The sequence below is a fragment of the Malania oleifera genome, chromosome 1, assembly GCF_029873635.1.
Source record: "Malania oleifera isolate guangnan ecotype guangnan chromosome 1, ASM2987363v1, whole genome shotgun sequence".
In the NCBI taxonomy this organism is placed as follows: Eukaryota; Viridiplantae; Streptophyta; class Magnoliopsida; order Santalales; family Ximeniaceae; genus Malania; species Malania oleifera.
In genome coordinates this window covers 75,776,400-75,848,488 of record NC_080417.1, presented here as the reverse complement: position 1 = coordinate 75,848,488, position 72,089 = coordinate 75,776,400, and the positions used below count along the sequence as shown (strand labels likewise).

Sequence of the window (72,089 nt, the reverse complement as noted above, 5' to 3'; positions counted from 1 at the left end):
TTCTTTAATACTCTTATTCTATAAAGCTGCATAATAACTGGTATACATGCATATAAAATCTCTAATATATAAGTAAAATCTCCTAGCATAGCATATTTACCTTACATAATTTCTGAAAAGCCCTCACTGAACTCTGACCCTACACCAGCAGAGTTCTCCACTCAACACCCTGAAAGCGACATCCCTCAGAACAAAACATCAGTATTTTCTTACACACCACATTTCCTATAATTGTAGGGAAAACATATTCTGAATAAAACACCTTACCCTGAATTTGGGATGAATTTCAAAACACTTCCACCGACGATCTGTTCCAGCAGACTTGCAGAGAACTTCGTTAGGAGCATCGTGGTGGCTTCAGATCGTCGATCTGGCGAGAGACGGGGCTGGGATCGAAGAGAGAAAGAGAGGGGTATGTTTTAGAGAGAGAGAGAGAGAGAGAGAGAGAGAGGTGACTTGTACTGAAATTCTATGAAAAATCCGAGTTTTAGCAATTTATAGAGCAGGATTCGTCGACGAGACACGTCATTTCATCGACGAGTCCTTAAGGAATTTCGTCAACGAACCCTCCTTCCTCGTCGACGAATTTCAGACTGCCTAAAAACCCCTCTCGGTATCTTCTTGTCAACGAACTCCATGTGTTCGTCGATGAGGCCCTATGTAAATCTTCCGGGTTATTACATCCAAAGTGCCACGTCATCGACGAACATGAAACATTCGTCGATGAAGTCTGCTACCTCCTTCTGTTCTATTTCCATTTCCCTCCCTCTTTATTATTTAAATACCATTATTTTTCGAGTCATTACATTTATAGCAGCAAATAAGAAAGGCAACTTGGTTCTTTCTTTTATGAAGGTTTTAGGGACACAAGCAATAGCCATGAGTTGGTTTTCTTTGGGGCTAGTGGTAGCTAGGGTTAAAGAGAGACGCTTGGGGGCAGCGGTTAGGGTTTTCTAATGAAAACCTAGCCATAATTGAAGCTAAATAAAAACCTTGGGCCGCCCACTCAACTTATGGTAAGCTAAATCCTCTTTCCCTCTCTTCTTTATTTCCTTTTTATTCTTGTTTCCATATATGTTATCACAATGGTTGCTCTTTGAAATGCCTCATTGTTTATGAAATACCTTATTGTTGAATATCCTTTGTATGTTATTTGGTAATTCGAAAATTTGCTCTGATACCAACTGTAGTGACCCGAAAATTTCAACAGTGAAAGACCTCAAATATATTTACCAAAGTACTTAAAAAAAACTCATTATATCAATATCTCCAATATCAAATTTAATATATCCCTAAAAATTCTAATACATTAAAAACGTAACTAATTAAATATCTATTCTAAATAACTCTTCTATCTCACCCATGCTTCCGCTACGCTACTTTGATTTCGACTATGCTCCTCAAGGTATCTGAAATGTAAGATAATAAATGGAGTGAGACGGACTAGATTATTATCAGTGTGTGGCTCAAATGAGTTGTAGTATAAAAATACATTCAATAATTCTATTCTAATAAAAATCGCATTTGTAAATATTTAATTTAATAATTTAACTCTTAAACCCACATTTGTAAAATAATGGACCACATATAAACAAATATACATAATTTCCTTCAAATCATAATTTAAGCCTATCGTATGATCATAGTCACGTAAATGCACTAATATGTATAAAGAACTCCTTTTTGGCCATGTCATGTTTAACCCCCATGACCGAATCATGCGGTCCAAAGACTGGACTTAGCTGGTTGGCCATCAACCAACCAGACTAAATCAGAAGTTTATGTTTGTAAGATCAGTTTGCCTGTCACATCCTCATACTCATTCTCATACTCAGGGCAAACTGACTATCCACCGCCAACACTTCCACAACAGTGTGGCTACACTAAAATTCATTTGTAACTACGGCCATCAGGGTTCTTACAACATATAATTATGTTGACTTTTTGAGTCTGATTCCTGTTTTGATGCTAACAAAGCACATGTTTCTTATGTGTGTATTTAGTATGTAAATAGGTCCATTAATTTAACACACATATAAGAAAACGGCGATGGAAGCTTGCAGGACTTAAAGACTATACGATCAACCGCAATCGATGAAGTCGGAAGAGCAAAAAGACGAAGACATTTGTTTTTAATTTGTAATTACATTTAATTTTATATCTCTGATCTGTAATAATGCGTGCATATGCATAATGTGTTTGAATGCTCAGAATGACCGTAAATAGACCCTAGGGACCAACACATCTCACCAAAAATCTTTTTCTAAAAATACTAAAATCATACAAAGTTTTTGGAATAGCTTTAGAGTCAAAATTGAGGCTAAAACGAAGTTTACGAAAACTTCGGTCGACCGACACCGGATTTTTTCGGTGTCTTCAAAAGGACCTAGAAATGACCATAGGACACTCACCCATACACTTATATATGTTAGTCATTTGAAAAAGGTGTTTGTTGTCTAAAACAGGACCGAAATACACAAAATGTGCACACTCGGTCGACTGATCGTTCACATTCAAAAGTCCCCGGTCGACCAAACCCTGTCCAAGTCAACAGTTTTACCACAACCCGGTCGACCGAACTCCCTTGGAGTCAACTTTTTGATCACCTGGTCGACCGAGCCCAAAATGTACTCCAACGTTCTGGTCGACCGAGGGTCCTCAGGAGATGCCCCAACAACCTGGTCAACCGAATTTCTCAATTCAAAATGTCTCAGTCGACCGAACCTCGCTGTTTTGAAAAAACGCTTCTTCCGGTCGACCGACAAGTTAGTTCATTTTCACCCTAGTCGACCGAACCGGGCTAATTTAGAAAAAATCGTCCTTCCTGGTCGACCGACCCTAAAGTTCAAAATTGGCCTGGTCGACTGAGTCATATGAACTTTGGTCGATCGAAAGCCTTCTGGTCGATCGGTGCTCTCGGGTTAGTCCTAATTTTTACCACGGTTAACTTTTTAAAACGAGGTTAATTTTAATTAAACGTCATTAATCTTTTTCTAAAATGACCTCCGTGTCCCCAATGGTCATATTTCTCACAAACTCTATAAATACCCCTTCATTACTCCAAATTAGCGACTTTGATTAACTCTAAATTTTTCTCTAATTCTTGATTAATCAAAGTTCCCCTAAAATGCTTTTTATTTTTTAAATTACTCTTTTGGGGTCAAATATTTTTTATTCATATCTCTCCAACTCTCTTTCATGTATTTATTTCAAAATCTTCTTTGAGGAGAGTATTTTATTTAGGGCATTTCATTTGCACATATTCTCACTAGGCATCAAATATTTGAAAAACATTTCTGAGAATATTGCTTAGATGTTCTCCCGGATTATTTCCTTAATAAATATATTTTGGGAGAAGTTATTTATTGCACAAACATTTTATTGAGCTTAACTCCTAGATTCTCCAAATATTTCTAACTTGGATAAATCTTTGTAGGAGAACATAATACACATTTTTCACACACATTGCATTTGTGCAAAATCATTAAAAGGGCAAAACCCTAGGTTCTTCTATATTATTATTGAAATACCTTTTTGGAGAAAAACTTTTTATTAGGGTTTAAATATAGTCAAACACCTTTACTCCCCTAAGCATTATTTTACATCATTGGAGTGTGTATTTTATTGAGCTTAGTGTGTACATTTCTGCTTGTATTTTTCAGAAGTACTTTTATGTACAAAAATAGTTTTTATGTAACGGTTGGGTTCAACCCGTTAATTAAACTGGAGAGTCTCAGCCCCGCAAGTGAGACTGGTTCGGTTCAGCTCAGAATTGAATTAGAGAGTCTCAGCCCCACAAGTGAGACTGGTTCGATTCAGCCTAGAATTGAATTGGGGAGTCTTAACCCTGCAAGTGAGACTAGTTTGGCTCAGCCTAATAATTGAGCTAGAGTTTTCCTCGCCCCGTAAGGAGAGGATGTAAAAGGTTTTTGCTCCGCCCGGTTAAGTGAGCAGGTATAATGGTATCCTTGGGGGTAAGCCCAAGGTGGGGATGTAGGCTGGTTTGGCCGAACCTCAATAACAAATCTGGTATCGCTCTCTCTATCTTATTTAAATTCCTACACTTTAATTTCAGCATGTGTATGAATGATTGTTTAATGTCTTAATTATTCTCATGCACACATTTGATTTAAATAAGATACTGCACATGTGTATGTAAACGTGTATGTTTGCTTTTAGTATTAAAATCATTTTATATACACGTGTATATGTTGAATGGGATATGATACGTGGTGAATCGGTGAAATGTTTAAATTAGCGAAAAATGTTTTAAAACCCAATTTACCCCCCCCCCTCTTCTTAGGATCACACCAATTTCAACAAATTGTAATTTATGCAACAACACAATATAATGATCTCAACATTTTCTCAACATATAATTTGTAATCAAATCTCATCATTATTCCCAATCAAACATGTAATAAATATAATCCCGTAAAATTCACAATAAACACGTAATAAATACAATACCGTAAAAATCCCAAACTTGCTCAATTATGCAATAAAATAAATTAAACTCATGCCACGCGATTTGTATAATAATTACTATTTTATAAATTTCTTGAGAAATCCTTGAATAAAATATATATAATTAATTTCATATACTTAATTTAAATCAGATATTTGCGCGCTAATTATAATTTAATAAATTGCCTGAGAAAATCTATAATAACATATTCGGGTATATTTAAATAAAAAAAATATCACCATATTCCCAAACACAAATTTAGTTGGGTAAAATCATATATATTTAAATAACACACATATAATTAAATTCACGTACTCAAATTTAATCGGGAATATTTAAAATTAAATGTAACATAATCTATCCCACTTACACTAACTCTAGAGTGGTGCCTATAGCGTGTAGAAGACGAAATCTCTCCGATTAAATCCTTGGAGAGCAAAATTGGAACCCGGGGATGTTTTTTGTTCTTCAATTGACGTGAATTTTGCTGAGAAAATTGAGAGAGAGAGAGAGAGAGAGAGAGAGAGAGAGAGAGAGAGAGAGAGAGAGAGAGAGAGAGAAACGTGAGGGGGGCTTCTCTAGAATCAACAAGAAGTCTCTAACTTCCTGTTTATATATTTTTATATATATATATATATAATATTATTATATTATATTATATTATTTAATTATTAATTAATTTATTTATTTATTTTTACACTTCAATGCATATTATTTTTGAGGTTGTTACATGTTAGATATTTGAAAGTTAAACTTGGTTATCTTGATATAGTTTTTTACCAATAAATAAATAAATAATAAAATTATGAAAAGTCCCAAAAATTTTGGAAAAATGTTAAGAAAAATTCTACAAAGATTTAAAAAAAAAAAAATTCGGAACATTTAAAAAGATACCATATATTGATTTTCTTGATTTTTGTGTGAGTGTGTCCCTATGATTTTAAAAAGGATAATAGGGTATGTTTAGACCTCACCTATATCAGAGGGGGATTTTTCTAATATGATCATCTCTTTTGGAGATCTTATTAGACATTCCTAAGTCAGGCCCAATTTTTCTTATATCCTATTAATTTTGTACATTTATTCACTTATTTGTTTGTTCATTTTAAAAGAAGTTAATTAAAAGGTTATTAAATTCAATTTGGAGACAATTCTTAATTAATTAGGTATTATTCGTAGAACGGGTGTGTAAGGGGTGCGAATACCTTCCGCTCACATAACTAAACTCTCGATCTCAATCTTGGTATACACAGACCGAGACTACTAGTTCCTTGACCTAGGCTTAGTTTAGTGACCAATCAAATGAATAGTAATTAGGTATTTTAACTGCACCAAGGAAAAAAAGTTAGTGGCAACTCCAAAATCCAAATTTTCAAAAATTGTATTTTATTCCCTCGCCTCCTTGGAGGCACACCGCGCTCCCGGGACGTCGCAACAAAGACAACATATGAGTTTACTAAAAGTGTTGAAGGGTACAAATATCACATATTCTCACATTTATTATTTTTTGCCACAATTTACGTGAAGTAGTAAAGTGTACAAATGTTACATATTCTTACCTTTGTTATTTTTGTCAAATTAATAAAAATATAACACAAATAATAAGAGATGAGATTTCCATGATAGGAGTTTTAAATATTATGAAATTTGGAATGATAGAAAAAACTAACCCTATGGATCCCTAATATTGTAGTCAATTCATTCGTCTCCAAGCTTATTCAGGTTATCAATTAATCATTCACATCAAATCTCTTGGACATTTCATAAATAAGAGTTGATTTGCTTGTAGGATACCAAAGTTTTTTGCCCAAGCTACACAAATTCTTTTTTTGCTCATCTCTCCCATAAGAACCAAAAGAAGACAATAATAAGAATATTCTCACCTTTTTTGTCTCCCTTTCTAGATAAAATATCTTAAAGATAAACAATAACTAAAACATAAGTATTATTATCTAGTTAATATTGCACTTCACTATTAATGAACTTATCATGAAATAATTTTAAATAAAATGAAAAAAAAAACAATTTTAAAACAAATTAAAATATAAATGCATGTTGTTCATGAATCATGACCAAAAAAATAAAAAAAACATAGCTCGCTCATCCTCGGAACCATTGGCAACACCTTGATGAGATTTTTATTCATATATATTTTGTAGCTTAGAGGAATTGGCAAATGCCTTCATCACATTCAATAAATTGTCCCCATGTGCTTGGATGCCTTCTAATCTATTATTATTGAGAATTGCAAGTATTAGGCTAAGTACCCAAATTCACGTGATACTAAAATTCCAATTAAGGGAATCAAGCAAAATAGTAGTTATAAACTGACGATGCATAAATTATTTTCTCTAGGGTATCATAGTTGTGATACAACTAAGCACCAAGCATAAAGATAATGTCTAGGAATTTTGGCATAATCTCAAGCAAATATTATGTAATATTTATCCCAAGAATAATACAAAAACATCCTACAACATACATTCACAACTCGCCAACAACATTAGATCAAAAGAAAAGTGTCAATGGTGGGGAAAACAAGATAAATAAGTTTATGTAGATATATTTTAAAAGGAAGTGCAAAAGAAAATGTAATACCAACACAATAGAATAGAGCAATTTAATGAAAAAAAATTATGTAAAAAACATCATTCATGCAAGCTAGTTTTAGGGATTAACCATGAGAACGCCTTAATGTGATCTTTAATGAGCAAAAAATAAAATTTGATTTGATCCCCTTTTATTCTAAGTAAAAAATCTCTTCCTTTTCTTGTTTTTGTCTCCCTAGATCAAGCCTCTATGGAGACCTAAAACTCGGTCAATAATCCAATCCATGAATGGGAAGAAATTAGATGTGACAAATCTCCCCAACAAACAAAGGATTCATGAAACACTTTTTGAAGTCTGCCAATGTCAAATTCATTACTCTAATAACTTGTTCCAATGACAATTCTACAAATTAGATCAACAAAAGTTATAGAAGATGATGACTACGTGATTAAATTAACCAGCAAAGCAATTTCTTCTTATCTCATGAATAAAAATGAATGGACCCTTTTTTTGGTTGAGGAGCTCCAAAACACAAATCATCTGCATCTCTTTCTTGTAATTATTATGCAATAAGAAAGTAACATGTAGGTAATTGTATGAAAACCTTCCAGTTCCTTCTAAGGGAGGTCTGCTACAAGAGTCAGGACAACTAATTTTTAAAAGCTTCTTTGCTACCAAAGCCAAGCAGACTACAACCTTGTTTTCTGTAACTAAATTTGAGTGGAAGCAATACAGTGAGTCTCTAATTTACCACTTGTGATATAAGATGAATTCAAAAATTAAATGACCTATCATATGTTTGTAGATACCATATCCAAGTTGCATATTATTGGTATTATTTTGCTATGTTGTTTGATATGTATATTAAAAGGAGAAAAATGCTAATGTGTAATTGTTTATCAAGCTTTTTTTCATGAAGCTTTATTGACAGCTGTTTTGCAAACTATCAAATGATCAAATACTAACTACACTAAGCTTTAAAAAACATATTGTTGGTCTCACAAGGTTTAGAATCTTATTTTGATGATAACAAATCAAAGGAACTTAACATATTTGGTTAAGTAAAGTTTTAGGACTCAGTTGTGTTGAAAAAAGATCAAGATCAAGTGCTTGAAAAGTCTATTGAAAGCTTGTACTTAAAGCTAGAAGAACTTGATGAAGTATGTACTTAAGTTAATAAGCTATGAAGGAAGTCAAAGCAAATACATGAAGACATTGAGAGAAAAGCAAATACATGAAGACATTGAAAGCAAAGCAAATATATGAAGACTTAGTGATTAGAAAGTCATAGTCCTTAAGAAGTCACATGTAAGTACTTCAAACGATTTCAATATGAATGCATGAAGCTCTTAGGAATCTTTATTGACTTAGAGACTAGTTTTTGAAAATCTCAAAAAATGTTTTTTTTCAATTGAAGTTTCATTTAAGTTTTTCCAATATTAAAGGATCAAAGAATTGAAAAATTAAAGTTTTTAGAAAGTTGTAACTTCAAGCGACTGACTGTGTGTGATCAGTTGACTGACATATTAAATCCTGAATAAATTGAGCAAACAGAATAGAATCAGGCAACTGACCTCATAGGCTCAGGCAACTGACCCCATTCTGAGTTTGAAATTTTGCTGAAATATAAATGGTTAGGCGACTAACCCTGTAAATCACAATTGACTGACCTTCGGTTATTTAAATTTATAACGGCGAGGGAAAGTTTCCAAATTTGATTGCTTGGCCCCCAAACTTTGAGAAAATTTGGGAAATACTCCAAGTAACTTGGGCAACACGAAAATTTACTTTATTACTATATAAATACATGTTAGTTACATGAATTAATCACAACTAGCAAGCACATGCAAATTGAAAATTTAGAATACTACTGTTGAAGCATTGATGTGCTATTGCTGACAAAGATGTGCTATTGCTGACAAAGCCACAAGTTTTCTTATTTGTTTGTACTGAAAATTTCAATTCTAAATCAAAAAGCTGATAAGAATCATCTAAGCTTCATCTTTCTATATTGATTATTGATTGAAGTATATTGTTATTCAATTGTACTAATTTGCTCTTGTTGAGAGTGTTAATTGTACACAAGTTGTTTCTCTTGCTATTATTTGACGATTTAGGATTGTTGAATCGTTGGCTAACAAGATGCGATATTCTTGTTAGAAAGAGATTTTTTTTTTTTTTACAGTTCAAGATTGTTGAATCGTTAGACTAACGAGAATGGGTATTCTTGTTAGAGAGGGATCTACACCTGATAAGGAGAGGTTGTAACTTAGCCTGGTAAGAAAGTTGGAAAGGAAAATCCTTACAATGGTTGCTTGGGATAAGGACGTAGGCTGCTGGCCGAACCTTGTAAAAAATACGGTCCAAAGCTCTTCTCCCTACACTCTTTAATTTACTGCAAGTATATATAACCTGTGTGTATAATTATTTAACACTTGCTGAATTTTTGAGAGTTGCTAAGCTTTTGATTTTGACTTATATTTGAAATCAGCATATTATATTGTTAATTGTTGGACATATTCACAAGTAATTTTGAATATCACAACTAAAAGGATTTTTTCCAAAGTTGCAAGCTTTCTAAAATAAAATCTCTAAAAATTTTATTTGGCATTATCACCATTCACAAAGTTCAAAGTTAATATTCAAAATATTGAAGTGTTTGAAATATAACTGAGACGTATCTTGTGAATTTGAATATCTTATTAAAGTTACTATCAATCTTTAAGAATTATATCTTGATATTCTTCATTGAAATCTGATTTGTGTAATACTCAACTGATATAAATCTTGTAAAGAACAATTTAGATTGGATCTTTGAAATTATCAGTTAAAGTTGTCATTGTTCATAGCTAAGAAAATATATTGATTCTGAAACTTGGATATGTATTGGAGTATTGGATTAAAATTTTGAATTACTGAAACAAAGTTTAATAAGTCATTCAATTGAAACAAAATTACAAAGACACTTAAAATAATTTTTTGAAATTAATATTGTACCTCATATATAAATTTGATCTGGAATTGTTATCCATTGAGGCAGTAGAAGTTGTATAAGCAACATCATATTTTGTTGGTTAATATAAATAAAGTGGTTGATAAAAATTTAGTTGTTGATTTGAAAGTGTGATTACAATTAACTTAAGTTGAAGAAGGGTTACACTTAAAGAGCTTAAAAAGAAATTTTAAAAATCCAATTCATCTCCCTCTTGAGAGTACATTTTACTTCTCAATTGGTATCAGAGCGGTAGCAAATCTTAAACTAGAAGTTACATAAAGATCCCTATGGCACACCTAGGTGTAACTCCTTTTGCTAAAGGTCAATCATCATCTAAACCACCAATCTTCTGTGGTGTTAATTACACCTTTTGGAAAACAACTAATGAGAATATACTTACAAGCTATGGATTGGAAAGCATGAAAAGTTGTCATACCTGGTGACCTTATCGCCACTAAAACCGTGGATAATAAAGAAATACCTAAAGATGAAAAAGAGATGATCGATAATGATCTTAAGATGCTGCAAGTAAATTCAAGTGCTATGAATGCACTATATTGTGCTCTAGATGTGAATGGGTTCAATAGAATTATAGGATGCATATCAGCCAAAGAAATATGAGATAAACTTGAAGTAATCTATGAAGGAACGGTTGATGTAAAAGATAGTAGAATCAATATGCTCACAAGCGAGTATGAAGCATTTAGGATGAACCCTGATGAGACCATTATTAATATGTACACTAGGTTCACCCACATAATAAACTCCCTCAATGCCTTAGGGAAAAACTACTCACCTTATGAGATGATCCGGAAAATCCTTAGAGGACTTCCACCAATTTGGGAACTAAGGCCACTGCAATTATGAAAGGAAGAAACTTGAAAAACACCTCCCTTGATGAATTGATAGGATCTCTCCTCACTTATGAGATGACAATAAATGAAAGAACTAGAGGAAAATCTAAAACCAAGGAATCCATTGCATTTAAAGCCTGAAATGAAAGCTCTAGCAATGAAGATGAAAAGGTAATAGATGATAACGATACTTCATAACCAAGAAACTTGCAAAAAAACTTAGAAAGAAAAATAAATTACGGAACCCCGAAATGGAAAAAGGAGAAACTAATAAAAAGGAAACAAAGAAAGAACTTCCTACATGCTATAATTGCAAGAAACTTGGACACATAAAACCGGATTGTCAAAAATAAATTCCGGGACCCCGAAATGGAAAAAGGAGAAACTAATAAAATAGAAACAAAGAAAGAACTTCCTACATGCTATAATTGCAAGAAACTTGGACACATAAAACCGGATTGTCCGCAGTTCAAGAAGGATTCTAAAAAAAAAAGGCAATGAAGGCAACTACATGGGACAATATTAGTTCTAGTAGCTCAGAAAGTGAATCAAGTGACCAAGAAGTTGCTAATGCTTGTCTTGTGGCATGTGATGATCATGAAGAACAAAGCTCTTCATCCAAATCTTGTGATAATTCATACAATGAATCTAGTGAATCTAGTTCATCTGATGAATCCAATGATGAAAGTATGTCATCCTATGAAAAACTACAAACGAATTATTCAAGGCTCATAAGATTATTGTTAAAGTAACTAAAAGATGCACATCATTGAAAAATAAGAATTAAACTGTGATGAAAGAATTGGAATCTCGAAAACTTTCTAAAAGAGAAATGGACTTAAAAATTAAAAATTAGAAAGTAAGAATGAAAAGATAATGAAAGAATTGGAATATCTAAGATCTCAATCTTCTATAGAAAATGAGAAAGATTTGTATATATCTAAACTAGAAATTAAAATCAGCAAAATGTCTCAAGATCCAGTAAAATTGCAAATAAAGGGTAAAAATATACAAGACTTAGAAATATGTGATCTTAAGAGTAAAATTGAGGATCAACTCAAACTCATCTACAATTTTACTAGAGGAAAAGAAAACCTTGATAAAATGGTTGGAATACAAAGAATGTCTTAGGATAAGGAAGACATAGGATTCAGAAAACCTTGATAAAATGGTTGGAATACAAAGAATGTCTTAGGATAAGGAAGACATAGGATTCAATGGAGTTGAGAACACAAGAAAAAAAAATCTCTACATGGGGTACTTTGTAAAAGCTTCCAAAGATTATGCTAGCACCTCCTCAAATGCTTACACTCACACCACATGCTTCCTACATAAGAAGAAGGGACATATAAAGTTTGAATGTCCATTAAAAAGAAAAAGTGTGAAAACTAAACAGGTTTGGAGAGTAAAAGAAACATCTCTTGTTAAATCATTAAGACCCAAGAAAGTATGGGTATCAAGATGAAAGCCTAGTTCACAAACAAAGGACTTCATAGATCATAAGAATAGTCATTCCCTTTTTAGAAATTAAGAAAGGTAAATCTATACTAAAATGAAAAGAGATGCCTCTATAGCCTATAGGATTTAAAGTAGCCAATTCAAATATAAGAGATGATTTAGTGATGACTATAAGTGTGCTTTGATAGCAGATAATGCTTAAAACACAAATTATTAATAAATATATCTACTATATTAGAGACCTTGAAGGTCTAATCCATAAACTGAAAGTCTATATTGACTGTGCATATTATGGTAAATAATTCATTATATCAGCTATAGCTAAAGGGATGAAATAGCATAACCTTAGTTGAAATTGTTAAAGAAAGGTTATAAACTCTTAAGGCTAAAAATTCTAAGAGTGCAGTATATGTTACTCTTTGCATAAACTTGATATTTAGAAGAACTACGGAAAAAGAAACGTAGTAGATTGATTAAAACACTGAAAAAAGCTCCAAAGTGAAGAATCTGAAATTCAGTTGGTTAAAGTATTGCAAGTGCAATGAAATTATTTTTGAAATACTCACAACATATGGCTGATTCAAGAAGAAAAGTTCAACTAAGAAGTTTTTTGAAATTATTATTAAAAGCCTTCACTCCATGATCATATCAGAAGTTGCTACTTAGAAAATCTGACGAGCTCACAAATGCCAAGAAGAAAATTCTCCTTGTTCAATATATGGAAAGTTACTTAATCAAAATTAATACAATAATATTGAATGAGTTGAAATGGACAATCTTAAAGATGAGTTTCTAAACTTATTTATGACTATTATATTGAAACAAATGAATACAAAACTAGCATTGTTGGCTATAATCAAAAAATCTTGGATTGTACAAGGCTTAACTTAGAAAGTATTGAGATTTGGAAAGCAATATGAATTTTGGATATTCATATGCAAAATAATAATCTGAAATCAAAAGAGAGAAAATCTTAAGTAGTCTAGGTCTATTACATAGTAGAGAAGTATTTTGAATAAGGAACAATGATAAGTGTTTGAAGAAAGCATGTAAGTCAAAAACACTGATGTATAGTTGACTGATGTTTTACCCTCAGTCAACTGGTTGCTCTCTAACTTACTAATCTTTTCAAGATCAGGCTCCTCAGTCGACTGACTCTCTGAGCCTCAGTCAACTGACTCACTACTGACTTGAGAAATTTTAGGGAAATATACAGGTCAGTCAACTACCTTTTCGAGCATAGTCGACTAACAGCGACTGCATGAATATGAACTGTTCGTAAAAGCCCTAGTTTTTCCGTCTTAGTCTACTAACCCTATGTCTCAGGTCAATTTTTCATATATTCAAGAAAACTATACTTCTCTTGACCAAAGACTTGGTCGGATTGAATCGCATATAGCCGGATCTTCACGCAGAAAGGCTCCAATAGAGATAAGTTCTGGTGATGCTGAAAAGGAAGAAGAAGATAAGGATGAAGATGCAACTGATATTTAGTTGCTTTCTTAAGTTTAAACAAATGTTGGATTATAATATGTGCATCAGATACTATTTTTTGTGTCTCATGTTATTTTGAATACTTAATTATCTTATTAAGCATGATGAGTAGTCATTTATCTGTTTTGTGTTTATGCTGATTGTATATGTTTATTGATGACCTTCTCTTTTTGATTGATGTCATAAGGAGGAGATGTTTTGAACAAAAACATAACAACTAAGCATGGACATTTAATTTATACCATCTTCCATATGACTTTGAGCATGAACTTTTGAAATAAGATTTAAGTATGCAAGCATGGACATGAGCATACAAATTTGATAAAAATGCAGATGCATAAAAATTTTTTCTTAAAACAAACACTAATCTATGTTGAAATGTTTGACACTGCTATTTTGTTGCGCTTAGCTCTTTTATTTGTTTCTCTTGACCATCTTAGTTCACATGCTAATGTTGGATTATGTTATATATCTTTTGGATGCTGAATGATGGATGACCATGTTATGATTGAAATATATGCTGGCTTATGGACCGTATTATTGGTGCGAAATTTTTGGTCCTTAGTACCTTTGCATAATATATCTTTCAGTTTATCCTTTTGTTGATATAAAGGGGGAGAAAATTTAGTAAAACTGAATGTGAGGAAACTGAGCATGAGCATGGCATGATATGTTTAAAAACATGATTGATGATAGCTTCACATGATATTTACATTCATACTATACATAGATACATAGTTTGTACTTTAAGAATGAAATTCTGAATCTATTAAATATAAAATACAATTCATTTAGGGGGAGTTAGACTTGTTAGGTAATGTATCATGATTTATGTTTATTACTGGACATTATTGAAAATTCTGATGTACAATCTTTTGTATTTTCTCATACTATCTAGAGACTTATTGTCTATCTTTTTATGCATGGTGAGTGCAAAGTTCTATTTTGTGTCTTCACTAGATCTATACTTTTATTTATGGTTGCTCATTGCCTTGATATTTATATGTTTTTCTTAATATCTTACGCTTTTTGATTGATGTCAAAAGGGGGAGAATTTTTTTTAGCAAAACTGAGACAAGCAAAACTGTGCATTAAATCTGAAATTGACATAGCATGTAAAACTGACTATAACTTGCTAAATATTGGCTCAACAATACATTGAAAAATTTGAGCATAATATTAAAATTGATCTTGCTAATTGAGCATGATATTGACATTGATCTTTGACATATACACTAAAATAGTGTGCCTTCATGATATATGAATATTATTAAGTTGATGCTTATTGTAAGGGAGAGCCTTTTTAAGGCTAACTCATTTTTTACTCTTTATTTGTCATCATAAAAAAGGGAGAGATTGTTGGCCTCACAAGACTTATAATCTTATTTTGATGATAACAAATCAAAAGGACTAAACATATTTGGTTAAGCGAAATTTCAGGACTCAAGTGTGTTGATAAAAGATCAAGATCAAGTGCTTGAAAAGTCTATTGAACACTTGTACTTAAAGTTAGAAGAACTTAGTGAAGTGTGTACTGAAGTTAATGAGCTATAAAGGAAGTCAAAGCAAGTACATGAAGACATTGAGAGCAAAGCAAATACATGAAGACATTGAAAGCAAAGCAAATACATGAAAACTTAGTGAAGTTATAGTCCTTAAGAAGTCTCATGTAAGTACTTCAAACGATTTTAATATGAATGCATGAAGCTCTTAGGAATCTTTATTGACTTAGGGACCAATTTTTGAAAATCCTGAAAATTTTTTATTTTAATTAAAGTTTCATTTAAGTTTTTACAAAATTAAAGGATCAAAGTATTGAAAAATCAAAGCTTTCAAAAAGTTGTAACTTCAGACGACTAACTATGTGTGATCAGTTAACTGACATATTAAGGGCTGAATAAATTGAGCAAATAGAATAGAATCAGGCAACTGACCTTATAGGCTCAGGCGACTAACCCCATTCTGAATTTGAAATTTTTCTGAAATATAAAGGATTGGGAAATTGACCATGTAAATCACAATCGACTGACCTTCGATTATTTAAATTTATAACAGCGAGGGAAAGTTTCCAAATTTGATTGCTTGACCTCCAAACTTTGAGAAAACTTGGGAAATACTCCAAGTAACTTGGGCAACACGAAAATTTACTTTATTACTCCATAAATACATATTATTCGCATGAATTAATCACAACTAGCAAGCACATACAAATTGAAAACTCAGAATACTACTGCTGAAGCATTGTTGTCTATTGCTGACAAAGCCACAAGTTTTCTGATTTGTTTGTACTGAGAATTTCAATTCTAAATCATAAATCTAGTAACAATCATCTAAGCTTCATCTTTCTATATTGATTATTGATTGAAGTATATTGTTATTCAATTGTACTAATATGCTCTTGTTGAGAGTGTTACTTGTACACAAGTTGTTTCTCTTGCTATTATTTGATGATTCAGGATTGTTGAATCGTTGGCTAACGAGATGGAGTATTCTTGTTAGAGAGAGATTTTTTTTTTACGATTCAGGGTTGTTGAATCGTTGGACTAACGAGAAGGGATATTCTTGTTTGAGAGGGATCTCCAGCTGATAAGGAGAGGTTGTAACTTTGCTTGGTAAGAAAGTTGGAAAGAAAAATCCTCACAGCGGTTGTTTGGGGCAAGGATGTAGGGCACTGGCCAAACCTTGTAAAAAATATGATTCAAAGCTCTTCTCCCTACACTCTTTAATTTATTGCAAGTATATATAACCCGTGTGTATGATTATTTAACACTTACTGAATTTTTGAGAGTTGCTGAACTTTTGATTTTGACTCATATTTGAAATCAGCATACTATATTGTTAATTGTTGGACATATTCACAAGTAATTTTGAATATGACAACTAAAAGGAATTTTGCCAAAGTTGCAAGCTTTATAAAATAAAATCTCTAAAAATTGTATTTGGCATTATCACCATTCACAAAGTTCAAAGTTAATATTCAAAATATTGAAGTGTTTGAAATATAACTGAAACATATCTTGTGAATCTGAATATCTTATTGAGGTTACGATCAATTTTTAAGAATTATATCTTGATATTCTTCATTGAAATCTGATTTGTGTAATATTCAACTGATATAAATCTTGTAAAGAACAATTTAGATTGGATCATTGAAATTATCCTTTAAAGTTGTCATTGTTCATAGCTAAGAAAATATATTGATTCTGAAACTTAGATATGTATTGGAGTATTGGATTAAAATTATGAAGTGTTGAAACTGAGTTTGATAAATCATTCAATTGAAACAAAATTACAAAGACACTTAAGATAATTTTCAGAAATTAATATTGTAGACACCCTATTTTTGCCCTAACCAAATTAAACACGGGGTCCCCTCTTATTATTTTCATTATTATTATTACGTTATTATTATTATTATTATTATTATTATTATTATTATTATTATTATTATTAGTATTTTTATTATTACTTTCTTATAATCATTTTTATTTATTATTATTTATTACCAGTAGTATTATTAGTATTACTTTACTATTATTATTTTGGATATATTATTATTATTATTATTATTATTATTATTATTATTATGATTCTTATTATTGTTATTTATATTATTTATTATTATTTTCCTATATTATTATTTATACTTATTATTACTATTATTTTGCTATTATTATTAGTATTATTATTATTATTATTATTATTATTATTATTATTATTATTATCTTACTATTATTATAATTACAATTATCATTATAAAAAGAAAAAAACAAAAAAGGAAAGTCCTTTTAGGGTTTTAGGTGAAAAGCCTATTTATAGGCTTGATTGGGCGGAGGCCAGGAGGGGGCGCACAGCCGAGCAAGAAGCAAAAAAAAAAAAAAAAACTTCTGCCTCTTCCTTCTTCTTCTTCTCGTGCACCAGACGGCTTCTCCATCACTCTCTCTCTTTCTCTCTTTCATTCTCCCAGATTCCCACACCCAGCTCCTCACAGTCCCCCCTTTTTCTCTGTGACTCTCGGTTCCTGCACACAGCAACCTCCAGTTGCTGCAAGCCGCCTCAGCCTCCCACGGCCAACACCGGTGGCCTCCCTTGCTGCACCGACCACCCCCACAACAAACTCCTACAGACGCACCCGTTGCTGCAGGGCCACCCCCTTCAAACTCTGACGACCACTGCAACTCCCATGGCCAACTCCAAAACCATAGCAACCATCGAACACTGCTGCCAGGCCACAGATCCGAGCACCACGAGAAGCAGAGCTCCAGCTCCAACCCCCATCCTCGGCCATGACAGCAAGCAATCAGCCGGGAAATTTTTCGACCAACCACTGCAACACCAGCATAGCCGAGCCCCCCTTCTGCAGCTATTGTCGCAAGTCTCAAACCTGCTAGCTGCTCCGGCCAGCCACGAACCAGTCTCCACCCTCTGCAACTCTGACGGCCTGTGGTAAATGCCTCTGCTGTATATATATGCGCGCACACACATGTACAGAACACACACACGCATGCCATTTTATTTTATTTTCGTCATTTTGTTTTATTTTATTTTTATTTATTTCTCTTATGGTTTTGGTCATTACTAATATCTAATATTCAGTTTTTTTGTTTTTTTTTTATTTTCTTTATGCAGGTATGTGTAATATTTTGTGTAATAACCGGGAAAAATAAGATTTTAAAAAAAATAATAATAATAAAATAATAAAATAAAATAAAATAATTAAATTAATAAGTAAAATGAATAATATGATAAGGAAAATATATATATATATATATATATAAGTAAGTTATTATGATATGCATTTAATATAAAGGTTAAAGGTATATATATATATAGAAAGTGGAAAGCTTCTTCTAGAAGCTTTACTTTAATTAATGATTACTATATATAAAATATAACTTAAGTTTTTTCAAGAAGCTTGCTTAGATCTTTTTTTTGGAAGTGCTCTCTCTCTCTCTCTCTCTCTCTCTCTCTCTCTCTCTCTCTCTCTCTCTCCTACGACTCTCTCTCTCTCTTCGATTCCGAGCTAGTTTTACGCCGGATCGACAAACCGAAGCCACCACGACACTCTTGGCGAAGTTCTCTACAAGTCTGCCAGAGCAGATCGTCAGGGAAATAAAGTTGGATTTAATCTCAAATCCAAGGTAAAACTTTATATTCAATATTTGGATTTTTGACAGTTGAAGAAAGTGATATACGCGTAAAAATACTGAACTTTAATATTGAAAATTTTCAGTTTCAGGGTGTTGATTGGGAACATTGGGAATCATCCCTAAGTTGAAGTAAGACTTTTTAAGTCGAATTTGACTTAGTGGTAGCTATAGAAAATGTTGTACGTACGAAAATACTAAACTTTAATTCTGCGAGTTTTCATTTTCAGGGTGTTGAGTTGAGAACCTTGTGGGTACGGGGAAGATTTTCTTAGGGGCTTTTTAGGAATCAGGTAAGGGAATAAACTAAGCTAGTTTCGTTTTGATAAAATGTATGTATATATATGTAGCATTTGGTTTCAGGAAAAAATAAATATATTTATATATATGATTTATAATTGGAAAATACTGTTTAAATGATGATATGTTGAATATGTAGAAAATTTGTTTAGTGTGGCATGAGTATAAAAATGTTGTGAAATACTATTTTTTTTGGGAATGAGGACGATATGGATTTCTATGATGGAAAACCGGCGTACGGGCCAAGATATTTTTATATGTATGTGTGATTTGACGGCGTATGAGCCGTGCTATGTGGATGAGATTTGCTAGCGTACGGGCCGTGCTATGTGGTTTGCCAGCGTACGGGCTGTGCTATGTGATTTGCCGGCGTACGGGCCGTGCTATGTTAAAATGTGTAATACCGGCGTACGGGCCGATGATTTTCATGATACACGTATATATGTGAAATGATATGATTGATGTGAAAATAAATGATATGAGATATTTATGTATCACGGTTTTAGTATATGTATATGATATCAGAACCTGATTGGCTTGGTCTAGGCTAGCACTTGCACGGTACCGTTGCTATGTGTCCATGATCCTCATGATCATGATATCTGTGTTAACGCCGCTATATGGAGTGGTGTGAGATTGGATGGTCGATGTGGTTATTTTCAAGAAGTGTGCTGTTATCGCCCCTGGTGTACGGACCAGTCTGGGTAGACCCATCGGACCTACAGACTACTGTTTGACTTGGCAGTGGTCGGCCAACCATTGTCAGGTCCCGCCTTCGGGCCACACAACCCAGTCATGTGGGGGTAATACATGACAACAGCCAGCTAACCTACCAGGATTGTTTTTATGTTATTATTATTATGATATGAGATGAGAAATGTTTATGAAAATGCAGTATGTTCTGTCATGTTTTGATATGCATGTGTTTTCCCAGATTTGATAAACAGTATTGAATATGTTATGTATGGTATATGTAGAACACAGAATACTCATGTTGCCACACACTGGTATTAGTTTATTTCCCTTACTGAGAGGTGTCTCACCCCTAAATCTTATACATTTTTCAGGAGCCCCTAATAGGAGAGCGGGAAAAGCCCCGCTGATCTAGATCAGTTGTTTGCCCTCTTTGGAAGGGTAAGTTTTTGGTAGGGACGGTTAGGTTTTGTGGGGATTGTCCCTAGATTTCATTTTTGAGATGTATATACTGTGAGATAGTAATTGTAGTGACTCTGGTATGTGTTATGCACATTATGATGAGATGTATATGATTTTATACTTTCTGCTGCGTAGGCTTCTGCTGTATGTTTTGTTATATCCCTGGTGCCCACGGGCCTAGGTGGATTGTGACCTGCTGAGTTGGAATGTATGATGTGATGATAATTTATTTATATATATAAAATATATATATATATATATATATATATATATATATATTTGAAAAAGGAGCAGGTCGTTACAGTTGGTTATGTGAAAAAGGAGCAGGTCGTTACATTTAGTGTCTTTTTTTTTTGTAATATATTGTTTTCATGTTTAGACTCTTATTATATGTATTAGTATTATTGTTGGATTATTATTTTTTTAATACCTTATTACATGTCCATATTTATTGTTTGAATATCGGTGTAAAGCGTTTATATTATCATTGTATTTTCAATCATTGTAATATACTTATTTATTATTTAGGGTATCTATGTTATTGTTGTATACTATCTTGTGGAATGTTATTTATTTTGGTATATATTGTGTATTTAGGGTTTAAATTATTACGTTTTGTATTTAGGGTTTTAATGGTATATTTAGGGTTTTGTTCATTATATGCTTTGTTTAGGGTTCAATTGGTCTCTCATATTGTCATGATATATTAATGGTAAGGTTTTAAAATTATTTCCATAATTATTGTCACGTGTTTTATTTGTTAACTCTAGGGTTTAAATTGCTTCCCATAATATTACTTGTGTAATAGTTTCCATTATTGTATATATTGCATGTGTATTAAAGGGTTTAATTTGTTTCCACATTGTTATTGTACATTAATTGTGAGGCTCTAATTATTTCCAAGCTATTATTATTATTATTATACATATTGCCTATTATATTTAGGGTTTTGATTGGTTTACATGTTATTAATATTTTTAGGGTTTAATTGCCTCTATATAGATTGCTTATTAATTTTAGGGTTATGAGTGTTTCCATATTGTTATCACATTTCAACTTTAGGGTTTCATATGTTTCCAAATTATCAATACATATTTTTTAGGATTTTTGATTTATTTCCATATTATTGCACGTTTGATTATTTTCATATTATTGTATATTATTGCGAGTTTGATTGACATTGTATATTTATTTTAGGGTTTGTCTAATTCCATAATCTCGTCTTATTTGTTTCCATGTTTGTTTATATTACCTTTAACTTTTAGGGTTTAATTTGTTGTCATATTCTTAAAATGTTTCCTTTATTGTTAACATTAGGGTTTTATTAGTGTTATGTTAAAGTTTTGATTATTTATAGTTAGGGTTTTTGCATGTATTTGTTAATATATATTATTATCATATTGTATAGTTAGTAAAATTATGATATATATATGTATTATTAGTCTAGTAGCATTATTGTGGTATAGTATTAATATTTACGTGTTATGATATATATATATATATATATATATATATATTAAAGTGGTATTATAATATCGTATTGGTATTTATGTGTTATTAATATTATGAGATATATGTGTGTTATTATTATAGTAGTATTATTATTACAGGTAATGTATTATCATTATAATATATTAGGGCTATTATTTTCACATATTTATGGAATTCTCAACTATATCTTATGTTTATATTTTGTATTGAGATATCCATTATTTCTAATATTTTGGAATTATTTTAGTAAGTATTTTTGTGTGGGTATATCCCTATGATTTTAATGCTAGGTATGAGCCTTCAAACTTCACGTACCTTTAGTTCTGAGGGAATATGTAAATATTTAGATTTTATATATATTTTTGTATTATTTATTTACTTATTTATTTATTTATTTATTCATTCACTTTGCACGTGTATTAATATATTTACTAGAGGAGTAATTTTAAAGACTTTTTAGATTAACTTAGGGATAATTCTAAATTAATTAGGTACCGTTTATAAGAACGGGCGTGTAGGGGGTGCTCGTACCTTCCCCTCGCGTAACCGAACTCCCGACCTCAGTTTTGGTAACGTAGACCTATTCTACCCCTAACGGGTAGTAATCATGTGTTCTAACCATACTAAAAGGTTAGTGGCAACTCCAACATTCCTTGTTTTTTTTTCCAAAAATATTAAAGTCGATTTTTAATTTCGCCGCCCAGGGCACACGCGCTCTGGGACGTTGTGACAAATATTTTACTTCATATATAAATATAATATGAAATTGTTATCCATTGAAGGACTAGAAGTTGTATAAGCAACATCATCTTTTGTTGGTTAATATAAATAAAGTGGTTGATAAGAATTTACTTGTTGATTTGACAGTGTGATTACAATTAACTTAAGTTGAAGAAGGGTTATACTTAAAAAGCTTAAAAATAAATTTTAAAACCCCAATTCACTCCCCCCCTTCTTGGGAGTACACCTTACTTCTCACATATAGAATAGCAATTTTGAATATGTCCATAAGTACCAAAAAAAAAAAAAACCATGTTTCACCTTGTTTGAAGAAATAGATATTCCAAAGGCAATTGTTTTGTTGGTGAATCTTCTTCATGGCTAATAAGAAGAAAATTTGCAAGTTTAAGCTAGACCCCGAAGTGTAACTCCTAGTAGAATGACAAGCTTCTACTACCCTAACTACAATCCTTGTATGTTTGGTCATTTTTCTCTCATTGTAAAGACCATGTAGAGCAATCTTGTAGTGATTGGGAAAAATTCACACCATTGTTTTTAGCAAAATTTTTTTTATCCCAAGCAGTTATTATATTATAAATTATCATTCAAATTGTGTGGCATGAGTAAGGTTATATTTATTGTATAGATAAGCATGTCAGAATATTTTATGAAGATACAGAACAAAGTATGATTTTATACAAATTTATGATAAGATATGTTTTAGATAGATTTATGATATGATTTGATATGACATATTTAGACAGATTTATGTTATGACAGTATTCAGAAATATTCATGATATGTCATCAAGTTCTCTTAATTAATAAATAAAATATTCTAACATGCTTATCCATACAGAACTTAATAAATAAATAAATAAATAATAAATAAAATATTCTGACATGCTTATCTAACCAAATATTAGGGACATCAACTTTGGAGGCAAGAATGACTTCTAAATTTAATAAAGATTATAGAATTTGATGATATTGAGAAATTTATGGCAGTGAATCTTCTTTTATAGGCACTGTATATAAAACTTGATTATTTTCATCGTAAGCTCCTTTAAATTTCCCCTTCAAATCTAATGAGAATATGCAAGAGGAAGATATATTATTGGCATAGCCATCGGCCTAAAGTAATCAGAACTTCATCAATGAAACGCAGATAGTAGTAAGGATGAGCTCAAGGAATGTGAAAAGGGTAATATACAAAAGAGGTCGATGTTGGAACCGCCAAAAGCTAAAAAACAAGATATAACAAAACTTATCTATGTAAAAAAAGCAAAAAGAGGAAAAAGTATTTTTAAAGAAAACTTGTATCATGTTGGTAACATTTACTTAAGGGCAAAACAGGAAAATAATTAAGGGTAATATAGGAAATTTTTTTTTTACAGACATTATGTAAATAAGGGCAGAAGGGAAAATAGTTTAGCCATATTATATGTAGGAAGCTAGCAACTTTTGAGAGTTGAGGGCATAATTGGAAAAAAGAAATTATTTTTTAACTTATGTTAAAATGTTAAAACCAAGTTGGCATGAGGGGGTGTGAGCATCTAAGGATCCAAATGTGAGGGGAGATCTGCGACATTATTCAAATTTCAAGGAAGATTCTTATGTTTTTGGCAAGCTTCAATGGAGGTGAATATGTTTTGCCCTAATAATAATTATACAAAACAAACATCATCATGCATACCTTCAAGTTTCTAAATTTTCCAAAGTCACATAGATCTAAGTTTTGTTATATCTTGTTTTATTTGTTTTTAAAAGTATTTGGTCTACCTTTACACATTTAGAAAAATAAAAAAGACGATTTTATTTTATTTTATTGTGTGTTCAATGACTAGTTAAAAATCTTAGTCTTACTAGTTAATCACTTTATTAGTCATTCTAAGATGACAACCATTGTAATGATGTTGTAAATCATAACAATAAGGATAAAAGAAAGGAGGTGCTTGTCTTTTTCGAAAACAGTTGAGTGTGTTTTGCCCTATCAATAATATCTTCAATTAGTTTTATAATACTAATGTTAAAATTAATGAAAAAATCCCTTATTAATTAGTAGTATTGAATAAAAATAATATGCTTAAAAATGTAATTATAATAGTTGATTTTGGGATGACCCACAAGGAAATAATAAATAAAAATGAATGCCAACAAATTACCCTTCCCCTTACCCTTTCTAATAGCACATCCACGTTGACAGAATCCATCGCACGCCTACGGTCATTGCCTTGCCGCGAACTCTACACTATTTTTAACCGGTGTGACTAAAATACCCCTCACTCCCTTCAACATTTCTCCTGGTCAGTTAAAAAACCTTGCCTTGCCTTGCTGGCCCAGCCAACTCACGTGCCCCTGCCCTTAAAAACACTTTTCTTCACTTTTACCCTGGGCAGTCCGGTCCTCCCCCACCATCTCAGTGTTGCAACCCACTGGAGGCTACGCAATCCGAGGGCATTTTCGTACTATTATTATATACGTTCTATAATTGTAAACGAATCAAATAAAAATAGGTTGCACGGCGTAGGGCCTATAATATAATATAATATGTAGGCTTTGAAATTTTCATTTATTTTACTGATGTGCTGTTGAATAATTAGACCAAATCCAGCGTGAACTATGAAACAAAAATAAGAGAGAGTTTTCCATTGGTCAGCTCATTTTTTCAAATCAAGTTTGAATGATTTGACGCTTCGAGCATAAATCAAAATGAAAATAAATTTTTAGATCCATCCAATGCAGGTGTATGAAGCACATCATTATTATTTATTTTTAAGATGTATACAATTCATTAAATAATCAAATAATGCTTAAGTATAATTTATTTTAAAATTAACACGATAAATTTAATTTTAATATTTTACTTAAAAAAATTAAATTCATCGTGTATCTTCAAAGCATAATTTATCAATTAATTCATCAATTAAATACAGCGCTATCGGACCATCACTCTCGTCTTAATGAAAAGATTCTTTAAATTTGTATAAATTTAAACAAATTGAAAAAAAATTAATTTATATTTTTATTTAAATTTAAATAATTTTTTAACAATAAAAATAAAAGTATTTTTTCGCAGGATTAGAAAAAAGATAAAATTACTTGTTGGAAGAATTAATAATTAAAAGAGCTTTGATGATTTAGGATTACATAAGGTTATATTTTTTTTTGGGACATCGCACAATGTAACGGAAATTCAATTCTTGTGATTCGCTAATCTCACAAGTTTATCTTATAAAAAGTGTCTCACATAATTGAGCACAATCATTCTTATAAGTTCAAGATCTCTCATGATACAAATTTAATCCCGTCTAATTCCTAACGTTTTCATTAGGATCCATTCACATAATAGTATTGAATTAACTCACATGTTATTATATTTGGGATGAATATAATATCAAATGTAATTGTCTTAAATCCAAATTAGATGAGGCTGTACACAAGCATAAAAAACAATTCAATAGTGAATAATAGATATAATTTGATCTACCCAATTGCTTTGATTAAAAATTGGATTACGCTGACAGCTGTTTTATAATTGTGGACTCTTATTTTAACTTTCGCGTGTCCGCCACTCATAGCGAGTATTACGCTTATTTCTACTTGCAGCGCGTGTGGTCCCACTAATCCACATTTTGAAAAGTACGCTCCAGCGGCTCCACCTCCAAGTCGAGACAGCGCAAGATAGCAGACAGACGTAGACCCAACGAAACTCAATTTTCTCTCTCTAAAATTTTGTCCTTATTTTCTTCCTATTCTATTCCCCTGCCCGCCTCGCTTCTTGTAGGCTGGGGTTGACTAGTTCGTCGGTGCGCGTGAGATGGTCACGCTCCCCCAGCCTGCTTATCCTGCGCACCCCTCTCCTCCTGGTACTACACTCCTCTACACTTTTTCCGCTGCCATTGCCAGAGCCTCGAGCTACAGTTTCAATCGACGGGACTTTTCAGAGCTCCCAACATCGTTTCACCAGACATTTCGTTGATGTTTTTCTCTTTCCCTCTCTCTTGTGCTTTTAGTGCTTTCGAGGCTTTGATGGATCGTGATACCTGACATGGCCGTCTTTCGAGTTGTGGATGTTTGTTCTTCAGCCGTTTGGTCTTCCGTGACGACTGAGATGTAGAAAATATGGAGAGAGAAGTGGAGCAGGGAGCCAGAGACTGCAAGTTTCGTACAGTGATCGTCTTTTTGTAGGTCCCGTGAAGTTGTTTTCTAATCCTTCCCTTCTTCGTCAGGGACCTGCGAGGTGGCTCCGCTTCTGTTGTTGCTTCCGCATGGCGTTTTACAGCATTGTCTGGGATTCGTTCGAAATCCACACAGATTCGATTTGGGAGTCTAATGACGCGTTCTTGTAATAATTTCAACATCACAGAGAGGACTTCAGTGTTTGCAGGGAATCCAAAGCTGTTTCTTGTGAAAATTTTCATTTCTTTCAATAGATACTGAGACTAGGGCATTTAGAGAGGATGCTTACAGTAGGAATTATGCGCAGTTTCTCGTCAATGCAGGGCGGTTTCGGCCGGCATTATGGAGTCTTTCAGTCTGTAGCTTCGAATTCTTGCAATTTCTAGGATTGCGTTTGCTACACTTGTGAATTATTTGTGAAGAAAACAGGATTTTTGCAAAAATTCAAGTTTTATTCTTTTTGATCACTCCCTTGCCGAGATGAACGATACTGCTGGTAAAATGTCGTCATCTTTAGTTGTTGCTGAGAAGCGGTCTCATAGGCCTGGTGGTTGTGCGGGCGTCTTCTTTCAGCTTTTCAACTGGAACCGGAAGTTTGCCAAGAAGAAGCTCTTCTCCAGGAAACTACTTCCGCCAGGTTTGTTTCTTATTCCTTTCAATTGAAGCATATACCTCGTGCTGTTGTATGAACTGCCTTACTCTCTTAAATCTATGACCAAAAAAACTGGCTTGAGACCTGTGCGTTAGTGTGTTTGGCGTTGTTTTTAAATTTGATTGAGGATGTGATTTTGCGATAGAATTGAGTGTTTCAAATTGAGCGCAGAGAGGGTACCAACTGAGAGGATGTGGTTTTTCTGAAGACAAAACAAATTATTTTATGTGATTTTGCATGATGTTTGTGTTGTAGTGTAGACCATTGAGGAAAGAAGACAGAAATACTGTTACAATACTTGATCCTCGGATCTGCTTCGAAATGATTGATTGACCACTTACATTGGTTCAGACTTTATATTTATTATTGCAACATAAGATCAACTGTTTAGTGTTTCTATTCTTACATTTTGAGATAGAGATGCTCACAATGTGAAGCATACCTCCTACAGCAAAAGTTTATTCAAGAATACAACCTCAGTCTAGTTGTATGACAAAATCTGAATTCCGAAGCATAGACTAAAGCAACAATTTCTGTAATTGCAGCATATAATAACCATGAAGTAATGCTTCTCCATTGACCCAACTTTGAAATCAGGGAGGCCTTTTGGCATTCCCAGTATACAATGCATCTCAGCTCCACTGCATTATGTTGTGTTGTTTAATTTACAACATGGGTATTATCTTATTGAGCTGCACATCACCACCACTCAATGCCATATATCACTGCCACGTAATTGATATGTACCTATCAAGTTTTTTAATTTTTGTGTTTCACTGTCCTAAGCTCGTGCAAAGCAAGCATCCAAGAAGTTTGGAGGAGATGAGAAAATGCCTATGGCCAAGCTTCTCTTGGTATGTGCTTTGTTTTGCAAATTGGAATGCTTGACTTTCCATTTCATTGTTGATTGGTTTGAATTATCTACTAATTTTGCTCATTTTATGTGATTTCAATTATGTCTAGATTGCTGATGAAAATAGTGGGGGCTTCCCAAGTGTGAAGAAGAGTGGGATTTGTGGTGTTGATGATGAAAAGAAGTTGCAGAAGCATGAAATGCGTGTGCCTGGTTTGGTTGCCAGGTTAATGGGTCTTGAATCCATGCCAACAGTGCAGCAAGAAAAACCCAAAATTTTGTTGTCTGAAACTCATGATGATAGAGATAAGAAATCTTTCAGTAAACAAACTGGGTCTGAAAAGGAGGATTTGACTTTTGAGAAGGGAAGTGCAAAGAATGAGTCTAGGCCACAGAAGATTCAGAAGACAGGGCCATTTGAAAGGCGTGCAGTGACTAGATTTGGTCCCGAGGCATTGCAACTCAAGAGTGTTCTATCTCGCTCTAGAAAGCATCATGCAAAACTTGCATCTCCAATGAAGAGTCCAAGAGTTATATCTGGGAAGAGTGCATCACGGTTAATTGATGCTGCTACTAAAATTTTGGAACCAGGTTTGCAAGCTAAAAATAGAGCAAAATGTGCTCTTACTTATTCAAATTATATGCATAAAAACTCCAACAATGGGGTCAGGACAGAGCGAAAACCAGTTTTGTTCCAAGATTTATCGAAACAGCCTGAAGATTATGTAAATGCAGGTGCAGCACAGTCATTGAAGGGGCAATCTTGTAAAAAATGTGGTAATCTGATAGACAATGTGAACTTGGAACCGGGTCTGGAAGAACAACCATCGGTTTATGCTTGTTCAGCATCAAGTTTTGTTAATGGATCTTCTCGAGTATCTGGAGGCAGCAATCCAAGAGCATCCATGTTCTCAGTTGAGCAAGAACAAAATGTAGTTTTTCAGAAAAATCATGACCAACGCACAGTACTTGTAGCTCAAGTAAAGGATAATGCACAAGGTCAAAATGAGCCTGTTACAGATCGAAAGTCTTCTTCTCAAGAGGGTCAAACAGCGTGGCATTTTTCCAAGCAGCAGTGCAAGCTTCCAAAGGATGTATCATCTTCTAGGACTTTGAAGTGCCGGACTGAAACACAAAATCAGATGCTAATAGGCAAGGATAGAATGGCTACAAGGTCTAAATCAAGTAGTTTACAGAACAGAAGAGTTTCATCAGCTGCAAATATTAATGGGGACAAAGATTTTGTTGCTTTGAACCGGAGTCTAAGTGGTCGCACCCGACCAAGGATGCCCACCAAAATGGATCACTCTAAACTGGAAATAGAAGAGAAATCTAGTAGCAGGCTAGATAGCTCCTTATCACAACTGAGGACCCAAGTGCGGAAAAGGAGGCCAGTGAATGTTGGTAGGCAAGATGTTGACACAAGTATCACTACTACTTCTTATGGAAATCAAAGAAGAATCAGGTTGGATGTAATGAGTGGGAAAAAAATGGGGCTTAATGCCACTTCAGTGGACAGCTGTGCTAAAAGCAAATTAACCCATCAGGAAAATGCTAATATGACCCATGGTAAAAGCACTGATGTTGTTTCTTTTGCGTTTAGTTCACCAATGAGGCACAAGAGTGGAGTTCTCTCCTCCAAAGAGGCAGTGGAGAGAAAAAGGAGTGGAAGTAATGCATTTGGTGATAATAATTCTCAGAAGAAGAACTCCACTGTAGATGAAAATGATGGTCATATGCATTTTGTAAAACAATTGCCACTAAGAGGGGATGCTTTAGGTGACCTTCTGGAACAAAAATTGAAGGAACTGACTTACCAAGAAGAGGATGAGTTTGGAGGCAACCTACCTAAGAGATCCACTGCTATGATTCTTCAAGAGCTAATATCCGCCTTAACTGAAGAGCAGCTTATCTCTGGGAAAGAAGCAACAGTTGGGATTGATCAAAAGGATAACTTGTGCTGTAGAATTCAGGAGCCTTCTGGTCATGCAGCTCCGCATGGACACATGATCAATACAGATGTAGTTTACAAGGTTAGCTTCTTTGTTCTATGTGCAGAAAAAAGTACCCTTAAATCCTTGTTTCTGTAGATCCCTGGAAAAAGTGGAAGTTTTATGCGTGATTTGTCAATTATATTGCTATTATTGGGTGTTGTTGCTGTGCCATTAACCAAACTTCCAGCAGAAGTGGTATTATCCTATCCATTTTAGCAGGCTGAAATTTAGAATGTTAAAAGAGCAGTTTTATTTTGCAACATGCATGCCTTTAGCCAAGTAGTCACTGCCAGCAGAAGTGGTATTATCCTATCCATTTTAGCAGGCTGAAGTTTAGAATGTTAACAGAACACTTTTATTTTGTAACATGCCTTTACCCAAGTAGTCAGCCAGCAATTGTGCTGTTTAACGTTTTAGTTCACATATTCTGTGGAGATCATGTCTTGTACTGTTTATTGGTCACCCTTTTAGTGATGCTGGAACAACATCCAATAACTTTATTCAATTCCAGTCTCTCTAAAACTAATATACAAGGGCCTATTTATAGGCTTATTAAAGCTAAGTCTTTAAATCCCAATCCTCACTTCTGAAGATGTTGTGTGACCACAGCCCAACTCACCAAGTTGTTCTTGATTACCTACCTATTCTCTCCTGCCACACGGAAGTCTTATATGTATCCCTTGAAGCCCTAGCCATTGAACCTGGAATGGGTAAAAGAGACATAAGACATACTGGCAAAAGTCAGATAAAGAACTCTTAATAAGGGTTTAATGAGGGTTATTCTTCCTGCTGAAAGTCATCTTCTTTTCCACCCAAATAACTTCTCCTCAAAGCTTTCCACCTCTGGATCCCAAATCCCTTTATCCTTAAATTTTGTTCCTAGTGGGGAGCCTTAGGTAAGGGAAGGCCGCCCACTTTGCACCCTAAGACGTTAGCAAACCACACTTTTTTAATCCCTTCCCTGAAGGGAATTAGCTCCATCTTCCTCAGATCTACCTTTAGCCCCAACACAGCATCAAAACACAGCTAAATGCACCTTAAATTTATGATTTCCTCTTCATATAGATATCTTTTATTAGCAATTAGATGACCTCTGCTATTAGTGTTTAAAATTGAGGAATAGATCTTGTGCTACTAATGCAATTATTTATAATCACCCAAGGTGACATTTGGTGGCTTAATCTTGGTGGTATTTTTAGGACCACTTGCCTCCCATTTGATTTGCTGAATCAGGCTAGAATGGAATTGGAATTTTGACCCTGATTCCCTTTCCCATGTTTGTTTTGTATAAATGAGGTGGAATTGCACTCCTCCTGGAACATTGATTCTCTCATCTATAAGGTGGAATTGCACTCTACCTGAAATGTTGATTCTCTCATCTGGAATAGTGATAATTTCTCCCTTTATAGGTAAGAATTACAATTCCATTGGTGACTTTTTTTAAAGAGTACTTATTACCTTTACTAAACAATAAATTCCAAAAAAAAATACAAGTTGTTTGTCTCTCAAGTGTGTTCACCAATAATAATAATAATAATAATAATAAACGAAACTTTATTTGAATTTTCTCTTATTTATTTTATAATAATATAACCATACATATAATAATAATAATAATAATAATAATAATAATAATAATACTTGTTGTTTTTGTAATAACAATTATTTTAATTGTTATATTGTTTTTATTGCTATTTTTATTGATTTTTTAATGATAATCTTTATTAGTATAATTATTATAATAAAAACTATTATAATTATTATTAAAAATTTATACACATTAAATTTTTTTGTTTTTATTTACTATTTTTATTTTTTTTAATAATAATTGTAATTATTATAATTACTATAATAATTATTTATAAAAATTTAATAAATTTTATTATCCAAAAAATGCAGAAAATTTTCAATAATCTTGAGTTGAAGTCATATTTGAAAGGAAAAAATAATTTTGTAGTAGGGGCATTTTTGAGGAGTTTCTTCTTTTTGGTTCCATTATAGCCATCATGAAAGTATACCTACTAACTGCATTCCCAGTGTGATTCTGTATTCCTTTCCTGCCTTGATTCCATTCCTACCTTGAATTCTTTTCTAGTTCAATTCCATTCCACAAACCAAACAGGGGGTTAGTTCCTTTCTTGGAGATTTTGGCAATGTGCAATGAGATAGAAAATTAGGAATTAAATTTGGAAGGTGATGTTATATTAATTATTAAGGGTGTCCTCAGACTATGTAAAGATCCTTTGATGACATGTAATCAAATAATAGGGTAACTTGGTAGTTGATTATTTGGTTCACTTGGGATATTTTCTTAGTAGTTCTCATGTTTAGAGCAGTGAATTTCCACCTGTGTTGATGAAGTTTATTTTTGATGATGCTTTGGTAGGTTGAATTAGAGTTTTATGTCCCAACCACTAACTCTATCCCTCCAATATTTGGGAATAGGCTTTTAGTTTTCTCCACAAAGATCATATTTTGATATTCCCATTGCCCATTTGCCTAGTGATGGGATAATTTTCTTTAAGTCCAAGTAATTAGATGTGCTTTTTTGGTGCTAGCCCCCATTTGACTTTATGTGCCTTATCTTGACACTGCAATGTTCTTTTCATCCCAATTATTCTTTGGAAACATTGAAAATGATAATGTCTCTATGAGATAACATTCCATGTGATTCCACCATATGCTTGGTACTTCCCCACCTTCATCCACATGATTACTTGTGTCTCTCATGATTTTGCAATGCATGAACAAAGTTGGGGGAACTCTTGCTACAAAGCTTTGGTTATTTCCTTTCTTTGAATCTATGATGGTATATGATTTTGTTTTCTTTGTTTCGTTTATTGTTGCATTTGTTCTAAGTTTGTTCTTCCTAGTGAACTTGGCATAGGCCTCGTGGATGTGGCTACTTGTTACACTGAGTGCACTTTCTTTTATGGATATTTGATGAGACATAAGTGCTCTAGTCCTTGATTCCCTAGATTGAACCATGCAATGTCCAAACAAACCCCTAACTATGGTCTTAAATTTCCACGAAACTGTTGTAATTTTCGTCGAAATTTCTGATTTCCGTCACCTTCAAAATTGAAATGGCAGCCGATTTCCGTCTTGCATAATTTCCGTCGAAATCTCAACGAATCATCCGAAATTTATCGAAACCTCGAAATTTATCGAAATTTGTCGAAATTTATTGAAACCTCGAGAGTGAAGTGAAATTTCTCTTTTAATTTATTTTATTGAAACAAAAGGTTATCACAAGTGCTTTTGAAATTATATGAAAAAATAAACTTATAGTAATATTTTATTTAACCATTCATGTCTAAATTATCAATATTTGTATAATAAATAATATTTAAATGATTTATGAATTTCATTTGCATTAACTGAATATGTGTAATGTACATTATCTTACAAACATGTTTGATACATACTATTTTACAACTTTTCCACCTCATACAAAACATAGATGTATTTAATTTGTAATATATTAGTCTTAAAACTTATATTTTTATGTTTGTTAATCATTTCTAAAGTTTCACAAAGAATTCCATGCTTTACTACTAGTTTCCGTTATTTTTTTAAATCGAAATCGAAATCGACATTGAAATCGAAATTTCCATACTTTTGGAGCTTTGAAATTTGAGTCGAAATCGAAATTTAAGACCTTGCCCCTAACTATAGTATGCTTGGCAGATTAACCGTGGGACTGTTTATTAGATTATTGATGAAAAACATTAGGCAGAAGATACCAAGGTAATTTTGTGAATAGCACTCTTTGGCTTAAAACCTTCGTAGAGTGGTTCTTGATACTATTTACACACTGCGAAATCGGTGGGAAGAAAATTCACAGCCACAGCAGCCATTATGTGCCACTACCACAATGTAATGGCCATTACGTCTGTTATATAAATCTTTAAATAAAGTATTTTTTACAGTAGCACCATGAATAGTGCATAGCAGAGCAGCACCCAATACACCGGCAACTCCTATCATATGAAATGGATTCAATGTCTAATTATGAAATCCTTGAAAAAACAAGAATGAATCGAAATATAGCTACTACACTAAAATTGGGTGTAAAGAACCAACCAGACTAACCTAGTGGATAAATCAAGAATACATAAACAAAAACAAAAATTGGAGCGGAGAATGCGATTGCATTATGCGATCACACAATTGAACAGATCGAGCAAAACAAGCCTATTATGGCAAAAGAAATAAATTTTTTAACCTTTGTTTATTTTTTCCCATTTCATAAGCCATTCTCAACAAGCTATGTGAAGAGGGGATGGTATCCCCAAGGGATGCATTTATTAACTATTTGATTTGAACACTATTTTGTTAAAGAAAAATATTTGTTTTGATAATATTAGTAATTTGATATTTATTTTCTATATTTTTCAACTTCAAACTTCTCTTTCTAGTTTTTGTCGTGGTCAAGTTGTTAGTGCTTTATTTATTTATTTAATGATAAATTATATAAGTTTATATATTGTAATTTTAAAGCTTAGGATATAGTTATATAATGTAGTTCATTTGTCTAAATTTATTAAATTTTTATTACTTTAACAAATGAAATAGTAGAACTTGTTTATTTTTTGTATTATACTATTATTTGTATGTGCTATGTCATATGTGCCTAATAGGTTAATTGAGTGTATAATGTATTTTATTAATTAATTGATCACACATGATTGATGAAAAAGTGAAAATATATAATTTTTATTTTAATAGCAGTTTGAAGCAAATGGAAAAATTATTGCCTTTACTGAACAACATTAATATGTTGAGCTAAAGGAATCCAAAATACACCAAAAATCATGTAAAGAAGTTTTGAGAGCTTAAAACATGCAAATAAACCAATATACTTAAAAGAGTTAAAGATTGTGTGCGTTTAGGAATAGCTCATGCCTGTTACCCGCTTTAACATCTGTTACTCATGCTTCCCACCATACCTGTTACTGTTACGCTATGATACCTGCTACCATACTTTAAAGCCATGGTGTTAACTATTGCAAACAAAATGGAGAAACAAAATTTCTAATGAGAATTCTAGGATTGATGGAGTTCATGCTTCTGAATTGATTTTGGGTGAAGAAAATGACATACTCAGAATTTACTTTTTGTACATATTCAATTGACGGTTCCTAAGTAGCTAGGTGGCAGATCTAAGAAAGTGTTTCCCATGGCATAAATGAACTGCAAATTTACTTTTGAAGGGATTGCGTAATTGTTGAATACCTATAAAAGATATTTGGAAATTGGTATTGGTGTAGTTCGTAAGTTGCTAGGATTGATGTAGTTCATACTTCTGCATTGATTATGGATGAAGAAATCGGCATACTCAAGTCTCTTGTTTTATGTTGTTTCCAGATGGTAGTTGTAGTTGATAAAATTACATGATGGTTAATTCTATGTTAAAATCACATGATAAGATTTTTACATATGCAATGATTTTTACATATGCAAGGCAAGGACAAATTACAAGGAATTAAGACGGGAGTATAACAAGGTAGTTGTGAAAATTGGTGTTTGGAATATAGCAAAAATTTACTCTCTCTGCATATTCAATTGACCATTCTGAAGTACCTTGGTGGCAGATCTAAGAAATTGTTTCCCGTACTGTAGATGAATTGCAAATTTGCTTTTTGGAGGGATTATATAATTGATGAAGACCTATAAAAGCTACTTGGAAAACTAAGCTAAGTTGTGTGGTGAAAAACTGGTGGATGAGTGGCAAAACTGCCCATGAAATGTATGCATTTTGAGAAAATGAGAAATTCCCTGAGAGGGTGAGAAAAGACATTTTTGTTGAGAATTTAACGTTGGATGTGAATTATCAGCAAAAAAGTGGAAATAAAAATTTTAAAATATGACCTTTGTATGAGATATAGGTAAATGAAATAAAGGCCTAATAAGGTTCTGTCACTCGATGTTGTGTATTTTGTTTGAGGAGTGGAGAGACTTGTTCACATTTGTTTCTCATTGCCCTTTTGCTTGGGTCTGGAATAAATTATTTGGCTGTTTTTTGGGTGAAAACTGGATTTGCTCCTCCACTATGAAGGCTTTTTGTACTATCACGTTGAGGGTTTTGGCGAGGAAAGTATAGGAAAGCCTTTTGGCGATGCACTGTTGTGGCAATTACTTGGTCTGTCTGGTTGGAGACTGGAGAGGAATGCTAGAATTTTCGAAGGGGTGACCACTGTTAATAACTTGCTTTGGAATAGAGTGGTTTCTCTTGCATCTCTGTGGGTGTCAGCTAATGGCTTTTTTTTTCGTCACGTTGTTTTGAAAGACCTGCTTCATTGAGTTGGCTTTCAGTTTGTGTTCTATTTTTGTTGTAACTTATTGCTGTTGATTTGAAGGGAGGATTCTTGTTCTCCCTGTACTTTCTCTATTTTTTCTTTTCTTTTTCCTTTTCTTCTGTACATTCTTTTCCCTTCTAATAAAATTATTTGTTTATTAAAAAGGGGTAAATAGTAAATAAAATAGTGTAAAGGTTTGTGAACTTACCGCTTTAAGTTTAAATTTTGAGTCTGTTCAGTTTGGTATTGCATATCTATTATGCATATGATCGAAACTCTGGTTCAAATACTAATTTAATACAATCGAAGTGGATCTTTCCTATGTGTTTCCTTACTTTTTCATCTTACTGCCCATCCCTTTGACCTTCCTATTGGAAAATATTCTGATGCTTGTTTCAAATTTGTGTTGCCTTCTGTTGTTTGTTCCTACTTTTCATTGGCTAGTAAATCACGTCACTATTTAATGCTAATGAGCTGGGGTTTGTGTGCACATGCATGCATTTGCTGCTGATCATCCTCCTGATAATTTGTGCATGTGTGCTGATCATCCTCCTGGTAGACATTTTCACGTGACATGTGGTTTCTCTAATACTATTCTCAGGCTGAAGTGAAGATGGAAGGCACCTCAGTTGGTTATTTGCATGAAGGTGATCATTTTAGCCCAGGATCTGTTCTTGACGGTTCTTTCTCAAACGACAGTTTCTTTTCCAGCAGCCTGGATGATGGCTTAGGTTAGAAACTTGAGCAATAATGGCACAGTTTGGAGCAACTTTTACCTTATTTCTTTTTTTCCCCATGGCTTCCTTTGGATCAAGGATTTTGTTTGAATAAAGGAAAGGAAAGGAAAATAAAAAGAAATTCATTTTTCATTATGTTTTCTCTTTATATCAAATATTATAAAAAATAAAAGTTTTTTCTAAGATGATTTAAATTTAAGAACAATCAAACAATAATTATGAGTATGATGAAAATTTTGTTCACTGATTTGCAACATATTTTCTCTCAATTTCCTTGATAACCGAACATGAAAATGTGAATTACTTCATATTTTCCTTTTCTTTCCTCTAATGTTTTCCAAGCTCCAAATGGGGCGAAAATGTATATCGTATTCAGTGTTTTCAGCTTTTCAAGGAATTCTCATCCATTTCTATGTTTTTATACTAATTTCAGGATGTAGGCTCCATTCTAACCCCATGGATTACTCCTATAACCGACAACCATTAGAGCCTGATTCCGAGCTCTTGGATTCTGCAACCTCACTGAAGAAAAGAGCAACTGGCACTGAGATGGTAACTGCTCTTGTCAACCGCGCTTCTGGGATAATATATTGTGTCAATCTTGCTGGTGCCAGATTAAATGAAAGCAAATTCAACCATGCCAAGGAGGTTATATTGAATGCCGAAATTTTGTTTGGAAATGCAGCCCCATATAATTCAGAGGGTATAAAAGATTGTGTGTTAGGCCCCTTTCTACTCGACAAGTTGGAAAATCTTGCTGTTGCTACATGGACAGGTTCCGGCTGTCTTGGTTTTGAGGAGACAAAGGGGGGGAATCAACTTAGAACTTTTCTTTTTGACTCTGTGATAGAATGCCTGGATTCCAAGTACAGTCGATCTTGTAAATCTGGATTCAGGGCGTGGAGGAGATTGCCGTTGAGCATGAACACCGAGATGCTGATCGGTGAGGTCGATAAGGAACTAAGACGATGGACAGATTTTGTTGGGAGGCTTCCAGATGAGATAATAGAGGGCGATATGAGTCATTCCTTGGGGAGATGGACGGATTTTGAGATTGAAGCATTTGAGATTGGTGCTAACATTGATGTTGATATACTCCAGACACTGGTTGATGAGATAGTGATGGACCTTTGCAGGTGCAAACTAGGAATTTCCTGAATCTCTACCATTCCTACTATCCTGTGTTTATTTTATTTTATAATAGGAGGGATGCAAGCAATGCTGCACATTGCAGTTTTTTTTTTTTGGTACAAATTGATGGGTTTCATTAGCTGTTATTTATTGACTTAGGTTATTGGATTTTGTAGTAGAAAATGTGTAGTAGAAAATGAAAGTACACATGCTTTGTTGGATGAAACTTGTTATTAGGCAACCACACTGACAGTATCAATTAGTGTTGTGCGTAATGGTAGCCGAGCAAGGCAGAGGAGGTAGGTGAAAGCACCTGCATTTTTGTAGACTGATCAAATTTAGGGATTTGTGGACGTCCAAATGTCCAATGCATTCAGTCTGCCTGATAGTATGGATGTCGCATAAACAGTGCCCACTTTCCTGTTATAGGGAAATCATGAGGTAACTCTTGTATCATATTCTTTATTATTATTATTATTATGATGTTTTTTTTCGTTCCTGTATTTTGGATAAATACAATGAAGAACTTGCGCTCATTACTTAGCACGTTTTATTCTCTTCTCAAGCAATGCTAGTAAACGTTGCCAAAATTTGACATGTTATTACACTATTGTACGACTATATATTAGTAATATAATAATGATAGAACTATTGATTTTCTTGTTGAAATGATCAACACCAGCTTTAATGTAGTCGGTCACCGGTGGTGAGGGAGCTTGATATGAAAGTCTGATTGTCAATTAGGTGGACACAGTCTGGCGCTGCTGACAACATTACGCAAGGAGGTGAGGTTCTCCATTGCTAGTGGACTTGATATTCAAGAGGGACAGGTCATCCATTCTCGGAGCCCAGAATCAACTAACAGTTGTAGTATTTAGTAGTAGTAATTTTAAGTAGAGAGGGCTTTTATCTTTCTTCAGTAGACATGTATGCTTGAGGGGAAGAGTAAGGGAGAATGTGACGCAAACATTTAGCAAAGGGAGATGGAAGGCATTTTGATAGGGAGAAGCAGGGAGAGGGTTCAAATGCTCGAGAGAGAGAGAGAGAGAGCAACTCACATGTTCGCGCGCACACAACATTAGAGAGAGAGGGAGAGGGAGAGAGGGAGAGAGAAATGGGTCAGGGTGCTTTGCAAGAATGACAGTTTCCTCACCACTGCTGACGAAACCTATCTGAAACTGGTGACGTTAAAATCAAGTTTCAACAATTCTTTAAAAAAATTCAGCAATGCCAAAATTAAAATATAGTGTATAATGACATGCCACCTTTTAGTGTAGAGGCAACTTTTATCAACGCTGTTAGACCCAATTTAGATGATAAATATAACCGTGTTAAGCTATTGACATGTACTTAATTTTATCAAAAGTACAGAGAGAAAAGTAAATAAATATAACCGTGTTAAGCTATTGACATGTACTTAATTGCATCAAAAGTACAGAGAGAGAGAAGTAAATTTTCGTTAATAAGGATTAGAGATTTGGACTGATTTGCTAGTTGGTAAATGATTGGTGAATGCAACATTTCACAGGGGGCTGCAGCGCATGAAACTCTACAGCGCATGACACTCTCTCTCTCTCTCGTCGCCAAGAACACTTTGTTTGGTGAAAGAGAAGTAGGAGGAAAAGAAAAAAGAAGAAGAGAGGCGCAGATTTTTTGGTTCACTTTTTAATATTTCTTTAAAGGAAAAAGGCTCATGCTTTCTCACTTGGTAAAGTTACTGAAAAGAAGAAATTGGGAGAATTGAAGAGAAATTGCATTGTATAATTTACGGATGAAGTCCTACCGAAGACTACAAGAACTTAAGAACCAAAAAGAGAATGAAAAATGAAGAGAATCAGGGCAGCCCATGCCAATTATTTTAATTTTGATTGGATTGCTAGATTTCAAAGAAAATTGGATAAAGGTGACCAAATTCTTCAACCACATAAAATGCATGCCTTCCATTCCATAATCTATTTAAATTTAGATAATCGTATGACATTTGATTCACAAAATTAACTGAGATGAAATACTTACAAAAACCGAGCAATGACAGATTTCATTTCATTTCATCCCCCAATCAAATTAAGTAATCATGCGATTTAAACAATAGGCGCCAACTTATTCCATCACAGTTAGGGAACCAAACGCCGCAAATTTATCAATAACAAGGAAACCAAAAATATTAAAGCATTGTATATCATATATCGATATTAAAGCTCGGGGTTCAAACCAGTGATTTACAGAAAAAAAAAAAAAAAAAAAACTTCTCTCTCTCTCTCTCTCTCTCTCTCTCTCTCTCTCTCTCTCGTGCCTGCATAGAAGAATCAGCGAAAGAAAATCAAACAGAAATCAATTCACCAGATTGAAAGAATAACAGTCTCATAAGTGAAAAACCAGCCAAGCATTCATTCAGATTCAAAACTGCCTGTAACCCAAAATGTTCTTCCCGACACCTCTTCCAGTGCCCGTACCAATACCAGCACCAGTACCGCTCCTCCCTCCCCTGTTTTCTCCATTAATAGCAGTCGCCGCTGCCGAAGACAATCCCCTCAATTCCTCAACGCTCGCGTAGCTCTTCCTCGCCATTAGCCCCCCACCCCTCTTCTCCCCCCCACTCGCCGACTTGCACCCTCCCTGTTTCGGCGGAACCCCTTTAACAGGCGAGCATCTCTTCGCCGGCGGCGTCATCTCCACCATCGTCGGAACCGGGTTCGCCGGCCTTCGGTTCTCTTTTCTCAGCGCATACGAGAAGTCCGGCACCGATTGGGTGAGAGCAGAGGGTCCTTTTCGCCCTGTCCCCTGAAACTTGACTTGCTTCTTTGGGGGAGTGATTCTCGAAATCAACAAATCCGAATTCGATTTTGAATCTTGTTCTTGATTCATGTTCCTCTCCCGCAGCTTCGATTCTCTTAGTTCTGCGTACGCGTTGTACCTGGGCCCTCTCTCCATGATGAAACTCTCCGTTGTGAGTTTCAGGAAATTGGGAGGTCCGTCCGAGTTTGAATTCTGGGAACGGAGGAGAGAGACGGGGTCGAGAGCCGCAAAGAGCGTCTGCGGGACGGGGTTTGGTTGGTGGCTTTGTTGCGAGGAGCGCCTAATCTCTGCCATTATCAATGAACTTGGGAACTTCGCCTCTGTTTTCTTCCTCTGCTTTATCTGTCGCAGATCAATTATGGCTGTTCTTCGTTTGCTCCCCGATGGCTGCCCTTTTTGTACCTCTGGTTTTTCAAAAAGCTTGAATTTACAACGGTCTAATAAAGAAAGAGGAGGTCATCCCCTTCCGACTCCTAACGTTCTTATTTGAAGTGGGCCCCTTTTTGAAATCATAAAGTTTGGAAAGGTTGTGTGCTTGTTTCGGATTCTATTTGTACCGTCCGATTTGGCTTGGAGATTTTCTAAATGTTCTCAGATGCAGCAGATACAAACTTTAACAAAGTATCTGCTCGAGTAAACAAATGATTTGGAAATATCTACATTCTTAATCAAGCTAAGAGGGCAACGACCATGCATAATTTTTTTAATTTTTTTAAAAGGCTTTCAATTTTAAGTTATTAAAAAAAAATTATAATAGATCCATATATAATGGATATAAGTTATTTAACAAAAATAATTGAGATTTGAAAATCTTTAAAACATTACCTTGTAAAAATAATAAATTTGGAAAATCACAATTGATTTACTCGTAATCATCCATGGATTAATTGTGGAGATATCATGTTTAATGTTGTCGATCATTCTTAAATATACTATTTTTAAAGTGTAGCTATAAATTAAAGGCATGTATGTAAATTTCCTTTTTCTTTAAAAAAAGATTAATGATAGCTTTGGTGCTAGAAGATTCTCGTATTAATCATAATAACGAGCATACACTAGTTGGTTCTTATTAAAACTCGTAAAAGAATATTCACTAACAGAAGCCATTAGTCAATAAATTAGTACGTTTGTTGCATGTATTTGAATAATATAGAGTAAATTTTAAAATAAATTTTGCAAATATATTTTTAAAAATAAACTAATAATATATTGTTATAATTTAATTTATAAATATTAAAATATGAATATTTAAAACTACTTATAAAAAAAAATATTTTGATTAAAAATTATAAAATATAAATATATATCGACATGAGATAGTATTATGAAACCATGTAATGTAAAGACATGAAATATCTTTTAAAATAATATAATATGACACAGATACTCTAATAAAAACTATGAGAGTATTGAATTTTAGAATTTACATCAAATTATGAAAAAAAAAAACTAATAGGTAGATTTTTCAGTACTTATTATTTTATAAAAACCTCAATATATGACTTCTTCTCATGAAAATATAGAGGCATGAAAATTCTTAAAAACTATAAGATATAATATGACATGAATACTCCAATAAAAATTATGAAAAATATTTAATTTTAATATTTACATAAAATTATGGAAAAAATTTAATAGGTAGATTTTTTTTGGTTCTTTATTTTATAAAAAACTAATATATGACTTCTTCTTATGAATATATTAAGCACTATATTACAATCTCTAAATTGTAATTTGCTACGTAAAATCTTAGTTATTGTTATTTTTTGTTTAATGATCAATAATGAGTTTTTAAGTTTTAAATTAATTCAAAAATTTTTATTTAAAGTGTACTTTTAGGTTTATAATTTAATTTCTAAAATTTATCTTATGAAAATTATTTTATTATTTATCTAAATGATGTTACGCCCTATAAAATAATTGTAGAAGACATCACAGGAATTTACTTATTTTATTTTGAAATTTTTTTTTTATTTCATTTGATATTACTGTTGCATTTATTTTATTTTTGAATGAAATGGATTTTTTAGGTTCAAAATTTGACCTACCAAATAAAATTTTAAATGTAGATTTATCTACTATTACTGAATTTACTTTTTTCTTTTTAGAAATAGTTTTCCTGCTTCTAAAAGATAAATATTTTTTTTCCACAAAATTATTTCTCTATTTTTATTTTTATATATGATGTCTATATACACTGCTTTTCCCCCCCTAAATAGAGTTTCTTTTTTAAGTTCAAATTTTAATATATCTAAAATATATTTTTATATATGTAATTTATATAATATTTGTGAAATAATTTTATTTTAAAAATCTTTATATTGCTTTTAAAATACACGGATATTTTTCCAACAAAATTATTTTACTTTATTCATACTTTTATTAATTTATTTTGTCATGTAGATATAAATATCTATAAATAATGTTAGTTTATCTTATTTCTTAATTAAATTAATTTTTAAAGTTCACACATTAATTTTAGGCATTAAAAATATAAATTTATCTAATTTTAGTTGAATTTACTTTCTAGATATTTTATAGAAATTTACATGTGTTAAGAATATTTGGTCTTATATTCAAAAGATAAGAATATTTTTGTTAATAAAACAATTTATACCATTTGTACTTCTATATATAATATATAAATATATTTCTTTTAGGAATATTAGTCTTATAGAAATCTATTTTTAAAAATAAGGATTATTTTGTTCACAAATTAATTTATAATTTAATGTTGAGAATATTTTGCATTTCTTTTTTTTAAAAATATTTTTTCTCACAAAACAATTTACATTGTTCATACTTATATATATATATATATATATATATATATATATATATATATATATATATATACACACACATATAGATGTATATATGTATTGTGTGGCAATCTAATGAGTTCTAACTTAAAAACTAAAGCATGTTTAGAAATTAAGGGAAGGTTCCTCTTCCTTTTGGATTAGTTAGCTCATTTGGTAATCCATTCAATAATTATATATTTTAAATGGTTTATTAAAAAGTGAAATTTTCTAAAAGACATGTCTGGTTTAGTGTAACCACAAACCCGACTTGATGTTATTTGAAAAAGATTGGAGGACATCCAAATGCCACTTCATGGATGTATGTCTCCTAGTAACTTGAAGAGTTTGCAAAAACCATGAAAATTTTTATGAAAACTCGTGCAAATCCATTTGTTTGATGAAAAAGTTAATTTTTTTTTTTTTTAAAGAGAAACTATGAAAACTTTAAAGAAATGATCAATCAATGTTCATCAAAAGTGTTCTACCATGCATAGAAACACCAATGTTCTTGAAATCTTAGAGGAAATCAAAAGAGAGTGTAACATGACCACTATTGGGATTTGAGTGTCGACCACGTGTAGGGGTTGATGGATCGCTTGTAGCCACTGACTACATTTTCAAATGGTGAATGTAAGGACTCGAACCTGAGTGTGTTCCTAAATATAAATTTTTTCAGTAGAAGCAAATAAAGCTAAATTATTTTTTTATTACTACCGGAGTACTAATTGATCCCATTACATCAATAGCTTCAATATCATAAAAAAGAAAACATTTAAAACTTAACCATTTAATATTACATCAATATTATTTCTAACAACTCTTTCTAATATGTTGACCCTATGAGTCATATCCCGGTTTTGATAATGACAAATACTCAAGTATTTAATGGTTATCTAGTTCATGTGCAGGTTTATATTAGCAGATACACTGATGACACGTGAAAACTTGAAGCCTGAAGACCCTGAAGATTAGTTGATGTTGTAATTTATATTATCATTCAATTTAGGTTTGTAATAGTAAATAGGAAATTGTCTGTAATATTTTATGCATATCATGCATATAGGAACTACAAGCTCAAAGACCCTAGTTAGACTTTAGGTACCTACACAAACCATAGAAAGACCTTAGGGATCAGTCGATCGAAGCTAGGTTTTTTGGCGTACTTAAAAAGGCCTTAAAAAGACCCTAGGTCCTAGAACTTGCACGTAAGAAAGTCCCCATAATCACTTGTTCAATCAGGGGATCAAATTGAAATTAAATTGAACATAATAGGCAAATATGTGAGAGGTTCGGCGACTGAACCTCAGGAGTTCAAAACTCCTCGGGTGCCCAGACTGCTGGAAAGTTAGCAGTTTGACTTGGGTTCGGGCTATTGAACTAAGAATGAATGTATTGCCCTCGAGCAATCGAACCTTTGTCAGGGTGCTTTTCACCAACTTAGGCTGCTAAACCTTATAGTTCAAATCGGATCTTGGGCGATCGAACTTGTCAGTTCGGTTAACCGAAACTTAGCACTGGGCACCCGAATCGCACGACAAATATTTCAGACTTTTGTTCAGCCAACCGAACTTAGACTTGGGTGACCAAACTCTTTAAAAATGCTTTTTTTTTTTTTTATTGAGTCTATTCGGGCACCTGAACCTCAGACCTGGCACCCGAACTTCTTGGGTTAAATTAATTTTTACAGAGGTTAAAGTTTTTAAACAGGGTTACTTTTCTTAATGATTTTTAAAATAAATTTAATAATACCCTATATGTCCCCAACAGTCATAATTTACCTATTCTTTATATACAGGGGCTCATTTGCAAAAATTAGTGGTGATTAGCAAATAGGATTAGCCAAAAAATTCTCTCAAATTTTCTAAACCCTATTTGTTCATTCCAACCCCATAACACTCAAATACTTTCATTCATTTGAGAAATCTTACTTTGTGAGTGTTCATTTATTGTTTTTTATTGCTCGATACTCTCAGTATATTCATTATTGTTTGATTTTCAAAGTGAGAGTAAAGCAAATATTTTTTCCCTGATTTCATTTGATAAATCTTTGGTTAGGAAAAACCATATAGCTAAGTGAGTTTGCATTATCATTGCAATATTCATTTGAGCTTATTCTTTTGTATGCAAAAATATTTTACAAAACTAGTTTTCAAACAACTCTTGTGCTAGATACATTTGAGAAAATATTTTTGAGGTTGTTTGAATACTCTAATTGGCATCTTTGAAACCCTAAGCTTGCATTGAGATATTTTATATTGTGTCTAAAACCTTGTTTATACACTCTTGTGCATATTTGAGATTATCCATAATATTGAGTGTTGATTGCACATGTAGAGCATAGAGCTTATAGTTTTTACATATTTGAGGTGCATTGATTATATTGAGCTGTACTGGTACACATACCCGCTTGTGTAAGAAGCGTATTTCCGTGTACAAATTTTATACACATTTGTTGTATTCCAGGTACGGGTCTGAAGAGGGAGACTAGCCCTATTGAATAGTACCAGACTAGCTTAGGCCTGATTAGGAAAGTTAGGTGCGCCATCCTGGTAAGGCATGTTGGTTGAGGTCAGCCTCGTTAATTGACCTGGTTGTAATTGGTGCCGCTCCACCCGTTAAGTGAGCATTAGTGGAATCCTCGGGCTTGCGAGCTAGAGGCAGGGATTGAGGCACAGTTGGTCGAACCTTGATGACATATCTGGTGTTGATTTTGTTTTTCGCAATTTACTTTCTGCACCTGTATGTTTATATTTATCGTTTAAATATTTGATTGGGATTGTGAATGTATAGAAAGACCCTAGGTTTGTGAAATACTGTTTGTTAGATTAGTTGAACCTGGGGGATTAATTTTTAAATACCCAATTCACCCTCCTCTTAGGAATATACCAAAGCTAACAATTGGTATCAGAGTCTCGTTGCACCATACTTAAATTTTTTTTTGTAAAAGATCGCCATGGCTTTCATTGGTGTATCCCCATTTAGTGTGGGACGATCCCTTTCAGAGCCTCCATTGTTTTATGGTGTAAATTTTATGGTTTGAAAATTTAGAATGACCATTTTTATAAAATCTAGGAATTGGAGGGCCTGACAAGTGATCGATAAAGGAATTTGTATGCCAGTAGAAAATGATATTAATTTGGTGCATGCAAATTCACATGCCATGGACATGCTATATTGTGTTTTAGACTCTAATATTTTGCTTGAGATTTTGACATGCACAAATGCGAGGGAGATTTGGGTTGAGTTGGAAAAGAAATATGGAGAGACCTAGGAAAAGGGAACCATTACTCCAGAGATGTCATGTTCAGATGATCAGGGAGTGGTAAGTGATATACATGTGTAACAACAGAACATGAGGTATATGATTCTCACTCCAGTTCATTTGAGGATTCATGTGTTGAATGCTGTGTTGATACTTGTGCTGAATCATCTATTGAATATTGTGATAATCTTGTTATTGATGCATGTGATGATTCTTGTGAAAAATATTGCAATATATTGTATGATGAATCATCTGGTATTCTTTGTGAAAATACTGTTGTGGTTGCATGCAATGATTCATGTGAAAATTATTGTATTAATTTTTTTGATGAATCATGTGCTGAATTGATAAATGAAAGCATGCCTTCGTGTGAAAAACTGGAAAATGCTTTATTAAAAATGAATAAGTTTCTAGTTAGGCTGAACAAAAAGAAGGTATCTTTCAAAAATGAAAATGAAAGGATAGCTCAACAATTAGAAAAATTGAAGGAATATCATGCTATCTTTGAGAAGAAAAAGATTAAGAAGGTCTTGAAAATCATATTGACAATTATTCTGAAATGATTTTCAAATCTAAGAACTACAGTTCAAATAAACCCTTAGGAGTTGAAAGAAATAAATCTTTTGAAAAGGGTTCATCTTGCGAATCCCATTGTCATGCCTCATTGAGTAAAAACATATTAAATAAGCATATTCTTTTATGTATATTCAATACTTGCTTATTTTGCAAAACTGTGTGGCACGTGTGGTTTAACTGCCTATTTAGAAGTGTAAGAGGTTTAGAAAAGGAAATGAAATGGATAATTAGCAAGGCAAACCCCATAGGACCTAAGGAAAAATTGATTTAAATTAAAATCATCAAATTAGTTATTTTTCTACTTAGACCCTAGGACTAGATTCAAGGGTTAGTGATGATTAAAAGACTAGAAAGTGGTCTATGCTTAAAATTCTTAAACTTAGTATTTGCATTCTCTATATACTATTTTGTTATACTAAGATTAAAATCCACTTTCAAAATGGACTGGGCATTATTGCTAGGTAAATATTTCCAAATGTTTAACTCATACTTTAATACAAAACATCTTAAGTTAAGCAACTATTGTCCATTGCACAAAAATGAGCTTTAGGGTCTCATCCTATTCTATATATCTTTAACCCTAATCTCATTAACCAAAATCTAGTCATCACCTTAGGTATAAGCACTGTTCATTAAAATTCCATATTTATTGTATGCTTATTAAAAATCATCATTCTCAATCAAAATTAGAGGCAACCACTAAGGGATTCAGGTTTTATTGATTAAATCAAATTATTCCCTTTGAGTTTAACATCTAAATCCTCTAATCTTGATTCACCTATCTCCTCCATAGGAAATCTTTACCATACCACGATCACAACATGTAAAGATCCTCCCTCTCATTGGTTTGCATCCTTGCTTTAGATTGTAATTATATTTATAGGATACTTTCCATTCTCCGAAGAGCATTGTTCAAGAAAATTCAAATACTCAAAGATGCTCTTTGCCTTAGCGATTGGACATACCCACTTCCATTAAAATATCTTGAATCATGTCCACTTATATTGAATACTCTTCGAACTTAACAGAAATTATAATCTTTAAGAGTATTTAATCTACTTCACACGCATAGCTCTCAAAACGTTAAGTCATATCCTTTAGAGCTTTATATACTTAGAGATGAGTTGAATGGCTAATATGATGGCTGTAGGTTTCAACATATATGAAAACGCAATAACTAAGAAACCTATGCATGAATGTTAAGAAAGAAAAGCCATTTGAACTCGGGTCTCAATTATATATTGAAATTCATAAGTAAATAGGCATACGTTGACTTATGACCCTGAAAAAATATTGCATGTGAATCTTTGGTCCTCTAAGCTTAAGCATGTTTAGCCAAGATTAAATCACAAAAAATCTAAACACTTGGCTAAGTAATTAGAAAATGAATAAGGCATAAAACGGATTAGTGCATAACTCAAGGGGAGCATCTATCTTTCACGTTTAAATAAATTTAATGCTCTCACATTATTATTTGCTTATGTGCCTTGATGAGAATAACTATGCAGCCCACTATCCATTGTTTGTCTAATGATTATATCATTGTTGGATAGCATATATTAGAACTACTGGATTGCATGCTTGTGTTGAAAGCCTCTTGCATGGCGAATGCAGTTGATGAGAATTGCATGCTGGTTGTGGATTATAGGTTCTCGCATGCTCAAACTGAATTGTTTTGAATTGATTGCTTGAATCTATCAGGTTTTGGTGCATGAAATTTTGGGAAATATCCGATTTACAGACGGCATGTTGCCAAAATTTTGATAGGATTTTTCCCAAACCAAAACCTTGTGTTAAGGATGATTATAATAAAATTAATATTAAAATATTTTTTAAAAGGATGAGTGAAAACTAATTAAATAATTAAACTTCATCCTAACATAATCATTAAAGATTTAGAGATGCTAAAATCTATCCTTATAGGAAGAACATAAATGACTTGTATGCGTCACTTTCGTCTACTGAAATATTGAGACTCTTCTGAAATCCCTGAACATTATATCCCGCACTTGAGGTTCTATGATTTGATATGGAATGTTATTGGGTCTTGAGCATTATTGCACACCTTAATACACATTCTTTGATGCATCTATGGTCTATAGGGACAACTATACTGATAAGGATAAATATAGTTGCTTAATAATCAGTATGGTTGGTTTAGAAGTTTCCAAATGATGGCTTATACTACTAGGCATAATAAAATAATTCTCTATCCAGTATAAGAAACTTATTGTATCTAAGCATGAATTCAAATTGATAGGGGGAGAATATGAAATTAAATTCCTATCCTATTATGCTCACCATTATTTTTGGTTTAGGTCAGTTTGTTATTCACTATGGCACGTGCTCAATTGTGATGACCTTATTGAATATCTTAATTGAAAAAATATATTACTTTGCCACATGTTGTTTGTGTTTGTCATGTGATCCTTGCTTTAAATTTCTTGACATCTTTAGGATCATTGTGGTTGTGATTTTCTGGTTATACTTTCGTATGTGCTTAATGGACATACTAGAAAATTTGTTGCTTGCTTGCATGATCTTTAAATTTGTTTCTAGCAAGCAACCCCCAATACTTTAAGAAAACATCATAAGGGGGATATATATTTATTATATACATATATGTTTTTAAAACTGCATAACTAGTTCAGCAACTTCACATAAAAATGCATGCGAACTAGTTGGACTGATTTTATGCTCAAACCTTCGTTTTGGTATCATATGCCATGTGCCTTTAACTGAAATCTTCCACAGGTCTTATGATATATTTCAATTGCAAATGGTTTGTGTACGCTTATGATCTAACATTATTTTCATGTCATTCAAATCATTTAAATGACCAGTTATATTGTTTGTGTGCTAAATTGCTGAGGTTATTTTTGTCATTCTTTTTGCATTGTATGACCATTATATTTCTTGAATGACTAAAAGTTATACCTTTATTTTATGTGTTGAGAATACTGGACTGTTTGCGTAAGTTGTTGTGGATATATTGTCAATATATTACTCAATAAGGTCACTTGTATACACGTATTTTTGGGAAAAATGTTTTGTTTTGAAACGGCATGCTGCCGAATTTTCTAAAAACCTTTTCTCAAACATATCTTGTATTCAAATGATTATTTGTTTATATACTTAAATGTTTATTTAGGCCATTTTTTCTGTTGCCAAAAGGGGGAGAAGTAGGCAAGTATTTATCATTATCAAAAAGGGGGAGATTATTGACCCTATGGGTCATATCCCGATTTTGATAATGATAAATACTAAAGTATTTAATGGCTATCTAGTTGATGTGCAGGTTTATATCAGCAAATACACTGATGAAACGTGAAAGCTTGAAGCCTGAAGACCTTGAAGATTAGCTAATGCTGTAATTTATATTATCATTCAATTCGGGTCTGTAATAGTAAATAGGAAAAATGTCTGTAATACTTAATGCATATCATGCATGTAAGAACTACAACTTCAAAGACCCTAGTTGGACTTTAGGTACTTACACAGACCATAGAAAGGCCTTAGGAATTGGTTGACTGACACCAGGTTTTTTGGCGTACTTAAAAAGGCCTTAAAAAAACCCTAGGTTCGAGGACTTGCACGTAAGAAAGTCTCCATAATCACTTGCTCAATCAGGGGATCAAATTGAAATTAAATTGAACATTGTTAGTCCTCTCAGCTACACTATCTTGGTTTATATGTTTTGATGATATTAACCTATTTGTTGTTTCTAGTATTTTCCATCCTTGCAGATCTTATCTAGTATAGGTACAAAGTGTCAGATACACAGAGGTGCCAAATCAGAAGCAAAGATCGGACCTAGTAGACATCAAATAGAAAAGATCGAAAGGACACTGACTCGGAAGCACCAAAGCACATCCCGGAGTTTTTATTGTGTATAAATTAATTGTAATAAGGGTTGTGTGAGTGAGTGCGTATTACAACTCTTGCGGTGTGTGTCTTGCATGATTTCTGAGTAAGAGTGAGCCATTGCATAAGCATACGAGGACACATGAGCATACAGGATCTGCACAAAAGTAACAAACTCACAATTCATAGTTTCCAAAGTAAAAACAAAGAGGTTGTCAAAATAATCCTATGCTCAATTAAGTTTTCAAAATGGGACAAGTGTTAAGTAATATATAAGTTATAAACATTTTCAAAACTTGGTCCTGATTTTACAAAACTAGCTCTACGTCCTAAAGTTCTAAAAGTCAAGCATATTTTCAATAAAGGACATACTAAGCATATAAGATATCGAATTAACGAGTTTTCAAATATGTTTTCATAAAACAAGATATCTTATATTTATGAGGAAACTCACTTGAACAAGTTTTAATCTTCATTAGACTCAATATATTTCATATACTTTTGTCCAAGAATGTTTTAAGTCATTAAAACACTTTTTGACAAGGAAAAACAAAGCAATTGTCACTACCGTAGTGTAGCCTTGAGTCCTGAACACCCTTCAATATTTTGGGGATAACTTCTGTTAGAAAAGTCCAAATGGGACGATCTTGGTGTCCCTAGAAAGCTAAGACAAAATTCAACAACTTTCATTTTTATGACTTTTTCTTATTTAGGGACCTCGTCTACGAACACAGGAGATTTGTTGACGAGTTCAACGGGCAAAATGACACTAACGGGCGGAAAACGGCCAGTTTGCCAAATAAAATATCTTTTCTTCCCCCACTGGCTAGTTAACGGCTCCTAAGGCTCTTGGGCTATAAATACAAGCTATAAGACTTGTATTAACATGGTTTTGAAGGCTTTTGATCATTCTTAGTGAAAAATATCTTTTTACACCAAAACCTGAGCATCTAGCACTTTGCATTGTTGTTCTTCATTCACAAGTGCTCATTCTCTCTTGCTCTTTAATTGTGTTTGATTCATTACTTGAGAGATAGTGTGAGGTTTGCTTTGTATTTAATATTTTCTCATTTGAGGAGCATCATATTATATTTCTATCATCTTCTTGTAAAGCTTTTTGTGGACCATTTGGTGAAGGTTCTTTGTGAACCGAAGAGGCTCTTGGTGAGCGGGTAGGAATTTGTTCCTGAGTTGTAAGGCTTCTCCGCCGGTGAAGGAGATCGTATAGTGAAATCCTTGATTTGGTGTCAAGGCGTGGATGTAGGCTTGGTGCCGAACCACGTAAAAATATCGGTGTTGCTCTTTCTCTCCCTTACACTCTTTATTTTATATCTTGTGCATGATTTATATTTATATTGCGATATAATTTCTTGTATCTTTCCAAGAGTTTTTATTTTGTATAAGAATACATATTCCATGAAAAGAGTCTATTCACCCCTCCTCTAGACTATATACTCCGGGCTAGGACTCCTAATAAGTGGTATTAGAGCGAGGCACTTGTATTTTCAGAGTAAAATCCAGAGTGTAAAAGATCAAATGGAGTATTCAGTGAGCACCTCTTCATATGGATGATCCATTTATCAACCACCGATGTTCAACGGTTCAAACTACCACGCGTGGAAAAATCAAATGTCCATATTCATTCAAGCATATGACTTGGATTTGTGGGAGATCATCTCCAAAGGAGACTTCTCAATCACAAAGAAAAATGAGGATATTCCAAAGACTTTATTGGAACAATCACCAAGCAAAAAAAGGTTAGTTGAACTAAATTTTAAAGCAAAGCATATTATTCTTTGTGGTTTAAATGATGATGTACATAGTCATATTTGTGAATGTCAAACCGCAAAAGAAATGTGGGATGTACTTGAAAACATCTATGGAAACACATCACAAAGTGAACAATAAAAAATATGCAAGTTAGTTAGAGAATATGAAATATTTAAATTAAATGATGGTGAAGAAATTTCTTCCATGCTCACTCGGTTCACACGCCTCATAAACAACTTGAAAGCATTTGGTAGAATTTATTCATTGGAAGATTATATTAAAAAAATTCTCCAATCTTTACCTAAGTCATCTATGACCATTGAAGAAGTAAGAAATCTAGAAAAACCTAAGATAGAAAATGGTTTTGTCTTAGAATCATCTTGTACTAATCAACAAGAAATAATTGAAGATAATGATATTGCATTCTTCACAAAAGAAGTTAAGAAACTTTTAAGTAAAAGAATGCAACAAAAAGAAAAAGAAGAGTCATGCATTGAATGTTGCGATTGTACTTACTCTAGGCATGACATGATAAATTGCCCCCTAAATCAAAATGAAGAAAATTTTCTAAATGGGGATCATAATGCCATAAATGGTGCTACTTGGGATCAAATCGACGGATTAGCCACCGATGATGAAAATGAGAAAGAAGCACATCCTTGCGTCATGGCTAACGAACAAGAAGATGAAGTAAGTTCGGATGAGGAGGATTTATGCACCTTCATATGATGAAATTGCGAATAGTTGTGTTAAATTGTTTGATGAATTACTTTTAGTAAAAAGGAAGAACAAAAATGTTGAGAAAGATCTTACTTTGTCAAAACAAATGGAATTTTCTTTGAAAGAAGAAAATAAATCCTTTAAAAAGGAAAATGAGGAGCTTATGGAAAAAGATAAAAAAGACCATGAAATTCTTCAAGGGGAAGTAGGAATTTTAAAAAATAAAATTGAAAATATTTTGAAAGAAAATACTCTCTTGAAAAACAAAGTTGAAAATCATGGTAAAATCATAAGAGGAAAAGAAAACATAAATAAATCTTTGGAAGTTAAGAAAAATAATGTTTCTAAAAAGAATTCAAAATCCTCTTATAAATCACAAGGTTATGCCTCAACAAGTAAAAATAATACAAATAAGTCAAAACCCTCACATGAAAACAAGATTTGTCTATATTGTGAAAGAAATGGTCATGTTAGATATTTTTGCCCATTTAGAGGAGTTAGAGGCAAAGAAAGAAAAATGGAATGAGTTGTGAAGAAAAATCCATTGGGACCCAAGGAGGAATGGGTACCAAAAGCAAATACATGAGCTCTTTGAATTGTTTCCTTAGGACCTAGGATTAGGAATTAGGTTTAGGTAGATTTAAACCCCACCTAGGTAAAAGTATTTAATGAGCTCAAAATGAAAAATCCCAATATTGATGAGTTCAAATTATAAACCAATGTGATGCTTTAATTGTATATGTCATTATCAAATGGTTCCTTTCTGAAAATGTTGGCTATTATTTATGGGATAAATAGATGTGCTTTAAGTTTATTAAATGGAAATACCTTATTTTTCTCATATAAATTTCTAAAGTTTTGAATTTAAGTTCAAAGACATGCTATGATAGGTAAATTCATCTCTTATGGAAAAGAGATGTATTTCTTAGTCACATAATTCATTTTGATGATATATGCTCTTGTTTGAATACATAGTAGAATATCTAAGCATAGCATTCATGAATTGAGTTTTAGTAAAAATAATCATAACAACAAGTGACATTCTAAATGAAGCATTTATTTGTGATATCATATGTTTGAGGAATACCTTCCCATTAGTGGCAAATTAGGAGAACATGTCTCCTATTTTCTAAGAGCATTGTCAAATAAAATCAAGTTAATTGAAAAGGTATATTTTTCTCCTTCTATTTTATCTCATGCCATGATTCATGATTTACATCTTGTGTTAAATTCATTAACAAATCATGAGTTATATTTGCATGATATCTTAAAAGAAATTTTTTTACTCATAAGATTCTTGTTAGGTTATAAGGGGTAATAATGTTTTAAAAGCTTAAATAGTGTTTTGTGCTTAAAATTTTAAATTTTAGTATACATTATTATTATACTAAGAACCTTAGGAAAATCAAGCCAATATGAGAACTTTAGTGAAACATCCAATCTATTTCGCTTAATATATATATCATTATGATTGGTTATTATATGATAGTATTGGTTATTGCATACTTAGTAAACCCCCTAAATGGACAAAGGATCTTAACTAGTTAAATAATTTTTTAAATGCTATATACATATGTTTTTGCATGAATATCTGAAAATATAGTATATTTTGTCCATAATACAAAATTGAGCTTTTGCGAATTAATTATAGACTTTGCACATATAACCCTAAACTCATCTTGAAGCTTAAATGATTAATATATTCAAAAAGATCATAAAATTTTTGTGCTCGGGTTGTATAATTGAAGGAAAGTAGCAAATTTAAAGTTCATCCAATAAATACTTCAGTCTATTGTGCTTATTTTGGAAATATTTTATATATATATATATTGGATGCTTCATGTGAATTGAATGCTTACTATCCATTACTTTCTAAATGTTATATTATTTGATGAATAGTTTATATTGATTGAATATATTGAACTGCATGCTTGATTTGAACATAATCTACTTGATCGATACAGATTTGTGCATTGCATGCTGGTAGTTGACTAGGGTCTAGCATGTTGAATTCATTGATCTATTTTAGACATACATGCTAGTTAGTCAACTGAAATTATGACTTTATAAGACTTATTTTTTAAATTCTAAATACTTTTGAAAGTCTTATGCAGTATTAGTATGGTGACCAAGTTGAAGTTAGTGTTTTAACCTTAAGTGGTCACTCAGACTGGTTCATGTACATTGTCATTAATGAATATTTAAAAATGATGCATGATAAAAAGATCATTTGCATGAAGATTCATTGGTAATTATAAGTCTTTGCATGTTAAATGATCATGGCTTGAAATCCATTGCATGTGGGTTGAACTTTATGAATTTTTTTATAATGCATGATGAATAATTGAATAGGTAGTGGTACATGTTAAATCCTAAACATTGTATGCTATATTGAAAAACATGAAAAATTTTCAATAATCCTTTGAATTTTCCTAGAATGCTCTAAATTATACACGTGTTCTTTACCAAGTTGTTTGGACACATTTACCAATCTTAAATTATAAGCATGAATATTTTGTGCTTATTTTGAAAATGTCCATTCTTGAATGATCATTGAATGATTGATCTACAACAAATGGTTTAACTTCTAAATCATTATTCATGAGTTTGGAAGGAAGCCAATCTAGGCTTTTCTAATACTATGGTTTAGCACCCAAAATTTTGATATATGTGTTTAGCACACACTCACCTCACCACCATGGAAACTAGTCTTAATAGGCTCTTAAAGTATTTTTAAGATAAATGATTATCACCTCTCTTTTTGATGATGATCAAAGGGGGAGAAGATATTTGAAGTTATCCATGGAAAAAAGATTTATGGTGTTATATATGTGAGGGAAAACATGATGTATGTGTGGGGGAAAATATGGAATGCATGTTAAAAGTTCAAATGAGCATAAATTATTTTTATGCCTCATATGCATATAGTAAGGGGGAGCAAATTATAAATATCATTTAATAATATGCATAAATTAAGGACGAGCGCATAAATTAAGGGGGAGCTTTAAAACATACCCCATATAGAACACCAATGGTTTGCCATCATCAAAAAAGGGGAAAATGCTAGCCTTAGAGGCTACGTAAGCTTAATTGTCTTGTTTTGATGATAACAACCCATTAGTGGTTCTAAGTAAGATTATCTTTGCACAATAAGCCTTAGTAAGAACAAACACAAATGCAAGATTAAGTAGATTCTTAATAGGTTAGACATCATCAAAAAGGGGGAGAATGTTAGCCCTGTCAGCTACATTATCTTGGTTTATATGTTTTGATGATATTATCCTATTTGTTGTTTCTAGTATTTTCCATCCTTGCAGATCTTATCTAGTATAGGTACAAAGTGTCAGATACATAGAGGTACCAAATCAGAAGCAAAGATTGGACCTAGTAGACATCAAATAGAAAAGATCGGAAGGACACTGACTCAGAAGCACCAAAACACATCCCGGAATTTTTATTGTGTATAAATTAATTGTAATAAGGGTTGTGTGAGTGAGTGCATATTATAACTCTTGCGGTGTGTGTCTTGCATGATTTCTGAGTAAGAGTGAGCCATTGCATAAGAATACTAGGACACATGAGCATATAGGATCTGCACAAAAGTAACAAACTCACAATTCATAGTTTTCAAAGTAAAAACAAAGAGGTTGTCAAAATAATCCTATGCTCAATTAAGTTTTCAAAATGGGACAAGTGTTAAGTAATATATGAGTTATAAACATTTTCAAAACTTGGTCCTGATTTTACAAAACTAGCTCTACGTCCTAAAGTCCTAAAAGTCAAGCATATTTTCAATAAATGACATATTAAGCATATAAGATATCGAAACAAGTTTTCAAATATGTTTTCATAAAACAAGATATCTTATATTTATGTGGAAACTCACTTGGACAAGTTTTAATCTTCATTAGACTCAATATATTTCATATACTTTTGTCCAAGAATGTTTTAAGTCATTAAAACGCTTTTTGACAAGGAAAAACAAAGCAATCGTCACTATCGTAGTGCAGCCTTGAGTCCTGAACACCTTTCTGTATTTTGGTAATAACTTCTGCTAGAAAAGTCCAAATTGGACTATCTTGGTGTCCCTAGAAAGCTAAGACAAAATTACACAACTTTAATTTGTATGACTTTTTCTGATTTAGAGACCTCATCTACGAACACAGGGGATTCGTTGATGAATCCAACGGGCAGAATGACACTAACGGGCGGAAAACGGTTAGTTTGCTAAATAAAATATCTTTTCTTCCCCCCAACGACTAGTTAAAGGCTCCTAAGGCTCTTGGGCTATAAATACAAACTATTAGACTTGTATTAACATGGTTTTGAAGGCTTTTGATCATTCTTAGTGAAAAATATCTTTTTACACCAAAACCTAAGCAACTAGCACTTTGCATTGTTGTTCTTCATTCACAAGTGCTCATTCTCTCTTGCTCTTTAATTGTGTTTGATTCATTACTTGAGAGATAGTGTGTGGTTTTCTTTGTATTTAACATTTCCTCATTTGAGGAGCATCATATTATATTTCTATCATCTTCTTGTAAAGTTCATTGTGGACCATTTGGTGAAGGTTCTTTGTGAACTGAAGAGGCTCTTGGTGAGCGGGTAGGAATTTGTTCCCAAGTTGTAAGGCTTCTCCACCGGTGAAGGAGATCGTATAGTGGAATCCTTGAGTTGGTCTCAAGGCTTGGATGTAGGCTTGGTGCCGAACCACGTAAAAATACCGGTGTTGTTCTTTCTCTCCCTTACACTCTTTATTTTATATCTTGTGCGTGATTTATATTTATATTGCGATATAATTTCTTGTATCTTTCCAAGAGTTTTTATTTTGTATAAGAATACATATTCCGCGAAAGGAGTCTATTCACCCCCCCTCTAGACTATATACTCTGGGCTAGGACTCCTAACAAACATAATAGGCAAATATATGAGAGGTCGGCCGACCGAACCTCAGGAGTTCAAAACTCCTCGGGCTCCCGAACTGCTGGAAAGTCAATAGTTTGACTTGGGTTCGGGCTACCGAACCAAGAATCAACGTATCGCCCTCGGGCGACCGAACTTCTGTAAGGGTGTTTTTCACCAACTCGGGCTGCCGAATTTCATAGTTCAAATAAGGCCTTGGGCGACTGAACTTAGCACCAAGCACCCGAACCGCGCGGCAAATGTTTCTGACTTTTGTTCAACCAACCGAACCTAGACTCGGGTGACCAAACTCTTTCAAAATTCTTTTTTGACTGAGTCTATTCGGGCACCCGAACCTCAAACCGTGCATCCAAACTTCATGGGTTAAATTAATTTTTACAGAGGTTAAAGTTTTTAAATAGGGTTAATTTTTTTAATGATTTTTAGGAACCGATTTTGGGTTCCAAAGAATTGGTCTAAATACCACTCAATTGGTTAAAAAAATGTTCTAGATCGGTTTGACTAAGCCGGTTTGACTTAACGGATAGACGGCATCAGTGAGCGCCATTAGTAAACGTGCCAAATTCTAGGCGTGCCATGTGTCGTAATGATCCACGGATATGGAAAAGAGTCGGTCAATTGGGTCAGTCACGCTCACAGGTTGTTTACCGGGTTGCTGGTTTTTTGGGCCGTGTTGCAAATCGGGTGCGAGTTGCTAGGCTGGGTCAGTCCAATCGGGTGAAGAAGGAGTGTGCAGACACTTGAGGCATGAGAAGTGCGTGGCTTCGCTGGTCAATACTGTGGCCAGCGCGTGTGCTGTATGTTGATGACACATATTCGGCTGCTGGTGCATGTGAGTGCGTGGTAGGGCCGCTGGACTCTGGTTGAGACATGGTTTTCACCTATGGATTCGTCTCGACGCATTCTATGCGATGGTATGCTCAAAAATTGATTTTGAGCAATTTCAAATATGGGAAAAAATTCGAATTCCTTTCTGTTCGCCTCTATTTGGAGAATTTCGGCAAACCTTGGCGCTCTGATACCATTGATGGGTAGAGGGGACTCACTCAATTACCGATTGTGATTGAACTCAGTGAAGAAACTATCAATTTCACACAAAACACGTTTGATTTCTATAACAGTATGAAATTACAGAGGAATTCAAAAATAAACAAATTCTTCTCTCATTGGTTATACTCTCCCACTCTACACCACTTAATATTACACATACACACAACTAGATATATATAGCAAAGGGTCTTATGGTAGGTGAAGTTCAATTTCAAAAAAATTGGATGGTAGGTGGAGGTGGGTGCCTGCAGCTCAGAAAATTCAACAATATTAGGCTAGGTTGGTGGAGCCACCACTGTCAACTTTTACTGCCACCGTCAAGTTTAATTTTCAACACCAACTGTGTATGTTGTGTGTGTATATATATATTGTATAAAAGCCTTTTGGGGCCTAAAATAATACAACAATAATTTTCACAAACTCACCTAGGCTTACTCAAGCCTCAAAAAGATGATGTTGTTTTAGCTATTGCCTCTTATTCTTATAAGATGGCACAAAAATTCTATTGTCATTGTTAGAAACCTTGGCACACTCTATTTGAATGTCCTATCATTGTTTGTTAGGGATGTCATAAGAAAGAGCACATTTTTACTAACTTCCCTACTAGTGTTATGTGTAAAATTTCAATATTGCAAACTAAAGTGTCACTTGATTGATAATTGCCGTACAAATGAGCCAAGTCAGTCTTCCATGCCTACTACTCATTCCATTGCTGCTATTGTCATAAATTCTTCATCCCACTATCCCTTTGGGGCCTACCATCTTAGTTAGTGAACAGTCTCTTTTTAAACTAGTGATATCACAATCCTCTAGCATATCCACTACTTTGTCTATAGTTTCAAGTGATTTTCCTTGGCTTTTAGACTATATTTGCTATAATCATATGAATAATACCCCCATTTTTTTTTTCGTCTCTTCAATTACTAGCTTTACTCATTGTTATTCATAAAACTGGTGGAAACCATATGTTCGTTAGTCACATTGGCTATGTTTCCACAACTAACTTAGCACTTTCCAATACTTACATATCTTATTCCCAAATTCTCCTATAGTCTTATCTCTATTGAACTCGCTACTAGTTTTTGTGTGTAGTATCTGATGACGAACCAAGTTCTTGGGGCAGGGTGTAAAGTTGGACGTTAGTATGAGCTCATTTCTTTTCATCTCCTTATTGATCCTACTCCTTGAACTTGCATTGTCTCTTCAGCCTTTAAAAATTTCTATCCATTATTGATTCATTTAATTAATTATGTTTTACTTGGTGATGTTTCCAAGAGTACTTTTCAATATATTTCACGATAAACTTCTTAACAACCAGCTTAATTTTTCTTTCAATAAAAGTGATTATATATCTCATGCACCTTTTAATTTGATACATTTTGATGATTGAGATCCATCTCCCTCTCCTACTATGGGTGTTTCTCTATATTTTTGTATTATTTGTTAATGACGTTTCTACATTTACCTAGATATATCATATGACAAATCAATCTGAGTTATCACAAGTTTTCAATGAATTTGTTACCATGAAAAACACACAATTTTCTATGAATATCAAAATCCTATCCATTAATAATTCCATATAATATTTAGGCTCCACATTTTATAAATTTCTAAAGCACCATGGAAGAGTTTCCTAGAGATCTTTCCTAAAACCATGTAATAGAATAGTAGTGTTAAACACAAATATTCTCACATTCTTGACTCTATTCAAGCTATGCTTCGTTCTATATATTGTCTAAAACTATTTTGGGATGAAGCAACTCTTACTATTGTTTATGCCATCAAATGTTTTCCTTTAAGTGTTCTTTCTAGTACATTGCAAAGCTTTCAGCCCTTATATGTTATTTCTCCTGACTAGCTATAGTATCTTCAAAGCTTTTAGTTTTGCATATTTTGTTCTCTTGCAACCTCATGAACACACTAAATTTGACCTACATGCTTGCTCATGTTGTTTTCTTGGTTATGGGACAACTCATAAAGGATTTTGTTGTTGGGATCCTATCTCGTCATCTTGTTTAACAGGAATATACTATGTTTTCTACTTTGTCCCCATTAACATATCTCATTCTCCTTATCCCCATTTATTCACTAATTCTTTGGTTAAGTTATACTATGTTTTCTACTTTGTCCCCATTAACATATCTCATTCTCCTTATCCCCATTTATTCACTAATTCTTTGGTTAAGTTATTTCCTAATGATAAGAAATAAATGATTTGAATGGAATTGCTTCCTTGCATTTCAATAAGGTACAGACTCCTCCTTCTTACCTTAAAGACTACTATTGCTTCTCCACTATTTCTTCACCATCTGAACCCTCTTCCTATAAAGAAGCATGCACTAATCCTATTTGACAGCAAGCTATATATTTTTGATGAGTTGTAGGCTAAGTCTCACTACAAAAAAACTACTTTTTAGTGACGGTTTCAATTTCATCACTAAAAGTGATTTTTTAGTGATGGTTTTTAAAAATTTTCTCTATTAGTGTAAGTATTAGTGATGAAATAGTAACCATCACTAATACGTCGTCACTAATACGTTCGTCACTAAAACCCAAATTTTCTTGCCGAACCATCACGGGAAACCATTTTTCGCGCGGGAATCAACTTGGGAAAATATTAGCGATGTTTTTTTGGAGTATTAGTCACGAGATTAAAGCATCACTAAAAGGCACTTAATAGTGACGGTTAGATAACTTATTGGCCTTATAAGGCTTAACATCCTATTTTGATACTAACAAACAAGAGAAACTTAACATATTTGTTGAGTGATGATATATTTCAGGACTCACAAGGATCAAGCATGAAAATGCAAGCTTATACTTCAAAGAAGGATGATAATATGAAGCTTAAAGCATGGATTTCAAGATGATATTTTAAAGCTTGAAGAATATGAGAGAAAGCTTAAAATATATTGAAGCTCAAAGACAAGATGGAGTCAAAGAAAGACAAGCATGAAGACTTAAGTGCTTAGAATGTCAAAGTCTTAAGAAGTCTTTATGTAAGTACTTCATTCGATTTCAATATGGATACATGAAACTCTTAGGTTAATTACTTGGACCTAGATATCTTTTAAAATACTTGAAAAATATTTTTATAAGGTCAGAAGTTATTTCAAAAAGGTTAAAATTGTTTTTGGAATGAAAAGCACTAAAACGGGATTTTTCCAAATTCTATTATTTTTTTAATATCTGTATTGATAAGCATTTTTCTATATCAAACACTCCTTATTTTAAAAAATGTTCAACATTAACATTATGGTATTTTCTCTTAGCTTTATGTTGATACTAAGAACGTCTAATTTGGAGTTATATAGAAAAAAATATGGACTAAAATACTGAAGGGTGGTCGAAGCTGTCAGCACCTCAACAAACTGACTAGTCAGCCAATTGACTAGAATGAACTGGTTTTGTCAGCCAATTGACAGGTCAGTTGACTGAACATTTTGAGCTCTATTCAGTCAGCCAACTGACCATCTAACAAAATCAATTTTTGGTAGATAGAAAGGTCTCAGTCGCATGTTCAGCCGATTGACCCTGTATAAACACCTACCCAGTCGCTTGTCTAGCCAACTGACCCTACGGGAATTTAAATTTTGAACTTCAACGGAAAAATTCTAAAAATTAGTTTTTAAAATATAAACGTTATAAAAACTTGGGGGACACTCCAAGAAACTTGGGAGACAAGGAAACTCACTCTATAAATACATAGTTTTGCAAATCAAATTAGACCAGGCAATTGAAAATCAATTCTCAAAACTGAAACTCTCACACTCTTAAAGCTTTCATGCTATTGATCTTATAGGTCACGCCCTGGTTTTGATAATGACAAATACTCTTGTATTTAATAAATATCTAGTTCATGTGCAGGTTCATATTAGCATATCATCAATGGCACGTGAAAGCTCAAAACTTGAAGACAAACTCATGCTCTTAATTGTAATAATTTTAGTGAAATTTGTCTGTAATAGTAATTAGGGTATTCGGTTTGTAATAAGCACACACATCACATGCATGATTTATTTTGTAAGCTCAAACCAGCTACAAACCAAAAATAACCATAGAAAGACCTTAGGGTTTTCCTTTGGTCGATCGACATCGGAATTTTTCGTGTCTTCAAATTGGACCCCAAGTGCCCCTAGGACACTCACATTTTCACATATATTTGTCAGGCACTTAAATAGGGCTTGATTGTGTCAAGACGAGACTGAAATGCACAGTTGGTGCACTTTCGGTCGATCGGCCAAATCAGTTCATTTCTGGCCTGGTCGACCGAACCATACCTGGGTTAACCGTTGACCAAGGTCCCGGTCAACTGAGACCCTGTAGTTCATTTGACCCCGGTCGACTGAACCACCTGGGAGTCAACATTTTGACCTCCCGATCGACCGACCACTTTTGTACTCCAACTACCTGGTCAACCGGAGGGTCCTCGGGAGAATTCCCAGTGGTCTGGTCGACCGAACCATACAGTTCAAAAAGGCCTGGTCGATTGAACCTTGGAAGTTTGGGAAATCTCCCTTTCCGATCGACCGAGCCTTTCAGTTCAAAAGTCCCCTGGTCGATTGAACCATTTAAGTCCTGGTCGACCGAAACGCTTCCCAGCCAATGTAGAATTTATAGTGACTATATTAGGGTTTTAGTGACGTTTATAATCCATCACTAATACTTTATTATTAGTAACGTTTTTAGAATTTGTCACTAATAATTATTAGCTACCGAAGTTAGGGCGACTAATTCAAAACCGTCACTAATACTTATAAAATCTTCATTAATACTATTAGTAACGGTTTTGTGATTATTAGTGATGATTTTGATCATTCACTAATATCCTTCTTTTTTGTAGTGACATGAGGGCATTGTGCTTATTGTTATCTGCTTTTTAAAAGCACCTTGGTTGTACGAAAAATATTTTATTTGAATATCGTTGTATTCCCGACGTGTGATCGGAAGAGGGAGACTAGCCCTGTGAATAGTCCCAAATTGCTCAGACTCGGTTAGGTGAGCACCAGGTTGGTTCAGACCCAGTTAAAAGAACTAGGTGCACCATCCTGTAAGGTGTTGTAATCGGTGTCGCTCCACCAGTAAGTGAGCAACTTAGTAGAATCCTCTTACTTGTGAGCTTGAGGCAGGGACGTAAGTAGTATTGGCCGAACCCCGATAACATATCTTGTGCATACTCTTTAATTTACGTATTTTATTTACTACACATGTATATTATTATTTATTGCTCTGATTCATTTATATACTGAGTTTGCTTTATCTGTTTAAATATCTGCTCAGTAGAATATTTGTCATATTGAGAAATACTTAGACAGACCCTAGGTTATGTTTTACTGAATTATGATTTGAACTGAACCTAGGCAGAAATTTTTAAATACCCAATTCACCTCCCCTCTTAGGAATACACCATTTCCAACAACTTCTTTTTCAATTTATGAACTAATGTACTTTACTCTGTTCAGACCTGGACATATTTTTCTTAGACACAATTTAACAATGGAGAACTGACCTATAGCCCTACCAGTGTCTGGTTTAGATTCAAAAGAAGGCGGTGATTCTAGTGTTGGAAGTGCTGCCTACCATGAGGATATTTACAATTCAAATGTCAAGAACAAGTCAATTTTGTCTCAATTTATAGAGCAAGATTTAGATATGGGCAGGGAAACTTCACTTATGAATAGAATCATTGGCTATGATCATTTTGTATTAATTGACAATTTGGAAAAAGACTTGTCCCCAAGAATAGTTGTTGAATTCATATAGAAGTAGACGACCATATCAACACAAGTCTGCATTTTCCCAAGCTTGTATTCAGAGACATACACGAGGGGAATCATTGTGTTCGATTCTAAAGAGAACTTGGAGAAATTATGGGAATTTTTGGAGAATCCAAAGCACACTATAGCATCTTCAACAGGAAGGTATCAACTTAATGCATTATTATTATTATTGATTGTATAGTGTCCGTTTTTTTCTCTATTTCTATATCGAATTATATTGGATTTGGAGTAATTGCTTTCATTAGAACTTATATTTCCCTTGTCAATTAGCTTTCATTATTTTGTTCATTTTCTGTAGGCCATGGGTGATAACTGAAAAGATACCAAGGCATGGATTATTTAAACCATTAATTGGGAGCTTGAAACCGACATCCTTGGAATGTTCTTTCATTTTTATTTTTATTAATATTTTAGGAAATATCATCAACTATAAAAGTGAGATTTTGTGCTACTATTAGAGCTCTATTGTGGAATTGTATGATTGATTTTATGATTCTTATATTGTAGCAAGAGTTATATAGTACAAATGTTATAATTGGCGAAGAATTAAAGCTCTGTCACTCAAGAATTTGCAGATCATCCGAAGTGACTGCACAAGAGGTTTGCATCAAAAGAGAGAAAAATCTTGGACACGTCTGCCCCATATGTGCTTGCAGAGTTCAGGCGTGTTCTTGGATGGCTACTCAAATAAGTAGGTAAAAATTTGTGTCTCATTTTTGCAAACCGAGTGAATGATTACATTTCTTGATGGATGGTTTATATTTTGTATGAACTATTACTTGAGCTACTGGATTGCATGCCTTATCTGGAATGCCACCTGCATGGCTGATGCAGTGATTTATGTTTCGTATGCTATAGAAAACTATTAGGCTATATGGTATACTCTCTTTGATTTATAGATTTTGGAAATGCTCTATTTACAGACGGCATGCTGCTGAAATTTTTTTAAAATTTTTCCAAAAATAATCAAAACCCAAAAATTAAGTGCTAAATGTTTATAATATGATGCATGCTTAAATTGTGATTGAAAGGATGAGTGATTGCTAACTGAAGATTGATCTTCATCCTAAATTGAAAATGCATGCATAAGAACATATATAGAGGAGTTGAGCACCATTCTTAGAAATAGAGCATGAAGAACCCTTTTGCATCACGTGCTTTGCTTTTTTGAATATTAAGGCTCTTCCGCAAACTCTGAACATCGTACTTGACTCTTAAAGCTTTATGATTAAATATGGATTGTTCTTTGTTTATGAACACAAAATCATGCTATGTACATATATGTTCAAACATTGTATACTAGTTAGCTAATTTCGAGTAAAATTATTATTTTGTAGGGTTTGCGGCTCTTAGAACACTACGATGATGCCAAACACTTGAGTTGGGTTGAATGCGCAACTTTTGACTTTTCCTCTATTTCTTGTTAACTGATCAACAGAATTAATTTGTATATTTTAATTTGAATTTGTACTTGTATGTATTTTAATTTTGAACAATTTGTATTTTAAATTTTAATAATTTATGAATGTTTTAGTAATTATGGTTCAATTTTATGTATGTTAAAATGTAATTATAAGTTTTTACAAGAATTTTTTTTGAAAAAAATTTTCATTTTTTCAAAACATTAATGACGGTTCGCAAAACTATTACTAATAATGGGAATATGAAGTATTAGTGACGATTTAGAAACTATCACTAAATGTCCGAAACCATCACTATAGAATTAATCTTATAGGGGCCAAATATTAGTGACAGTTCTATAATTGTTACTAATAGTTAATTATTAGTAACAGTTTTAATAATCGTCACTACAAAGCGCACTATTAGTGACGGTTTCTTGACCATCATTACTATAGTCATATTAGTAATGATTATTAAATTTATCACTAATACATGAGCTTTAGTGGTGAATTTGAGCTGACTATATATATAATTTATAGTGACAATTGTAGGATATTAGTGACGGTTTTTTTTTTCCGTCACTAACACTCCACTATTAGTGACAAATTGAATATTCCGTCACTAATAAGTATTAATATCCGCAGATATGGTGATGGAGCTAGAATCATTTCTAATATTGAGATAACCGTCACTAATTGTACTAGTGATGATTTTTTAATTATTAGTGACGGTTTAAAACAGTCACTAATAACCTTATTTCTTGTAGTAACTCGTACTTGGGATTTTGTAGATATTCCCCTGGATGTGTCTCTAGTTGGTCGCAAATGAATCTACAAAATTAGAACTTGATTTGATGGTTCTATTAAACTCTACACAACCTATCTTGTGGCAAGATGGTTGATGCGAACCTCAACTGACACGCGTTGAGACCCAGCAAACAATGTTGGAATGTTTGCCCAAGAAAGCTAAAATTCAGATTTTGGATAGATATGAATGGTAGACCTCGACCCATTGTTTACGACAAACAAGAACCTTGGTATATACGACCTCAACCCGTTGTTTAGTGCGAAACAAGAACCTCGATATAAGGAAGACGCCACAAACGGTGGTGGAAAGCCGTTTGATAAGTCGTTGGTGAACGCCACGGGAAATCCCGATAAGTTCAAATAGTTCTTCAAAGAACCAAGAAGCAACAAAGCCTCACATTTTTATTCCATGATCAATTCCATCCCCCTTGTTCTCACAATAAGAATGCTTTTATAGGCATAGCCTAGGAGACAAAGCATTAAACACTTCAAACCACTCTCAACAACTCACAACAACCTACTAAGACTTCTTGCAAGATTACAAATTAGACTCAACAACTCTCAACAACTTACTAAGACTTCTTGCAAGATTACAATTAAATATAACACAAGTCAAAGGTAGGCTCAACAACTTACTAAGACTACACAAACAAACAAGTTGTCTTGCATGATTACAATAATAACACAAAATTCAAAGAGTCAAATTCCCTATTTGAATAGCACACCATTATTAAGGAGATTAACACATTTAAGCTCCATCAAAAACTTCGATTAAGTTTAGTAGACCTTCATATTTCTTTCGACCAAGCTTGGAGTGCCCCATTTTTGAATAAGCCCAAATATCTTGAATCAGCCCGTGAAGTATTTCTTTGATCTTCTTGGATCTCGCTCTGATGATAGGCCCAACTGAAACATATAATGGATCCTTCCATGGTGCTTATTGATTCTCATCAATGGTATAGTTAGGAATATAACAATGATTATATTTAGTGACAACTATATGTATAATTTATAGTGACGGTTGTAGGATATTAGTGACAATTTTTTTTCCATCACTAATACTCCACTATTTGTGACAGTTTGAATATTCCACTACCAATAAGTATTAGTTTCTGCAGATATGGTGATAAAGTTAGAACCTTCACTACTACTGAGATAACTGTCACTAATAGTATTAGTGATGATTTTTTTTTTATTAGTGGCGGTTTAAAACCGTCACTAATAACCTTATTTATTGTAGTGACTCGTATTTGGGATTTCGTGGATATTCCCCCAGATGTGCCTCTAGTTGGTTGCAAATGAATCTACAAAATTAGAACTCGATTTGATGGTTCTATTAAACGCTACACAACCTATCCTCTAGCAAGAGGGTATAGTTAGGAATATAACAATGATTATAAGGAGAATTTTTTTCTGGTAGCTCATATCATGTTGGTACATAGTTTTCTTGCTATTGTTGCCACATGTTATTCATATTTTTTCAAATGGATGTTAAAAATTTATTCTCAAATGGTGACCTTCAAGACGAAGTCTATATGCGCACTCCTTCATCAAGCTATTCTTATTCAAAGAACAAAGTTTGCTACCTACGACATTTACTATGTGACTGAAATCAAGATCTTAGGATTAGTTTTAAAATTAGTGCCAACATTACTGCCTTTGGCTTCAGTTCTTGCATTTATGATTTGACATTTGCAATTATGATAAAGGCATCATCCTTATTCTCATCCTTGTTGTAATGAAATTCCTTCATTCCAAGTTTGATATGAAAGAACTTGGTCCTCTTCACTACTTCTTGGGAGTTGAAGTGTTTGTTTTTTTCCTCACTCATATACTACTAATCTCATATTCTTTGCATGACTTATTGTACTCACTCCTCTTGAACCCAATGTCTAAATATGTTGGATGAATATTCCCTTTTTGATCCTACACTATTAGTAATTAGTTTGCAGGTTAACTTAATTATCTCACTGTTACTCATCCTAACATTGTCGTATGTTGTCCACTTAGTCGACCCATTTATTATTGTCATGATAATTCTTCTCCATGTGAAGGGCATTATATCTTATGGTCTTCATTTTTCCCAAATTCCTCCCTTGCATTCCATGTTAAGTCTAATTCTGATTGGCCTGACAATCCCATTGATCACTACGAACTACTATAGGATTCTTTTTCTTTTTTCTTTTTATTTATTCTTGGCAATTCTTCAATATGATGGGAAAACAATTAATAAGTATGGGTTGATTGCACGATCAAGTACTAAGGTTGAGTACCATGCTCTCTGCTAGGTAGGACTTCGGAATTACTATGGCTACATTGGTTATTTACTAATATAGGTGTTCCACTCTCCACAATCAGTATTCTTCATTATGACAATCTAGTGCTATCCCAATCACACATAATGATGTCTTTCATGAATGCACCAAGCATATTGAGATTGATAGGACATTCATCGTGACTTTGTTAATTTAGGGTCCATTTAATTATGGAAAATATTTTCTTTTCCATTTTTTTTTTCAGCTTTTCAAAGGATTATAAAAATTTGAACTTACTTATAAAATTATCAAGATTCGTATAGAAAAGATTTAATATAATGAATTTGAATAAATATGCAAAATATTTTTTCAATATTTATTTATGAATTTCAAAATAATTACAAAAAAAAACTTGTTTTTCAATTTTTCAAAAAATAGGTAAGATAGTATTTTTGGAATAATAGATTTTAGGGCTTGAATTTATACTTGTGTGGATTTTCGAAGAAACTAAATACGTAATCCATCCAAATCAAAGTCCAAGACCCCAATTTCATATTCCCATATGCAAAGGTGACATTTTCATAATATTTGAAAAATTAGAAATGAAAAATAAAATTATTTATTGTTCATTTATTTTATACAAATTTTGTAAAAAAGAAAAATTAGCTAGGTTTTTTTTTTTTTTTTTTTTTTCTTTTTTCAAACTTTTTTAAGAAAACTAATTAAAATGAAAAATGAAAGCTATTTTTTTTCTACTAAACGGATCCTTTAACTTTCCTTTCCTCCTTTGATCAACCAGCTGATATATTCATGAAAGCAACCTAACTGTTGGTGTGGGGGGAGTGGTGGTGTAGTGTTAGTGTATATATAGTATGCGTATCTTGGGGATTGGGTCCAACTGTATATGGGATTATGTCTAACTGTGTATATCGTATATATTTCTATATGAATAGAGCCTTTTGAGGCTTAAAATAATACTACAATAATTTTCCTAAATCATGATTACATAATAAATGACATTCATTGCAGCAAAATATTTTTTTAAGGATAAAAGGCATTGACTTATTCAGAGACTTGGCAAAAAGATAAATGAACCCTCTCGAAGTTTGTATCTTTTTGCCAAACTTCACGAGAAGTTTTGAAAATTTTTGAAATCTCAGAAAAGCTTCCTGAAATGTTTCAAACCTAAGAGGAGATTATTATTATTCTTATTATTATCTTTGGTCAAATCTCAGGCAGATTTGTGTCTTTTTTAAAAACCTCAGGAGAGGTTTGCGATATTTTTGAAACCTCAAGGAAGGTAAATAAAAATTTTGAAATATCATAGAAGACCATTATCTCTTATACAAAACCTTAAAAAAAATGAGCTTCTTTTGCCCTTTTTATGAAGGATGGGTACCATGTGCCCAATTGTACTAATCAATGCATGTGTATTTTACTCTTTTTAATATATTAGCCTATCTCTTATGGGTGTTGCTGTTCAAACATAGAATGTGTCCACTCCTTAAACTTTAGTTAGCATCAAATACACCTTTAAAATGAGAAAGTATATAGAAAGTTTGTCATCTTATATTGTCTATGTGACTATTTTTTGGAT

The 72,089-nt window shown here is 33.1% G+C and overlaps 2 protein-coding genes across 2 annotated transcripts; one reads left to right on the top strand and one right to left on the bottom strand.

Moving 5' to 3' along the window:
* Window positions 1-26,416: 26,416 nt before the first annotated feature.
* LOC131160217 (uncharacterized) lies at window positions 26,417-38,726 on the top strand. Its single transcript, XM_058115649.1, has 5 exons — window positions 26,417-27,450; window positions 28,252-28,319; window positions 28,429-30,351; window positions 37,216-37,345; window positions 37,785-38,726. Exons 1-5 carry the CDS (start codon window positions 27,294-27,296, stop codon window positions 38,507-38,509), a joined length of 3,003 nt encoding a protein of 1,000 aa, XP_057971632.1. The 5' UTR covers window positions 26,417-27,293; the 3' UTR covers window positions 38,510-38,726.
* A 1,918-nt stretch (window positions 38,727-40,644) lies between these two features.
* On the bottom strand, window positions 40,645-41,703 carry LOC131158950 (uncharacterized). The gene has a single exon (XM_058113849.1). It carries the CDS (start codon window positions 41,570-41,572, stop codon window positions 40,880-40,882), a length of 693 nt encoding a protein of 230 aa, XP_057969832.1. The 5' UTR covers window positions 41,573-41,703; the 3' UTR covers window positions 40,645-40,879.
* Window positions 41,704-72,089: the final 30,386 nt, after the last annotated feature.

Bases quoted from the DNA above. Each gene is read 5' to 3' on its own strand.
- LOC131158950 (XM_058113849.1), bottom strand. From the start codon at position 41,572: ATGGCAGAGATTAGGCGCTCCTCGCAACAAAGCCACCAACCAAACCCC.
- LOC131160217 (XM_058115649.1), top strand. From the start codon at position 27,294: ATGAACGATACTGCTGGTAAAATGTCGTCATCTTTAGTTGTTGCTGAG. The intron at 27,451-28,251 runs GTTTGTTTCTTA...CACTGTCCTAAG, and splicing joins CAGGAAACTACTTCCGCCAG to CTCGTGCAAAGCAAGCATCC. The intron at 28,320-28,428 runs GTATGTGCTTTG...AATTATGTCTAG, and splicing joins CTATGGCCAAGCTTCTCTTG to ATTGCTGATGAAAATAGTGG.